This window comes from Rutidosis leptorrhynchoides, chromosome 2, assembly GCF_046630445.1.
Source record: "Rutidosis leptorrhynchoides isolate AG116_Rl617_1_P2 chromosome 2, CSIRO_AGI_Rlap_v1, whole genome shotgun sequence".
In the NCBI taxonomy this organism is placed as follows: Eukaryota; Viridiplantae; Streptophyta; class Magnoliopsida; order Asterales; family Asteraceae; genus Rutidosis; species Rutidosis leptorrhynchoides.
This window is the reverse complement of record NC_092334.1, coordinates 83,090,232-83,162,320: the sequence shown is the minus strand read 5'-3', so window position 1 is coordinate 83,162,320 and position 72,089 is coordinate 83,090,232. Positions and strand designations below refer to the sequence as shown.

Genomic DNA, 72,089 nt, shown 5'->3' with positions numbered 1-72,089 from the left:
AACTCTAAGATTATATATATATAAATCGATTATTGGACTATCAACATTGGATAATTAAAAATGAATTAAAATATTAATTATAACATATGAAACTAAACAATTCTTCAAGTTTGCCACTTGATTTCATCATTAAACCTCATTTGTATCTTGACAATTACAATCTGCGTTCAAACCTATCATGATTCTTGAAAACATCCCAATCGATAGGATGAACCAACCGCACTTCGTCTACGGAAGGAAAGATTTATGTATAAAGTATGCACTTGAAAAACACTCGGAAACTGAGTAAATGTTTAACACGTAGCTGTGTTAATTCCTTTAGTGTTATTATTACCCAAAATAATTTGGTAATCCCTTTTCAAAGTAGCAGATTTTGTCACAGCTCCAGCAAATAAACTTCGACTATTCGTTCGCAACAACCATATTATAACCTTGATATATATGCCTGCTCATTTATTGTTACCAGAGAACCTTTTATATTCCATCATACTACCATCAGCGTTTAATCATCTAAAAACACAATTCTCCTGAAACCACCTCGAATTAATAACCAATGATTCAGATATCGTAGCATTAAATGCAGAGGAAACAGAAAATTTGTAGATGGTCTAAACGGCCAAAAGTTTGATGATGAAGAAAGGAGTGTTAGGAACGCTCGATAGAAAATTTGGTACTGAAAAACAGATTGAGCTAACCATGAAAGAGACCAAGGACAAATACAAGGACCAAACCCTATATTCAAAGAATCCAGGTAATTCTGGATCCGATGAAATCTTTAGAGAATATCTTGCTCCGAAATCATGTTAAAATCTTGCGGAAAATTTTTAATCATCCACCTTCGAACTTAGAAATTCTAAAATATCATCATAAATATATTTGATATTTCTGAGGATATTTTCATAAATATTCTCGTTCGAAAATATATACCTCTTCGTGCTATCTGTATTCCATTATATTGGAAACTTCTGTAAAATCTAAGTATAAATTATGAATGAATTGTGGAGAAGTGTTGGGAATTGAAGCATGGATTGGTATAATATAATGATGCCCGGCCAACGTTATTATATTACAGTAAGTCATGCTGAGTTTCTAATGAAACGTGATGATGGTTCACAGTAGATCATACCACCATCATGAGTCATGCTACATAACTCTTTCATTCTATTTAACTTCTAGACATATCAAGAAAATGTATTCTTGATAGTTCTATCTTCTGTGATGTTGATAAATTTGAAAATCAAATCGTGCTATCACGTTCCTTCCTGCTTAGAACATTATAACCAATCGAAACTCTATATCTACAAATTCTAAATCATTATTTGCTTGATTTAAATTCGGGAAGAGAAAACAAAAGTATGAAACTCCAAAATATAAGGGGGAATATAAAGCTCGATAACAACGTATAAATTACAAACCGTGTATATCAATGTTTAACGCAACATAAAGACACTGGAGAATTAAAAACATTATAACCCCAAGGGCGAAGTAGAAGAAAACAGATTTCTCCAGTGGTAATTGGAAAAGGAGAATGATTGTTGCGATAGTGAGGATAAGAACAAGAATTAGAACTGGATTAAGCATTTTCACAACTTTTTGAATTTAGGGATTGAGTATAGAAGTGGTGAAAAATAATGGAACAGAAGAAGTTCATTTATAGTGGAAATATCAGACAAAGCAATCGAGACAGGTGATCGCATTAAATTAAAGAGATTTTAATTTCCTTAATCCGTAGGAAATCGGATTTTATTCAGATTTCAAAGATTTTCTTTAAAATCCCTTAAATTCCGGAATTCAACCCCGACTCTGTCAAAAGCTAAAACAAATCTTTATTCTGTCATTTCACTATTTTGTGATAGCTTCACTCGTACGCTCCGCATAATCGAATCGTTGTATTTATATTAATCAATAATGATAAAACTCTATTTATCATCTCATATTCATCATGAAAACATTTTTATTGTTAGACATGACGACCTCGATCAAATTTCAGGACGAAATTTCTTTAACGGTTAGGTACTGTGACGTCCCGGGAATTTTCGACCAAATTTAAACTTTATCCTTATATGAATCCGACACGATAAGCAAAGTCTGTAATATTGAATCTCAAAATTTTTGAACTATTTACATACACTCATTTTACTTCGACCATTCTCGACGATTCACGAATAACTAATTGTAGATAGATACATGTATATTCCATATATATATATATATATATATATATATATATATATATATATATATATATATATAATAATTTGAAATATTATTTAAAATATTATATGATTTAATCGTTGGAAATAAATATGTAAAATAATATGCGAAGGAATGAAAACTATTACTATAGATATATAGTTATATATATATAAATATGTATATAAATATTATTTGTAAATATATAAAGTTATATTAAATTTATTTGTTTAAAAATATATAATATAATTATTTTAATAGTTAAACTTGCTATTTAAAAACCGATTATATATATATAGAGAGAGAGAGAGAAAATGGAAAATGAATAATTTCGAGCTTAAATAGTAAACTTCTGTAACAGTCGGTTGACATTTTTTTAGTGTTCATATAGATCTAATACATATATATGAAGGATTAAGATAAAGGTTGGGCTGTAAATTGATTATGAAACTTTTAGCTTGGTTAAAAATATTTTTTACCTTTTTAGTTGAAATTTTAAGTACTCCGTACATATTATTTGGAGCAGAAAATAAATAATTATCGAACCCTTTTGATCAAGTTTCAAACAGGTAATGACTATAATAAATAAAGGGACTTAATTTAAAATTTTGGGATTTTTAGAAACACATTTATATTTTAACTGTTTAAGCAATGGACACGAAACGCCTTCCATCAAAAATTGTCGGCAACATTTAACTAACCAAACATATATGTGGCACGTTTTAAATTTCTTATTTATATTTAATTAATATAATTATTATTATTATTATTAATATTTATAATTTTATATATATATATATATATATATATATATATATATATATATATATATATATATATATATATATATATATATATATATATATATACACTTAAGATATAAGGATAACAAGCTTATCACCACCACCACCTTACCCGGCCACTCTCCTTCGTCTGCCACCTGCAACCACCACCGGAGCACCATCAAACCACCACCCTACCATCATCATAACCCCAACCATCGACTACCACCATGAAAACCCAAAACAACCGCCACCATCTCCGAGAACAAACATCACCTCACTCTCTCTCCATATATATCTCTCTCTCCTAACCATCGATGAAACAACCACCACTCATGATGATTGAATGTTACTGAAATCGGTTATCTGTTTCTAATCGTGAATTCAATCACGCACACATCAAAACCACCTAAAACCGCCCCATTTACAGCCCCACTTATGATACTGTTTTGATTTAACGCGAGACAAAGATGAAGATATATGAAGAAGAAGATGAACAGTGATATAGTGAACGAAGGCTGTGTTTATAAATCAAGGAAGAAGAGAATACAAATATAATGATGATGATGATGTGTTGGAGAGCACACTGTTTATGGCCGTTGCATAAACTTTTCTGTTTTAATCATAACAAACACCGCCGACACATTTTTTTTTACTTCCTTCTTAACTTCAATCTGTTAAACTCTTGGGCTTATGATCTTGCTGGTGGGCCGTATTCCATTTGGTTGATTTGGGCCGAATGAAATTGTGTGAACTAGTGCAATTTGTGAACCCATGATCTTTAACGGGTTGTATAATGATAATGGTGAACGATAAATGATAATGATAAATCATGATTTTATGTTGATGATCATGAGGATGATCGATGGTTATGTTGTTGAAATAATGATAATAATGGGATGATGATGATGATGATGGATGATGAAAATGATACTTGATAATCGTGATTTGGGGTTGGTTAATTAAGAAGAAGAAAGACACAGAAATATAGAATAAATATAATTATGGTATGAATATAACAAAAAATTTGAAGTGGTCGGATGGTTATGAGGTGTTTTGATTGAGCTAGAGGTCGCGAGTTCGAGCCCGGCTTGGAACATTATTTTTTTAAGCTTAATTGGAGGTAGTTTACTTATCAATTATCATTATTATTATTATTATTATTATTATTATTATTATTATTATTATTATTATTATTATTATTATTATTATTATTATTTTTAATCATTACTATTATTATCAAAACTATTATTAGTTTAGAATAATTTTTTAAACAAATGAAGGATATCTATATAAGAATATTTTTACAAGTAGATTAAGAATACATACTAATATGTTTTAATATACTAACTAATATATTAGTATTTATATAACATAAATTATATATATATATATATATATATATATATATATATATATATATATATATATATATATATATATATATATATATATATATATATATATATATATATATATATATATATATATATATATATATATATATATATATAATGACAAACTATAAGTAATAATGTAATTAAATATATATATATATATAGATATTAATCTTAACAAATTATAAAATATAAATAAATTTAGTTGATTAAATATGATATGTGTTAATATATATATACTGGATATAGGTTCGTGAATCCGAGGCCAACCTTACACTTGTTTAATGTCGTCATATGTATTTTTACTACAAAATACAGTATGGTTAGTTTCATTATGTGATGCCCCGTACTAAATCAACATGTACGGACCATCATCAACAGGATCATTACAAGGTCAAACACTATATGCGTTTTCAAAACAAGTTTGCATTCATGATAAAAGGTGACATCATGACTAACGTCAAATGTTTTACATCAAAAGTATGCTTTAATGAACAGAAGCAATAGGTAATAGTACGTGACCCTAAGGTCGTTACAAATCATAGTTCAAAAGTAGTAATGTTTGAATGCAAGTAAACGTTCATGCAGTGACATCTCTAAAGCAGCGGGTGTCTACAGCAAGACTAGTACACAGCGGAAGCAAGCAAACCTTAAACACCTGAGAAAAACATGCTTAAAAACGTCAACACGAATGTTGGTGAGCTATAGTTTAAGTATAACAGTAATGTAAGGTAGGCCACGAGATTTCAGTGCCACAAAGAGCGTTTCAAAACAGTAATCCAAATCAGTATGTTTAAGTATATGCTCAACCGTGGGCACTCGGTAACTAACTTAACGTTTAATAATATATCACCCCCTGAAAGTACACTTGGCAAGTGCGTATGTTTACGAAGTATTAAACACTTGTTAAATGCTAGCGCGACTAGCCCGAGTAGGGATGTCAAACCCTATGGATCCATATCTAAGATTCGCGTTCACGGTTCAAAAACCAATGATTAAACGTTACCGAGCTAAAGGGAATGTTTATGCCGTTGTATAACCCACACATATATAAAGTTTAAGTACTCGTGCCTAGTATGTAAAACGTAAAATACGCATATATTCTCAGTTCCCAAAATAGTTAAAGTAAAAAGGGAATGCTATAACTCACAATGATAAGTAGCGGTAAAGTATGACTCGGGAAATAAGCAAGTATGTAGGTTGTCCAAATGGGTCCTCAACCTAAGTCAAATATCACTAAGTCAGTAAATCATCCCCATAGGTTTATAAGTATGTAAATAAGGTCTTAAGGGTCATCATCATTCATCATTAAACAAAAGGTGTAAAGTAAGTTTCGTTCATGAAAAGAGTTTGAAACAAAGGCTGAGTTCGGTCAGTCACCACGGCCTCAATACCTACTGAAATAAGGTGAGACCAGTGGCCATGGCTCCGTATATGAGTCCTTTTAGTTGTGGTAAAAATCCCAGAAGCAAACTCGTCTTCTTTTGACTGTGACGACGGTCTAAGTGCGAGTAGGTCAGAATTTTCAGCACAACGTTAAAAGACATAGTGACGATCGGAGGGCCATAAATCCTAAACCGTAACTCGGATTAAGACGAGTCTTAAATGAAAAGTTATCTACACGAACTGAACTATCTGAAAATCATAGTTACAGTAGCTCAGGTCGTACTTATCAGACCCAGAAACAGCAAAACATTAGGTTCCAGTGGTTCTTGGTGCTTGATGTTCATCACGGTTCTCATCCTTGATGCATATAGCTTCAAGTGTACAACTCGTTGATGTGTTTGCATCATTTTCACCAAGGTTTGACCATTATAACCCAATTGTAAGTCTCATACATGAAGCACAACTCACTTAAGTGTTGCAAGTGTTTTGATGAACCAAAGTTACATCAAAGTCTTAGATCCGACACATACATGAACTATAAAAGTAATATTAAGTTACAAACTTGAAAGTGAACTTATGAAATCAAGATCTTAAGTTGTAGAACATAGTTCCTAGTTAGATCTTGAAGATCCTAGACCCAAAAGTCTAGATCTAACATAAGTGTACCAAGTTATAATTAAAGAAAACTTACTTACATGTTCTTGAACTTTTAAAGTTAACTTTAGTTCAAGATTAATGAGATCAAAGTTAACTTAGTAACACTTGACCAACAATAACCAACAAACAAGAATTTAAAGTGCATAATATGAAGTAACAACTAAGTAAACAAGTAACTAGTTCATGGGTTGTTCATACTTTAAAGATTCAAACCAAAGTTTAATCTTTAAGAAAGTAAACTTGAAGTTTACAAACATGAATCACAAGTATGAATTTAACAACTCATGAACTTTAATCTTTCAAACATTAAAGGTAGAACATAAACTAGGGAGTTTAGCTCTTGTGTTGTTCTTGTAAATACAAGATAAAATAAGAACAAACTAAAAAGTTTGATCCTTAAATAGTAGTAAGTAATAACTAAAATAACAAGTAAGTAAGCTACAACAAGAACAAGTAACAAATCAAACAAAAGAATGATGATGATGGTGCTTGGTAGCTACGGTTTTGACAAAGAAAAAAGGGAGAAAAGAAGTTCTTGTTACTTACAAGTATTTGAGAGAATGGGAAATAAGAGAAAGTTTGAGAGAAAATGGTGTATGTATGTGTGAGGAAATGGGAACAAATGAGGAATACATGTGATAAGTAATCAAAAAAGAAAATTTAAACTCTCCCCATGCTCCAAGGGAGCCATCGGTTTTCAAGGGATAGGGGGAAGGGTTTGTCCACTAAATCATACATGTAATTGTTGTTAAAAGTTGGTTATTAGATGGTTGTTCATGGGGAAGATGTCTAACTAGATTCCAAGTGACTTAAACTAACTAGTTATGTTCTAAATAATACTTACAAGTGTTAGTGGGCTAACTAGTCCACTAAGGAAGTAGGGTGGGCTCTTTAAGTCCATTAACACTAATAAAGGCCCAAGTTCAAGTAATTAACAATTAAATCCAACAAAGCCCAAGTAATTAACTAATAACCTTAGTTAATTAAAATGATTAATAAAACTTAATCATGAATGTAAATAATACTTGAAAATATTATTCGTGTAAGTTTCGTGTGTCACAAAGACGTTTCGGGCATTTAAAGTCAAGTACGGGCATTCATGGCAACATGTAAATGTAATAACATACATTTGTTTAATCACAAGTATTAATAATATTAATTATTAATAAATAACGTTGAAAAATCCAGGGTCGTTACACATTACTCCCTTTTTATATATATTTTTGGGCTGAGAATACATGCGTTGTTTTATAACTGTTTTACGAAATGGACACAAGTACTAAAAACATATTCTACGTTGAGTTGTACCACTTTGCATATTTTTCCCTAATAGCTTGGTAACTAATATTTACATGTTGTAAGAGCATGTAAGCGCGAATCCTATTGATAGATCTATCGGGTTTGACAACCCCAACCGGGCTAGTCGCTCTAGTATCGTAAACGGTTGCATAGTACTTCGTTTTTACTACACTTGGTACAGTGTAGGGAGATTTCATAATAAAGGGAATATGCCACATTAATTGTTAAGTATGGTTACCGAAGCGCTCAACAACTTATAGAATACTTTTATACGCTTGCGAGTGTACATATATTTATAAACAGAAATCTTGTGGTCTATTAATATACTGAAACGATTGTTATGACAAACCTATGAACTCACCAACCTTTTGGTTGACACTTTTAAGCATGTTTATTCTCAAGTACGAATTAAGTCTTCCGCTGTGCATTTGCTCATTTTAAGGACATTACTTGGAGTCGATCATCGCAATGGAACCTAATGTTGATGACTTCGTCCAGATGGATTAGGACGGGTTGTTACAAAAGATCTGCTACCTGCTGGTCTGTTGAAATAAAATGTAGCTCCACATCTCATTTTTGAACGTGATCTTTTATGAAGTGATATCGAACATCAATGTGCTTAGTCCTTGAATGCATCACAGGATTGTTGGTGATAGCAATTGCACTGGTGTTGTCACGGTAGATTGGAGTTTTTGTAACATGAACACCATAGTCCTTCAGCTGGCTTTGCATCCACAACACTTGAGCAGTACAGATTCCAGCAGAAACATATTCTGCCTCAGCAGTTGTGACAACCCGGAAATTTTTGACCAAATTTAAACTTAATCTTTATATGATTTCGACACGATAAGCAAAGTCTGTAATGTTGAGTCTCAAAAATTGTTGAACTATGTTCATGTATTCGTTTAACTTCGACTGCTCTCGGCGATTCATGAATAATTATATGTAAATCGATATATATATATATATATATATATATATATATATATATATATATATATATATATATATATATATATATATATATATATATATATATATATATATATATATATATATCATAAGATGTACAAATTAATATATTTCTAAACGAAAATATATGTATATTTTACAATGTTATAGAATATAATATTAACTTAGAAATAAAATGTCTTGATTTAAAAATAATATTAATTATATTGTAGTAAATAACGAGAAGATGATTTAAAGAAGCAAATGACCAAAATATTAAAATGTATAACTTACATTTCAAATAAGATAATTTATTGGCCTATAAGTCTAATTATTGATAAAGGTACATGTCGCGAAACGTAAAGTGCAAGTTTTCTAAGCGTACGTAAGGGCGTTTGAAAAACTGGAACCGGAACATAAGTCGAACGTTATCGTACAAGTCATCGGAACTAGATTTATATGTCACCTATGCACAAGAATATAATATAATATATAAATAATTATATAAATTATATATATATATATATATATATATATATATATATATATAATTATATAAATTATATATATATATATATATATATATATATATATATATATATATATATATATATATATATATATATATATATATTATGTCGACAAACTAGAAAACAAAGGACCCTGAGCTGGAAAATACACCTCCGCTATCGCGGAGATGTGTGTGTGTAAACTCCGCGATCGCGAAGGAAGCCATGCAATCGCATGGTAAAAGAAAGGGACACTTATGCGATCGCATGAGTGTCGGCCACCAAACTTCTATACATATTGAACTCGTTTCGCTGGTTCACTCTCACCTATCTATCTGATATATATCATACTCCGTATTTTTCATTAATTTTATTTATTATTATTATTATTATTATTATTATTAGTAGTATTAGTATTATTAGTATTAGTATTATGCATAAAATATTACGACGAAGTGATGTTCGGGTAATTTCAAAATGGGTTTTTCGAGCGAGATAGAGCTAAGAAAATTATGGGTTATAGCTATGGAGGTTATTGTTCGTGAGGCCAACTTATCGTTTATCATTTCCGTTGCGTTAGCGTACTTTCCTGCAATATTGAATCACAATATTGATAAGTGAGTTTATAGATCCCTTTTTAATTGTTTTTGCAATCTATATTTTTGGACTGAGAATACATGCACTTTATTTTAAACGCAATGGACACAAGTACATACTTAATTCTACACTGAGTTTGAACCGAAAATCCCTTAGCTTTAGTAACTAGTAACTGCCAGTTTTAAGAACTGGTGGGCGCGAGTAGTTGTATATGGATCCATAGGGCTTGACATCCCCGTCCGTTCCAGGTATAGAGACCCTAGCCTGAACTATAAAGCGGACGTATGCTATTTGAGTTTAGTACACGTTTGTTTGCGTGTATTGTACATGTTGGTTGCATGTATGTTGAAACAAGAGTACTTATTATATATACGTTAAGTTTAGTTACCAGGGTGCTCAATTTCGTAGAATATTTTCATAAACGTTTTGGATGAAATAACTGAAATCTTGTGATCCACATTTATATACAGAGTATGCGCAATATTAAAACTATGAACTCGCCAACCTTTGTGTTGACACTTTTAAGCATGTTTATTCTCAGGTCCCTAGAAGTCTTCCGCTGTTTGCTTATACGTTATACAAGCTATGTGCATGGAGTCGTACATGCTTTATTCGAGAAAACTTTGCATTCACAAAATCATTACCATGTATCTTATTTTGACTGCATTGTCAACGGATGTATTATTGTAAACTATTATTTACGGGGATTGTCTATATGTAGAAATCATCAAATGTCAAAAACCTTGGAATTAGATATTCATTTATGGTGTGCCTTTTCAAAAGAATGCAATGTTTACAAAACGTATCATTTAGAAGTCAAAACCTCACTATGAAATCAATGAATAATGTACCGCGTCAATAGCGATTTTGACGGGTCGTTACAGTTGGAATTAGAGCTTGAGGTCATAAGGAACCATAATTTGCATTAGTGTGTTTAACTGGTAATTGTTAGAATGCATTAGTGAGTCTGGACTATGACCGTATCTGTTTTTACCGATGTTTGCTTATCATTTCTTGTCAAAAATTACATACTTATCATTCTTAAGTCTAGACACATTTTCCTGCATTTATTGCATAGATAGTGTATAGACAAATTCATATCTTAGCTGTAAACTTTGTCTAACATCTTCCGTAAAATCCTCCGTAACTTATGGGATTCTGGTATTATAAATACATATGTAAATTATGTATTGTGGAATACCAAACTAGTCCTATAATTTATTTCATTTCAAAAATATTTTCCCTACTCTGTACGAGATGGATCCTTCAACTGGTTCAAGTTCATCGGATTCCGACAGCTATTCCGATATGGATATCCACCTGAGCTCCGAAAGCAGTGTAACCGGAATGGATCAACCGATTAGCCATCATCTATTCTGGATGGATTGGAGATGGGTTCGTAGCCGACTCAGTCAATGGAGACGAGAAGAAGGCGATCCTTTTTTAACAACCCTGATTTTTCCTTTACTTTCGTTAACCTTCCGTTAGTTTACTTAACGGCGATTATTTAACTTTTATGCGTTTACGTGTATTAAATGCGTACTTGATCTTCGGAGGGTTTTAATAATTGATACGGGTTGATATTAATTCAAATAAATATTTCGGATAATGAAATACGATAAAAACGATACGATTTTGATAAAAGCTTTTTGAGCAACGAAACGCTCGGGTTTATTTTAATAATTAATTTTATTAATTATTAACTTTTTAAAATATTTAATTTATTAGGTTTTTAATAAATTAGACAATTGGTTGCGTTTAACGATCGGGTTAGCGTTCCGGGCCTTCGGTACGACTAAACGGCACTTAAAACGGACCACGATTACACGGGATTTCAAAACGAGAGCCCGGGAACCCCATGAGGGCCCCATCGGCCGAAACCCCCCTCCCCTCCCCCTTATATTTTAATTTTTGTTAATTGTTGAGGGACTTATGTGCATTTATTTATATTAGGGCTTAATATATATACTTAGTAATACCCTAACTGCACAAATCATTCCCCATTTATATTTTTGTTCGATCCCTCCTTTTCCCTCCCTCTTGGCCATCGCCCAACACACACACACACACATACTCAAACTCAATTTTTGATTAAACCTCAAGAACAAAAGTTGCAATTCGCGTTATCCTCTACGTATTGGTGTGCTTTGATTGTTGATCTAAGGTATATTTGCATGAACCCTAATTCTTAAAAATCTGATTTTTATAAAGTTTCATAGTTATGTTGTCAATTGCTCAAGTCTATACGCGTACGTGTTAATTGTAATCGTTATTTTGATTGTTTGATGCGCTAGGGTTTAAAAACGAATTTGTATTTGTTTGATCAGAAAAATTAAGTTTTTCAAATATTAATTATTATGTTATAATCATATTCCTTGCAAAAAACTATTGAGTTTAGGCTTTGGATTCACTTGATTTCGTTTCCGTATGATTAAGTTATGTCAATTTGAATTATCGTTGTGTTTTTGTTGCTTGATCAGAAATCTGGTATTGATAGAAAATGAATTGGCATGTGAGACTTATACCACTGGAAAGATAATTTAAAAACACTCAATTTAGACTAGGATATCATGTCGTTTGCTTATGTATAGCCCGAGATATGCTAGAATTAGTGTAAAAGTAGTTTTATACAGCACCTGCATGAAAATAACCTTGTATGAGAAAATGTGTTAACTTCTGTGATTAAAACTTTGCATATTTGAAAAATAGACAAAAAGTAATTCATCTTTCATGTAGATATCATAGGCTAATTGTATCTAGATCTTCGGATAATCGTATACGAATATGACTAACTAAATGAGAATCGAATCTGTAAATTGCACACGGTTTTGTAATCTGTGGATTTTGTGAATTGTTTTAGCATGTATGCTTCTGGAAAATGAAATTTAACATGATATGTGACTTATTTTAGTTTATGTAAATCTCTGAAACCTTATGCATTGGGCACAATAGAGCCATACTTTATGTGAATTCTGATTTGAGCTGAAAACTGAATGTTCAACTTGCACGAATAAACTGTACCAATTGGCTAAACAAAAGTTGATATATTTTTTATATGTGTTAATTTGACTTGTCCTTGAACTATGGCCACTAATTTTGTATCAATTTTATGTTCCTAACTCCGGTTATAGCCAAAATGAAATCAGTGCGCGGTCAGAAACTGACTTGGCAAACCCCAAATGTATCCCTTCTGATTCTTAACTTTTAATTATCGTATGAGTCCCTGGCTGGACTTTTTGGAATCAATTTTAAGTGTAATTATGATCTGGAGTTTTTCATATTTACTTGAATTTTGTACTATGAGATAATGTGCTAAGTATGTTACGTGTTCATAAATTTTGTGCATGACGATAAACTGAAATTGTGAAAATGATCATTCATGACCTAAAACGTATTGTTTGACTTAGGTTTGACATGTTGACCAATATTTGACATGAACCTACTGATTTTGACTTTAGTTGACTACTTTGACCAAGTTTGACTTTCGGTTTGACTTCGGTTGACTTTGTTTGACTTGCATGATATAATTGACTTTTACTTTGAAACGCGTCGAGTCGAGCAATAAGACAACGTACACTATGAAACCACACTTATATAAGATACATATATTGACCAACCTACATACGTATACTTAGGTTACATTACTCGGGTCTAAACTGTACAAGTCATTTGTCTTTCATTCCGAGCTTATTCAAAGGTGAGTCTACAGTCCCGCTTTTTACATGTTTTCAGGGATGAGAATACACGCTGTTATATTTACATTTTCAATTACTTTTATATTGACATGAGTACCACACATATGCATAATGAGTTTGTTCAAAAAGCCTCTAGCTTGAATACTTTTAATACCATCGGTGTAAGCACAATTTAGATGGACGGATCCATTAGGTTGACAACCTCACCCACTATAAAAGCAGTGGTGCATTTATTTTGAACATTAAATACATTTGAACAAGTGTATAACATTTTACGAGGAAAGATCGGGTGTAGTGGTTTCTATACTCGGGTCATTGCTAGTATTCAGGTGCTCGGTTTATGCAGATGATAGAATCTCGTGGTCAAGGAAACTAAACTATTTTTATGATAACTGTTTTTCAGATACTGTTACATTACTTTAAACCTGTAGATTCACCAACATTATTTGTTGACCTGATTTTGCGTGTTGTTATTCTCAGGTCCTTAAGAGGTATGCTTCCGCTGTGTTTGCTGCATGACTGGCCGTGGAGTCAGCATTTGATTTTAAAGAACATTATTTACTTTCGCATTTTAAAATTTTATACTGTTTAAATAATGTTGGCTTGTGGTTACGATCACAACAGTGTTTCTATTTTGGGATTATTGGCTTATGTTTTTGAAAGTTATCATTTTAAATAAAATTAAATGCGATTGCTTTAAACATCTCATATAGAGGGCGTAACTGTTAACTGTGGGACCGGAATTAACACGCCGTCAGATGGTAATTTAGCGGGGTGTTATAGTTGGTATCAGAGCTAATAGTTCGTAGGAAAACTAGGACTTGCATTAGTGTGTCTGATTTGGTCATTAGGACGCCTTGATGAGTCTAGACTACGACCGGGACTTAGTCATTACATGAGTACTTTGTGACTAACGTTATTTACTTGACTAATTTGTTTTGTTTGTGTTCTTGTACTATGAGTTAGATGTCACAGCATTCCGGAAGCAGTGACAGTGACTCCAGTGTGGCTGAGGTGAATGCTCCAGCCCTAGCACCAGCACCTGTTCCGCATCGGATACCTAACCATCCCGTGAACCTTTATGCATTGGATTTGGTTCATACTAACCGTAACAGGGATATTGTTGATCATGTTAACGCCTTGAGCGATATTGCTAGGACATATCCTCACCCCAATGATCTTGAGAGAATGGAGGAAAGAGTCACGGGTATAAATATGTATACGTACGAGGCTGAAGCGGGGTTCGTTGAGATGGCGAGATTGATAGCAGCCTTAACTTCCAGGGTTGCTGCGTTAGAGGCAGAACGTAATAGGCCGAGGAATGATGGACCTGCCTTCCGTACCCGACAGAAGAGGAAGTGAAGGGTCGTTGACCATGAGCTTCTTTTCCTTTTTCATCCGCCATACTTTCTTTATATAAGACTTACCGGGTGTTATAAACTGGGCTATTAGCACATTATGTTTATTGTTTGGTTTACTACTTTGGAATTTGGTTTATCACTCTTGGATTTTATTTATATTAATGGTAGATTATGCTATTAGTAACTATTATCTTTTATTGTATGCGGTAATATTCTATATTTAGTAACTTTGTATGATCATAATACTTGTGTTATGTTATACTACTACTATTGCCATTAATGTTACTACTTAGTGTCACTACTATCACTACATAATACTAGTACCACTACTACTACCACTAGTGTTACTACTAGCACTACTAACACTACTATCACTACTTACACTACTTCTCACTACTAGCGAATCTTTTCGTACTATTATTTACTAGTCTTCAACACTCGTTGCTAGTATATTTTCATATATAGCATTGTTTTGACACTGACCTGGTGTGTTTTTCTGTGTTGAAGATGCCTCCGAAGGAATCAACCGCCGCCCAAATCAGGAGAATGGTCGCCGAAGGAATCGCGGCTGAAAGAGCTGAACTACTAAGAGAATTCAACAACGCTCGAAACAGTAATGATCGTGGTGGCTCGAGCAACACCAATGGAAACGGCACACAAGGCCGTAATGGATGTTCTTACAAAACGTTCACTAGTTGCAACCCGCATTCTTTCAACGAAACTGAGGGACCAGTTGGTCTCACTAGGTGGTTTGAGAAGCTCGAATCAGTTTTCCGCATTAGTGGTTGTAATGATAACGACAGGGTAGACTTTGCAACGGGCACATTGGCAGACAGTGCGCTCACCTGGTGAAACAACTATGCTCAATCCCTAGGTCATGATCAGGCTTATGCCCTACCTTGGGACACTCTGAAGCAAAGAATGATCGAAGAGTATTGTTCGAGGAACGAGGTTAAGAAAATGGAACGAGAGTACCGAGAGCTGAAGTTAATAGGCAACGATCTCACCACCTATAACAAGAGGTTCTTTGAGCTGGCGTTAATGTGTCCTGAAATGGTAACTCCGGAAAGGCGTAAGGTAGAACTGTACATTGAAGGTCTGAGTGAGAATATTCAAGGCGGGGTCACTACTTCAAAACCCACAAATGTGCAGGAAGCTATTGACATGGCTAGTTTGCTGTTGGATCAGATTGCCCAGAGAGGGAAGGGCACTACAGTGAATGAGAATAAGCCAAACGATGGTAAGTGGAAGTGGAACGGTGGTCACAACAAGAATTTCAATCAACAGCCGTTCAAAAAGCAAGATTCTTACCGTAACGACACTGGAACCACAGGAACTAACTCCGGGTATAAGGGCAAAAAGCCACAACATCAGAAGTGTGGCAAGCATCATATTGGGAATTGTTCTGTTTTAAATTATGACCGTTGTAAGAAGTTTGGTCATTTGTCAAAAGATTGCAAGGTTAATCTCAACGGCAACACCAACAACAACAGCACTGCAAGCAACGCGAACAATGCTAATGGTGGTAAGAACTGTTATGGTTGTGGACAGCCGAGTCATTTCAAGAAGGACTGTCCTAAGAACAACAATGGGAATGCTCGAGGAAGGGCGTTCAACATCAATTCTGCGGAAGCTCGTGATGATCCAAAGCTAGTCACGGGTACGTTTTCACTTGATGATCAACTTGTTTATGTTTTGTTTGATACTAGTGTCGATAGAATTTTTATATCTAAAGATATTTGTCACAATGTTAAGAAACCTGTTTCTTCCTTAGATAACGTGTATTCCATAGAACTAGGGAATGGTAACTTGATAAGAGCTGATAAGATTTATCGTGATTGTACTTTGACGTTAGAAAGTAAGCCCTTTAGCATTAATGTGATACCTATTAAACTGGGAAGTTTTGACCTTGTGGTTGGAATGGACTGGTTAGCTGATAACAAAGCCGAGGTGGTCTGTGACCTAAAGGCTATTCGTATTCCTATTGCTGACAGTGAACCTATGATGATTTATGGTGAAAAGAATGGCTCACAATTGCATCTCATTAACTGCTTGAAAGTCCAGAAGTATGTGAGAAAGGGATGTATCGCGTTCTTGGCTCATGTAAGCCAAATTATACCAGAAGAAAGGAGACCCGAAGACATTCCTATAGTTAAAGAATTTCTTGAAGTTTTTCCGGAGGAATTACCTGGTCTCCCACCGCATCGAGAAATTGAGTTTCAGATAGACTTAGTGCCAGGAGCGGCACCGATGGCTCGCGCACCGTACAGACTTGTACCCCCAGAACTTCAAGAGTTGTATAGTCAATTACAAGAGTTGTTAGACAAGGGATTTATTAGATCGAGTTCTTCGCCTTGGGGAGCTCCGGTCCTGTTTGTTAAGAAGAAGGATGGGTTGATGAGATTGTGTATCGGCTACAGAGAATTGAACAAGCTGACAATCAAGAATCGGTATCTGATACCGAGGATTGGTGACTTATTTGATCAGTTACAGGGATCCAGTTGTTATTCGAAGATTGATTTGAGATCCGGGTATCACCAATTGAGAGTCAAAGAAGCTGATGTCCCAAAGACAGCGTTTAGAACACGTTATGGACATTATGAGTTTACAGTGATGTCGTTTAGTTTGACGAACGCACCAGCAGAGTTCATGGACCTCATGAACCGTGCGTGTAAGTCATACCTAGATAAATTCTTCATCGTATTCATTGATGATATATTGGTGTACTCCAAGAATAGGGAAGAGCACGAACAGCATCTACGCTCGATATTGACTATGCTTAGAGAAGAGCAGTTGTATGAAAAGTTCTCTAAGTGTGACTTTTGGTTACCAGAGGTACAATTTCTTGGCCATATTGTAGGGGCCAATGGAATACAGGTCGATCCAGCAAAGATTGAGTCGGTTAAAAATTGGGAAACTCCAAAGACGCCAACGCAGATTAGGCAATTTTTGGGTCTAGCTGGTTACTACCGGAGATTCATTAAAGGATTCTCTAAGATCGCCCGACCATTAACCGCATTGACTCATAAGGGCAAGAAGTTTGAGTGGTCAGAACCGCAAGAGACTGCATTTAAGTTGTTGAAAGAGAAGTTAACAACTGCACCAGTATTGTCTCTACCCGAGGGAAGTGAAGATTTTGTGGTTTATTGTGATGCCTCACGTCAAGGAATGGGTTGCGTGCTTATGCAACGAAACAAAGTTATTGCTTATGGATCGCGTCAGTTAAAGATTCACGAGCAGAACTACACTACGCACAACCTTGAGTTAGGAGCAGTTGTCTTTGCACTTAAAATGTGGAGACACTACCTGTTTAGAACCAAGTTCACTATCTTCACCGACCATAAGAGTTTACAGCACATATTCGATCAGAAGCAACTCAACATGAGACAACGACGTTGGATGGAACTACTTAACGATTATAAGTGCGAACTTCAATACCATCCGGGCAAGGTGAATGTTGTGGCAGATGCCTTGAGCATAAAGGAGCGAGAGAAACCTCTTAGGGTTAAAGCGCTTAACATAGTTGTCTGTACGAATCTCACATCACAAATCTAAGAAGCACAACAAGAAGCCATGAAACAGGAGAATGTTGATGTTAAATTTCTCAAAGGGATGGATAAGAAGTTTGACATCAAGGAGGACAGAACACGGTACTCTGCTAACCAAATTTGGGTACCAAAGTTTAGTGGATTGAGAGAACTAGTGTTAGAAGAAGCACACAAGTCGAGATACTCAATTCATCCGGGATCAGATAAGATGTACCAAGATTTGAAGGCATTTTGTTGGTGGCCAAATTTGAAAGCTGACATTGCTACTTATGTCGGGAAGTGCTTGACTTGCGCTAAAGTCAAGGCTGAGCATCAGAAGCCATCAGGATTACTGATTCAACCAGAGATTCCCCAGTGGAAGTGGGAAGGAATTTCCATGGACTTCATTACGAAACTACCGAGAATGGTGGGAGGTCACGATACCATTTGGGTTATCGTGGATCGTCTCCCTAAGTCCGCGCACTTCTTACCGATAAGGGAAACTGATAAAATGGAGAAGTTGGCTCAGATCTACATTAAGGAAGTCGTCTCTAGGCATGGAGTGCCTATATCTATTATATCCGACCGCGATAGTAGATTTACTTCCAGATTTTGGAAATCGTTACAGAAAGTAATGGGGACCCGTTTAGATATGAGTACAGCATATCACCCCCAGACGGATGGCCAGAGCGAAAGAACTATTCAGACTTTTGAGGACATGTTGAGAGCGTGTGTCATTGATTTCGGAAACGGATGGGATAAGTATTTACCACTAGCTGAGTTCTCATACAATAACAGCTACCATGCGAGTATTAAAGCTGTACCTTTCGAGGCATTGTATGGAAGGAAGTGTAGATCTCCCGTTTGTTGGAGCGAGTTGGGAGATAGTCAGTTGACAGGTCCTGAGATTATTCAGGAGATAACTGAGAAAGTTCTATAGATTCAGGAATGATTGAGAACGGCTCGAAGTCGTCAAAAGAGTTACGTCGATGATTAGACGGAAGGAAATAGAGTTCCAAGTTGGTGACAAGGTTATGCTTAAGGTATCACCTTGGAAGGGTGTTGTACGATTTGGAAAACGAGGTAAACTGAGTCCTAGATATGTTGGACCGTTTGAGATAACTGAAAGAGTTGGACCAGTAGCTTACAGATTGGAACTGCCACAAACACTCAGCGGTATTCATGACGTTTTCCATGTATCCAATCTAAAGAAGTGCCTAGCCGATGATAATTTGATTATTCCTCTAGAGGAACTACGTATCGACTACAAACTTCATTTCAATGAGGAACCTGTTGAAATCTTGGGCCGTGAGGTCAAACAGTTGAAGCAAAGCAGAATTCCTATCGTTAAAGTTCGGTGGAACGCGAGAAGAGGACCAGAGTTCACGTGGGAGCGTGAAGACCAGATGAGGCTGATTTCAGGACGAGGAAACCACTTCAGTGGACGATCACTAAAATTTCGGGACGAAATTTTCAATAACAGGTGGGTAATGTAACAACCCTGATTTTTCCGTTACTTTCGTTAACCTTCCGTTAGTTTACTTAACGGCGATTATTTAACTTTTATGCGTTTACGTGTATTAAATGCGTACTTGATCTTCGGGGGGTTTTAATAATTGATATGGGTTGATATTAATTCAAATAAATATTTCGGATAATGAAATACGATAAAAACAATACGATTTTGATAAAAGCTTTTTGAGCAACGAAACGCTCGGGTTTATTTTAATAATTAATTTTATTAATTATTAACTTTTTAAAATATTTAATTTATTGGGTTTTTAATAAATTAGACAATTGGTTGCGTTTAACGATCGGGTTAGCGTTCCGGGCCTTCGGTACGACTAAACGGCACTTAAAATGGACCACGATTACACGGGATTTCAAAACGAGAGCCCGGGAACCCCATGAGGGCCCCATCGGCCGAAACCCCCCTCCCCTCCCCCTTATATTTTAATTTTTGTTAATTGTTGAGGGACTTATGTGCATTTATTTATATTAGGGCTTAATATATATACTTAGTAATACCCTAACTGCACAAATCATTCACCATTTATTTTTTTGGTCGATCCCTCCTTCTCCCTCCCTCTTGGCTGTCACCCAACACACACACACACACACACACACACACATACTCAAACTCAATTTTTGATTAAACCTCAAGAACAAAAGTTGCAATTCGCGTTATCCTCTACGTATTGGTGTGCTTTGATTGTTGATCTAAGGTATATTTGCATGAACCCTAATTCTTAAAAATCTGATTTTTATAAAGTTTCATAGTTATGTTGTCAATTGCTCAAGTCTATACGTGTACGTGTTAATTGTAATCGTTATTTTGATTGTTTGATGCGCTAGGGTTTAAAAACGAATTTGTATTTATTTGATCAGAAAAATTAAGTTTCTCAAATGTTAATTATTATGTTATAATCAGATTCCTTGCGAAAAACTATTGAGTTTAGGCTTTTGATTCGCTTGATTTCATTTCCGTATGATTAAGTTATGTCAATTTGAATTATCGTTGTGTTTTTTTTGCTTGATCAGAAATATGGTATTGATTGAAAATGAATTGGCATGTAAGACTTATACCACTGGAAATATAATTTAAAAACACTCAATTTAGACTAGGATATCATATCGTTTGCTTATGTATAGCCCGAGATATGCTAGAATTAGTGTAAAAGTAGTTTTATACAGCACCTGCATAAAAATAACCTTGTATGATAAAATGTGTTAACTTCTGTGATTGAAGCTTTACATATTTGAAAAGTAGACAAAAATTAATTCATCTTTCATGTAGATATCATAGGCTAATTGTATCTATATCTTCGGATAATCGTATGCGAATGTGACTAACTAAATGAGAATCAAATCTGTAAATTGCACACGGTTTTGTACTCTGTGGATTTTGTGAATTTTTTTAGCATGTATGCTTCTGGAAAATGAAACTTAACATGATATGTGACTTATTTTAGTTTATTTCAATCTCTAAAACCTTATGCATTGGGCACAATAGAGCCATACTTTATGTGAATTCTGATTTGAGCTGAAAACTGAATGTTCAACTTGCACGAATAAACTGTACCAATTGGCTAAACAAAAGTTGATATATTTTTTATATGTGTTAATTTGACTTGTCCTTGAACTATGGCCACTAATGTTGTATCAATTTTATGTTCCTAACTCCGGTTATAGCCAAAATGAAATCAGTGCGCGGTCAGAAACTGACTTGGCAAACCCCAAATGTATCCCTTCTGATTCTTAACTTTTAATTGTCGTATGAGTCCCTGGCTGGACTTTTTGGAATCAATTTTAAGTGTAATTATAATCTGGAGTTTTTCATATTTACTTGAATTTTGTACTATGAGATAATGTGCTAAGTATGTTACGTGTTCATAAATTTTGTGCATGACGATAAACTGAAATTGTGAAAATGATCATTCATGACCTAAAACGTATTGTTTGACTTAGGTTTGACATGTTGACCAATATTTGACATGAACCTACTGATTTTGACTTTAGTTGACTACTTTGACCAAGTTTGACTTTCGGTTTGACTTCGGTTGACTTTGTTTGACTTGCATGATATAATTGACTTTTACTTTGAAACGCGTCGAGTCGAGCAATAAGACAACGTACACTATGAAACCACACTTATATAAGATACATATATTGACCAACCTACATACGTATACTTAGGTTACATTACTCGGGTCTAACCCGTACAAGTCATTTGTCTTTCATTCCGAGCTTATTCAAAGGTGAGTCTACAGTCCCGCTTTTTACATGTTTTCAGGGATGAGAATACACGCTGTTATATTTACATTTTCAATTACTTTTATATTGACATGAGTACTTCACATATGCATAATGAGTTTGTTCAAAAAGCCTCTAGCTTGAATACTTTTAATACCATCGGTGTAAGCACAATTTAGATGGACGGATCCGTTAGGTTGACAACCTCACCCACTATAAAAGCAGTGGTGCATTTATTTTGAACATTAAATACATTTGAACAAGTGTATAACATTTTACGAGGTAAGGTCGGGTGTAGTGGTTTCTATACTCGGGTCATTGCTAGTATTCAGGTGCTCGGTTTATGCAGACGATAGAATCTCGTGGTCAAGGAAACTAAACTATTTTTTTGATAACTGTTTTTCAGATACTGTTACATTACTTTAAACCTGTAGATTTACCAACATTATTTGTTGACCTGTTTTTGCGTGTTGTTATTCTCAGGTCCTTAAGAGGTATGCTTCCGCTGTGTTTGCTGCATGACTGGCCGTGGAGTCAGCATTTGATTTTAAAGAACATTATTTACTTTCGCATTTAAAACTTTTATACTGTTTAAATACTGTTGGTTTGTGGTTACGATCACAGCAGTGTTTCTATTTTGGGATTATTGGCTTATGTTTTTGAAAGTTATCATTTTAAATAAAATTAAATGCGATTGCTTTAAACGTCTCATATAGAGGGCGTAACTGTTAACTGTGGGACCGAAATTAACATGCCGTCAGATGGTAATTTAGCGGGGTGTTATACCTTTCCACCCACCAAATTTCCCTCTCGGCGAAGAACCTGAAGCACTTACCGCCGAACCAGTCCGAAACACCATTTTCACCCTCATTTCCAGAGTATCTTGCCACGATTATATATTATCTAAACTTCTAGATCTTATTCATCCGCTCGTTCCAACCGCCAATCATTCTGGTGTACTAGAAGAAGTCAACAAGCTTCGCGCTCGAGTAGTGGCTTGTGAGAATATGGTGCAAAGATTACAAGCACCAGCAACAACACCAGTACCACCATTATCAACATCAATAGTACCATTACCACCAACAACAACAACAACAACATCGGCATCCCACACCTCAACATCACAATCTGTACCTCGAGCATCAACGTCATACGCACCGTAGATACCAAGGAGTACCAGCAACAATAAACGATGAAGTGTTGATTCATAACTTCATCGAAGAAATATTCTGCAGAGAATATGTAGTTTCTAAAAATTTTAGAGATTATTTATTCTAATTCTAATTGTAAACCAGATGAGTGGGCGAATAGAAATGATGAAATGAAACTCTGACAGAAATGGTGCGCGATTTACAAGCTGGACTTGTTATACAAGCAGCACCAACAGTACTGTCAGCATCACCGGCACCAGCAGCACCTACAACATCACAAGCTCCTCCAATTCCATAATCACCGACATCATCACAAATAGACAACGAGCATGTTGTATCAACGAGTTATGAAATATTAACTCATTCCCTCTGAAGAATTTATATGTATATTTTATATATACGAATTTTCCACAATATATCTTTTCGTACTAAGCTATTGCATGTGAATTTTAAAGAGTAGATACTACTCGGTTAATTCTAATCACTAATATGCTATGATGTACATCCTTCGTTAACAACTTTAAAAAAACGTTAAACTCTGCTTCAACTCAATAGATTACATTTCATAATAAACCAAGTGTATTATTCAAATACATGTTCGATCTTACACTTTCATTTTCGATGTATTCGAAACTTTCTGGAAAACATCATTCGTGTCTTATAAAAATCACAAGAATCCTACGAACACCAACCTCATTCATCGACAAATAACGAGGTATTGAAGAATTACTCCGCGAAGATTATATAATTTCTAAAGTCTTAGGAATTATTCATTTCTAATCCAACTATAAATCGAATGAGTTTAATTTAACATTAATTCAATTAAATTCATGATTATATCTAAAGAAAATATACATACATATATATTTTCATAAAGACTGTAATAAAATTCTTTTGTACAAAATATTACTTGTGAAATTTTTTTAACAGGTAGGTAATACCCGAGAAATGTTTAAGTTCACAATTAATATGTTACGCTGTACATTCTTCAATTCTAAATCAAAAATCATCAACTATACTCACTACTTTCACAGCGATACACATTCTTTCATAAAAATCAGGACAACCATTCTCATTCAAATTCAATTTCATATTCCGATTTTAACAGATTAGAATCTAAGTCAAGATTAAACCAATGACATCACTCTTAGATTTTTACATCTTTCAAAATCATATTTTGAATTCAAACTATACTAGAACGTCATGGTTATTCATAAAACTCAGAAAGATATTCGTATCATTCAAGATTCACGACGAATTCAACATACGGATTATGACGATGACAACCTGCATCTAAACTCTTCAAAATTCTTGAAAACACCTCAACTAAGGAACAATCGAGAGAATGAACCAATCACATGATACATACGAAGAATATATACATATAGTTATGCACCTGGAGAACACTTGGAACCTAAGTAAAAGTTTAACACGTATCTGTGTCAGATCCTTTAGGATTATTATTACCCAAAATAACCTTGCAATCCCTTTTCAAAGTAGCAAATTTTGTCACAGCTCCAGCAAGACAACTTCGACTTTTCATCCGGAGTAGCCTTATTATAACCCTGATATTTACGATTGCCCTTTCCATCATTGTTACCGGGGAAGCTTTTATATCCCATCACATTAGCTGTAAACGTACCAGCAACTTCATCACTCTTTGGCTTTAGTCTCTCTGAAAAATATCTATGTTTATTCATTGCATCCTATCATGTACTCATCTACATCTTGTAACGATAATTACCATACCAAATATCGGGAAGTATCAATAAGTATTTTTGAATCTCGCAGTGTTCTATGACAACAGTTATATATATACATATAACGTTGTCTCCTGGAATTATAATTCTGAAATTCTGAATAGCACCCCAGCCTACAAATCAGTACTATGAAGTTTTGAAAAAGCTGATGAAGCAGCTAGGACTGTCGATAGCATTAACAGCCAAAAGTTTGATGATAAAGAATGGTAGGTTGGAAAAGCTCAAAAGAAAATTTGGTACTGAAAAATGGATTGAGCAAACCATGAAGGAGGCTGTGTACAAATCACAAAGACAAATATGTCTTCAAAGAATCCAAATGATTCAGTGCCTGCTGAAGTCTTTAGCGAATACCTTGCTCCTTACTCTAAAACCTTGAGGACAAATTTTTTCATCATCCTCTGATTTTAGATATTTAAAAATTCTAAGATATCATCGTATCTTTGATTATAAATATCCTCGATATTTCTGAAGATATCTTCATGACTATTCGTGTCCAAAAAATTATTTATCTCTTTGCGCTATCTATGTTACATCATAAGGAAACTGTTTTAGTATCTAAATTCTGAAAAATTCAAATTTAAAATATGAATGCTTTTGAAGTAGTGTTGGGAATTGAAGCATGAGTTAGTATAATATAATGATGCCTGATCAACGTGGTTATATTACAGTAAGTCATGCTGAGTTTCTAATGGAACATGATGATTCACAGACCCTACCGTCATCATGTGTCATGTTACATGACTCTTACATTTTACCTAATCTCTAAACATATCAATAACATATTTTCTTGATAGTTCTATCTTTTCCCGTAACTTCTGGTAATTTAACCAATCAAGATCGTGTTATTACAATTTCTTTCTTAAGAACATTAGTTATGTTCATTCCGAAATTCATATCTACGAATTCTGGACCATTACTCGCTTTACTTAAAGTCGAGAAGAGAAAACAAAAGCATGGAGCTCCGAAATATAAGGAAAAATATAAGTACGACAACCAACAGAAATTACAAACCGTGAATATCAATGCGTATAGCAATATAAAGACACGGGAGAACTAAAAACACTGTGAACCCAAGAGCATAGTAGAAGTAAACAGATTCCCCCGGGGTAGATGAAAAAGAAGAATGACAGATGTAATAGTCAAGAATATATCAAAAATTAGAACTGGATGGAGCATATTGACGAATGTTTTGGAAGTATGAATTAAAGAAAAAAGTATAGAAGATGGGAGATGAGAAAATAAGGAAACGAAAGAGGTGGATTTATAGTAAAATATCAGACAGAGAAATTAAGATAGATTATCGCATTAAATCGAAGAGGATCATAATTTGCTTAATCACCGAAGAATCAAATCTTATATAGATTACGAAGATTTTCTTTAATCCGGAGATCAACCGTGATGACGTCAAAAGATCAGACAAATATTTATTTTCTGCATTCCACTCTTTTGCAATAGCTTCACTCGTACTCTTCAAATAAACGAATTGTTTTATCCATATTACTCATTGATGATAAAACTCTAATTTTCAACTCATATTCGTCATGAGAACATACTTATTGTCAGCCATGACGATCCTAATCAAATTTCGGGTTTCTTTAACGAGTAGGTACTGTGACAACCCAGAAATTTCTGACCAAATTTAAACTTAATCTTTATATGATTTCGACACGATAAGCAAAGTCTGTAATGTTGAGTCTCAAAAATTGTTGAACTGTGTTCATGTATTCGTTTAACTTCGACTGCTCTCGACGGTTCATGAACAATTATATGTAAATCGATATATATATATATATATATATATATATATATATATATATATATATATATATATATATATATCATAAGATGTACAAATTAATATATTTCTAAACGAAAATATATGTATATTTTACAATGTTATAAAATATAATATTAACTTAGATATAAAATGTCTTGATTTAAAAATACTATTAATTATATTGTAGTAAATAACGAGAAGACGATTTAAAGAAGCAAATGACCAAAATATTAAAATGTATAAGTTATATTTCAAATAAGATAATTTATTGGCCTATAAGTCTAATTATTGATAAAGGTACACATCGCAAACGTAAAGTGCAACTTTTCTGATCGTACTTAAGGGCGTTTGAAAAACCGGAACTGTGACATAAGTCGAGCGTTATCGTACAAGTCATCGGAACTAGATTTATATGTCACATATGCACAAGAATATAATATAATATATAAATAATTATATAAATTTTATATATATATATATATATAATTTATTATGTCGACAAACTAGAAAACAAAGGTCTCTGAGCTGGAAAACACACCTCCGCTATCGCGGAGATGTGTGTGTGTAAACTCTGGGATCGCGAAGGAAGCCATGCGATCACATGGTAAAAGCAAGGGACACTCATGCGATCGCATGAGTGTCGGCCACCAAACTTCTATATATAGTGACCTTGTTTCGCTGGTTCACTCTCATCTATCTATCTGATATATATCACACTTCGTATTTTTCATTAATTTTATTATTTATTATTATTAATATTATTATTAGTAGTATTTGTATTATTAGTATTAGTATTATACATAAAATATTACGACGAAGTGCTGTTCGGGTAATTTCAAAACGGGTTTTTCGAGCGGGATAGAGCTAACGAAATTATGGGTTATAGCTATGGAGGTTATTATTCGTGAGGCCAACTTAGTGTTTATCATTTCCGTTGCATTTGTGTACTTTCCTACAATATTGAATCACAATATTGATAAGTGAGTTTATAGATCCCTTTGTAATTGCTTTTGCAATCTATATTTTTGGGCTGAGAATACATGTATTTTATTTTAAACGCAATGGACACAAGTACATACTTAATTCTACATTGAGTTTGAACCGAAAATCCCTTAGCTTTGGTAACTAGTAACTGCCAGTTATAAGAACTGGTGGGCGCGAGTAGTTGTATATGGATCCATAGGGCTTGACATCCCCGTCCGTTCCAGGTATAGAGACCCTAGCCTGAACTATAAAGCAAACGTATGCTATTTGAGTTTAGTACAGGTTAGTTTGCGTGTGTTGTACATGTTGGTTGCATGTATGTTGAAACAGGGGTACTTATTATATATACGTTAAGTTTAGTTACCAGGGTGCTCAATTTCGTAAAATATTTTGATAAACGTTTTGGATGAAATAACTGAAATCTTTTGATCCACCTTTATATACAGAGTATGCGCAATATTAAAACTATGAACTCACCAACCTTTGTGTTGACACTTTTAAGCATGTTTATTCTCAGGTCCCTAGAAGTCTTCCGCTGAGTGCTTATACGTTATACAAGCTATGTGCATGGAGTCGTACATGCTTTATTCGAGAAAACTTTGCATTCACAAAATCATCACCATGTATCTTATTTTGACTGCATTGTCAACGGATGTATTTTTGTAAACTATTATTTACGGTGATTGTCTATATGTAGAAATCATCAGATGTCAAATACCTTGGAATTAGATATTCATTTATGGTGTGCCTTTTCAAAAGAATGCAATGTTTACAAAACGTATCATGTAGAGGTCAAAACCTCACTATGAAATCAATGAATAACGTACTGCATCAATCGCGATTTTGACGGGTCGTTACAGCAGTAGATGTGGACACAGTATTTTACTTTTTACTCGTCCAGCTGACTAGCCTACCACCCAGTAACTGGCAGCCACCAGTAGTACTTTTCCTGTCTATTTTACATCCTGTAAAATCAGCATCTGAATACCCAATTAGTTCAAAATCTTGGTCTTTGGGATACCAAAGACCACGTTTAGCAGTAGCTTTCATATACCTAAATATCCTCTTTACTGCCAGCAAATGTGACTCTTTAGGATCAGCTTGATATCTGGCACAGAGACATCTGGTAAACATAATATCTGGTCTGCTGGCTGTGAGATAAAGTAGAGACACAATCATACCTCTATATTCAGTAATATTGACTGGTTCACCATTGGGATCAGCATCTATTTTGATAGATGCTGCCATTGGAGTCCCTATATCCTTTAAACAGGTCAGACCAAATTTCTTTAACATATCTTTGATATATTTATCTTGACTTATAAAAATTCCATCATCAAGTTGTTTAAATTGCAATCCTAAAAAGTATTGCAGATCTCTTTGTAAGCTCATTTCATATGTCTTTGACATAAGTTTTGAAAAATCTTGACAATATTTTTCATTTTTAGATCCATAAATAATATCATCCACATATATTTGTACCAGCAAGAGATCACCATATATCCCCTTTGAGAATAGAGTGGTATCAATTGTTCCAACTTTAAAACCTATACCAGTGAGATACACATGAAGTGTCTCATACCATGCTCTTGGTGCCTGTTTTAGGCCATATAGAGCTTTGTCTAACTTGTAGACATGGTCTGGATATTTACTGCTTACAAAACCAGGAGGCTGTTTGACATAGACTTCTTCTTGCAGCTTCCCATTTAGAAATACAGACTTAACATCCATCTGGAATACCCTAAAGTTCATCTTAGCAGCATATGCCAAGAACAATCTAATAGCTTCCATCCTAGCCACTGGTACATATGTCTCTCCATAATCCAATCCTTCTTCCTGTTTGAAACCTTGAGCTACCAATCCAGCTTTGTTTCTGATCACAATCCCATCTTCATCCATCTTATTCTTGAAAACCCACTTGGTACCAATGATCTTCTTAGTTTCATCATCAGGTTTAGGTACCAATGTCCAAACCTTATTCCTATCAAACTGGGAGATCTCTTCTTTCATAGCTCCTGCCCAGCTAGGATCTTTGATTGCTTCTTCTGAACATGTAGGTTCAATGGTAGATACAAAGTTTACATGCATACAAAAGTTGCTGGTTGCATGTCTCATTGTCTTAACACCACTGGCTAGATTACCAATAACCTGCTCAATTGAATGCTCCTTTGTCCATCTAGTGTTATGAACATGTAAGCTTGTTGTGGAAAGCACATCATCTTGATCATTAGCTGATTTAGCAGTATGAGCAGCAGCAGAAGACAGCTGTTCATTATGAGTGTAACCAGTACCAGTTTGTGATCCTTCAGAACCAGTACACCTCTGTTCAAGTTGTAGAACTTCAGTAGAGCCAGTAGGTCCACTAGGTTTAGACACAGATTGAACAGAATGTTCCATTTCATCATCAGAGAACTCAGCAGCATGGATTGGTGAGGGAGTTGCTACTGGTTCTTCATCATCAAGAGCTTGCTGAGTAGGCTCTTCAAATAATAACTCTTCATCTTCTTGTCCAGAAGGAGAAGTGGGGGTAGTTTCATCAAATGTAACATTAATGGATTCTTCAAAACAGCCCCTTCTTTTGTTGAAAACCCTATATGCCTTTGACATGTTGGAATATCCAAGAAATATACCTTCATCAGCTTTAGCATCAAACTTACCAAGCTGGTCCCTATTGTTCAGAATGAAATAGGGAGTGCCAAATACATGAAGAAATGAAATTGAGGATCTTCTTCCTTTGAGAACTTCATAAGTGGTCTTTTGATATCTTTTCACTATTAAAGATCTATTCTGGGTAAAACAAGCAGTATTCACAGTTTCTACCCAGTATAAATTTTTCAACCCAGACTCAGCCAACATAGATCTTGCTGCTTCAATGAGAGTTCTGTTTCTTCTTTCTGCAACACCATTCTGTTGAGGTGTTCTCACAACAGAAAAGTTCTGTGAAATACCTTTGTCAGTACAAAATTCTTTCAAAGTTGCATTATTGAATTCTGTACCATGATCACTTCTTAGCTGTTTCACCAGTTGCCCATTCAATAGTTCAATTCTTTTGATAAAACTGATAATTTCATCAGTAGCTTCACTCTTTTGCTTCAAAAAGAATACCCAAGTGTACCTGGAATATTCATCAACAATAACCAGTGTATACTTCTTCCCACTACAGCTGGCTACATTAACATGACCAAAAAGATCCATATGAAGAAGGTGAAATGGTTTCTCAACAGATGAAATTTGCTTTGACTTGAATGAAGCACGGTGATGCTTTCCCTTTTCACAATCAGGACATAATCTGTCCTTCACATAAGACATTGTGGGTAGCCCAGACACCAAACTTTTACTAGATAATTTGTGAATATCTTTAAGGTTGAGATGTGAGAGTCTCTTGTGCCATAACCACTTGAGGTTGTCTGCTACCTTTGAATAAAAACAAGTATCAGTTGTTGTGACTGTTGTGCTCATGTTGATTTGATACATGTTCTCATGTCTTTTTGCTATCAGCAGGGGCTTCCCTGTCTTATAAAAAATAGTGCCAATTTTCCTTCTGAATTGGACTATCTTACTTTTGCTTGTCAGTTGGCTTATGTTGAGTAGATTGTGTTTAAGTCCAATGACATATGCCACATTTGAGAATGTAACATTCCCATTTGTTAAAGTGCCAAAACCCTTTGTGTAACCCAATGAATTATCTCCATATGAAACAACTGAACTATCCTTTTCTTGATAGTCCATCAGCAGGGACTTACATCCGGTCATATGTCTCGAACATCCACTATCGAGATACCAGATTTGCTTGTTTTGAATGCCCTGCACAGTAGCTAAGAGATTAGTTCTTTTTGGGAACCCATCTAAGGATGGGTTCTGGAAGAGTCATTTTTGATGATCTCTTCCTGTCTGCTGGTTTTCTTGAAGAGGCAGTAGCAGATGGAAATTGGGTTTGAGTACACTGGTTGGCCAAGTGAAATTTGCTACCACACTTGTAGCATTTTCTCACTTTTGGTCTAGGTGACTGGTCATACACAGACTTAATGGGGGCAGTAAGAACAGGTCTGCTTTCGGCTATAGCAGCTATGAGCTGGTCAAGCTTAACAGTCATTATCTTAGTGATCGATGACCCAACAGACGATTTCACAATTTGGTCCACTTTAGCTTTTCCCTTAAGGGCAGCTTTCTTCTTGGAACCAGCACCATAATCATGGTATACTGCTTTACCTTTGTTATTTGACGAGCCAGTATGGGAAGTTACTGGCTTGTCAGCTGATACTGGTTGATCAGTATGAATCTTGATTGCTGCCTTTGACTTGCCAGTATTACGTTTTAATGGCTTGTCTACAGCTACTGGTTGACCAGTACGATTTTCATCAGCTGGGTCTGCATTGGTGGAATTTGAACATGAAGGGGAATCAGTTGATTTTAACTTTCTTCGATTGTTTTAAGTGATTTCCCTTTTAATACGTCTTTCCTTTAGAGTCATGTAGTAGATGCTAGAGGGGTCAGTAGTCTCATCAGTTGAGGTACTGGCTTCTCTTGCTCTTTCTTCGTCCTCCATTATCTCTTCATGGCAGGTGGTGGGTTAGCAGCAGGTCTTACAAATTTATTTGTGAAGACCTTGTTACCATTAACTATCTTGGCAAAAGTATTTGGCAAGACAACATCAGGATCAGTTTCAAGCACAGGGTCCATGAAAGTGACTTCAGCATGTGCAGCAGCAGCAGCATAGTCACCAGCAAAGAATGTCTCAATCTGGGCAGGTATCTGCTCATTAATGCACTTTGCTGTGCGTTGAGCAGACAAACACCAAGAGGCTATTACCCTTTTAAGGTCAGTAAGCTGGTTTTGGACTACTGCTGCATCTGTGTGAAGAGATTTTAAAGCATAATTTTGTTTTTCAAGTTTAGAAATTTCATCTTTTAATATCTTAATTTCATCCGATCTGCATTTAAGTTTTCAATTAAAGATTTAATTTCAGTTTTGAAACCTTCATCACGTTTGCTGCCTCTGCTTAAGTCAATTCTTAGGTAGTCAAACATTTCAGCTTTTTCATCATCAGTATAAGTTCAAAAATTTTTAACCTTATACAGTATTTCAGATTTCCATTGAGGTGAATCTCTTTTTAGGTCAGCTTCCCTCATATCAGCCACAAATGTACTACCATTATCATCCTCCTCAACCTCTTTGGCCATCAAACACAGCTTTTTACCAGAAGCATAACCAGCACCATCATCATCAGTTTCACTGTCATAGGATGAAGATGAACTGGTTTCATCCCAATCATGATGTTCAGCTACTAGTACCTTTTCTGACTTCTTTTTCTTCTTACCAGTCTTTGAGCTTTCCTTCATCTGAGCCTTCATAGATTTGTACTTGTTCTTGTACTTTTCAGCTTTTGAGAAGGAGTTAGCATGTAATGTTGAAGGTTTCCTGGACATGCATTCAGCAGCAAAATGTCCAACCTTCCCACAATTGTAACACTCAGATTTGGGGCCCTTGACTGATTTACTATCATACCTAGCACTTGACTTCTTACTCACTTTGTATGGCTTGCTGGTTCAACTACGATTGAACCTTTTGAACTGCCTAGCCAGCAATTCCATACCTTCAGCAAACCCTTCTACATCATCCTCATCATCACTGCTTTTCTCTGACCCAGTACCACTAATCTCCTCTTCAGATGACTCTTCTTCTGCCATCAGCTTTTGAACCAGTAAATCCTTTTGGGCTTTCTTTTTAGCAGCAGCAACAAGAGCAGTATCATCTGATTTTATAGATTTTGAAGTGGTGGGAGCAGACTTAAAGTTTTCTTTCAAATTAAGTTCAAGTTTGGCCTCTTCCTTCTCATGGTTCCAAAGTGTATCATACAGAGAAGATATGTTAAAAAATTTTAAAGTCTGAGTGGTTCTTAATGGGTCAGTAACAGGCTTCCATTTCTTAGGCAGTGAGTCAATGAATTTTTTGACTTGTTCAAATTCAGTATATGTGACCTTCAAGGTGAGCAAGTCAGCAACTAAAGAGTTAAACCTAATGAAGGTTTGCTTAAGGGTCTCACTTTTGTAGGCAAAGAACATTTCATATTCTCTTTTCAAAGCTATAATCTTATTTTGCCTAACTTCATCCATACTCTCATATGTAACATCAAGATAGTCTAACATGACTTTAGCATTTGATTTTCCTTTAATTAGTTTAAACAAATGGTTAGGTAATGTGATAGCTATCAAGGTTCTGATCTTAGGGTCAAGTCCAACACGGCGTTTGTCCTCATCCACCCATCTAGATGGGGGTAGCACAACTTCTCTACCAGGAATAGCAGGAGTGTCTGCTGTAGCAGGAACACTGCCAAGTGTTTTGGTAGGGATGAATGGACCATCAGTAGCAATGCCAGGCATGAGTGGGTCAATAGACTCAAGGTGAAGTAGAAACTTAGCCTTTCAGGTTTCATACTCATCTTCATCAAACTTAGGTGGTCTATTGGATGACCCATTTTCAAGGTAAGCTGAGTTTGTGTATGCAGCCATGAGAGAATTTAGATCCAAGATATTAAATTATCAAGACTGAAGCTCTGATACCAGTTGTTGGTCCCTTGATTAACAACAGGAGTATTGTAGAGGGGGGGTGAATACAATTCTTTTGTTTATCTTAACAGTTTATGCAAATTAGTATTCATGCAAGTAAACTAAATAAGAATCAAAGGTAATTTTTCAACGATTATTCTTTATTGATATAGATCACAAAGAATCACAACTATCCTTGGCGGAATGATAGTTGGCTGATACAGATTCACCTAAGTTATAGCTATTGAGGTTATCTAAAGCTATTACACGTTTGGACTCTTAATAAATAAAACCCACACCACTAGTTGTTACAATAGTGGATACATCAATTTATAGTAGTCCTATTAACCGTGTAATTGTTCTATTGTCCACTGGTACATAGGATGTCTGCACTTGTGGGGACAATCGTGTCAGAGAGCGTGCTCCCTTCTTTCCTCTTTGGTAGCTATTTGCAGGAACACTCCAATTCGGTTTGGCATCACTATTTGATTAAACAAATAGAATGTTGTGTTCCCTAGGTGTTGACAAAGGATAACACATGTCTGCACATGCGTTAAACTTCTGCAATCCCACGTGGTCTTGTAAGGTCACTTGTCAGCCGCCGACGCGTGTCCTTTTCTGTTCAACTTTGTCTTTGACTTCTGTTGAATAGTACAATTAATGTAGACCACTCAGGAAACTACTATGCTTGTAATGGAGCATAGATGTCTTGTGATGTATGCTGCTTTCAAGCCATGCTGGTTCTTCTATGCTGAGTCACTTGATATTCTTGAATTGCTGGGTACACATCATGTGCTGATTGAAGAATACTATCTACCTTGTGATGGTAGACTAGGCAGCATACTAGACACTCGACATAGCAATATTTGATGTCTATACATAAACAAACTTGTGCTGGTTGCACATTACATTTTAGTGCAAATAAATTTCTGTTTTGTTATAATTAAATCCTTAATTACTTTGGGGACTCAACAGTATGGGTTGAACATGCTCTGTCAGGTTGGGTTGACCCGTTAACACTATTTTGTCCATTTTTGTAAAAACTTTTTACATATAATTAAGTATGTCAATTATGATTACAAACTCAATATTTTAAAGGTAAACTACAGATATTTGAATAAAGTGACACATTAAGTAGTAGTGTTAAAATTACACCCATCACTTTAATAAATAATTTATTATTTTACCCATTTGATATAAAAACAACCCACATCGACCCACTCAAAATACACAAAGATAATATTTATGCATGTTTTTACAGGTTCTGGTGTTGTTACAGATACGTAAACCAGTTATCAAGCTAAAGTTATGTTATTTTCACTAATACCACTAGTAGTCATCTTATTAGCGAGTGTATTTAGGATATTGTATTCTAGTCAAGCATATAAAAACGTAGTCCTAGCGTCACTTTGTGTTTCCGTTATTTGCTTACTTCCATACTTCTACTATTATGTATAGTATACATTAGTATCGATTCCTTATGTATCCACCATCTTTTTTGATATATCCATCATAACTGTGCATTAACAGACTGTACTGTACAGTACAGTACATCGTGTTAATGCATATTCATAGGGGATATATCAATAAAAGATTATGGATATATCCCACACTTTACAATAAGGTTATAAAAGTATGTCATACTCATCTTTCTTGATTTGGCTTCTTTGGCATCATCAATTGGCAGCGTTTTGATCCTTGAATTCAAAAAAGAAGAGTAGAGTATGCAGAAGTTGAAAGAAGAGTTGAACTGCATGTACCTTTTTATCAAGTGCAATCACTTAAGTTGGATAGGGAAAAACATCTCATGCTTAGGCAAAAAGAGATGGAGATATAATGAAATATCCCAAGGCATACGATGAAAAAAAACGTTGACTCGAGATGAGTTCTATGATATATTTCAAAGGTGGCTTGATGTCACAAGACTATTAATGGATGATCCATATTCGTTGGATAAATCAGGGATGAAATACAATCAGTTTAGTATGCACTTGGAAAACGTGTCAGGTTGGGTCAGTTTGGGTGACGGGTTAAAATGGTTTTGGGTTGAAATAGGTCATGGGTCATGGGTCAAACGGGTCAGATTTTTAACGGGTCCATATGGGTCGGGTTGGGTAATGGGTCAAACGGGTCACGGGTCAAACATGTCAGATTTTTTAAACGGGTCAAATGGGTCTGGTTTAAATGGGTCGGGTCGGGTTACTTTTGAAACTTAGATGGGCTATTTTTCTGCACTAGTTGTTCCAATATATGATTGTTTTACGTTTATTAGGATGCAGAATTGTTACTTGAAGACAAACACAAATTAATCGAATTATTATCCATAATGATGGAACGGGCTTCAGGACAGAAATTGCTTAAAGAAGATGGAGCATGAGATGAAACAACAATAAATAGGTGAAACAGAACAACTTTTGTATGCATATTAGATAACGGATGCTTGGGTTCTAACTTTATGTTACTTTTATATATCTTTGAACGTATTGATTCCAACCATAATGGTTCTATTACACGAAACGAACTGAAAAACTTCATTATGGAAGTCAACTACGATGATATATTAATGGATGACGAAGTAGCAAAGATCATAATGAGACAGTTAGACATCGATGGAGATGGAGGTATTGATGAACAAGAATTCAAATCTGGTCTTGCAAAATGGCTTAAAGAGATCGATTTTGTAGCTTCTCGTAACCAACAAAAGCAGTTGCAGAACAATAACCAATTAAGAAGATACCATACTCACAAAGTTAAGAATGCTGCTTTCTTCTACTGCGCTAATTTCTTTTTTTTATTTTTATTTTTTGTGTATGCAGGAAAAAGATAGGTACCAACGAGCTGAGGTAAAAGCGAAAGCAGAGGAAAAGTTTAAGGCAATAATGCTATTGTTAGTCGGCATCTTTATCCTAACATTCTTGGTAGAGACTTTGGTTGAAAGTGTTCGAGAATTTTCAGAATCCGTACATATAGAGACATTTTATGTTTCATTCATCTTGGTTCTGTTGGCTACAAACTCTAGAGCAGCCATTGCAGCCATTAGAGCTTCAAGTCGGAAAAGATATCAAACAACATCCTTAACTTTCTCTGAGGTTTGTCCCTCACTTTATTATTCATTCATATTCATATATACTTAACTGGTGGTTTGAGTTGGTCATGCGGGTAAGAATAATCCGGTTAGGCAGCATACAGCAGAGCGAACATGGAAAAAATACTTTTACACACAAGTCTCACTAGCTAACAGATTCAAGTTTGTTAAAATGCAGATATACCACAAAGTGTTCATGAACAACATCCAGGGTTTTATTGTTCTTGTATCGGTTATATACTTTCGTGGTCTCATGAATAATGCCAACGGATTGGAAATAAGATTCAATGTATTCACCTCCCCTATCTGTTCTAAGTCTTTTAATCAAAGTATTTTGTTGCAATTCTACTTCAGTTTTAAATATTTTGAATTTATCTAATACTTCATCCTTAATATGTAACAAATAAACATAGCAAAACCTAAAAGCATCATCAATAAAAGTCACAAAATATTTCGTATTCCCTAAAGTAGGAGTTGCATGCGAATCACATAAATCACTATGTATTAATTCCAAAATTTCAGTATCACGATGTACATTTTGAAATGGTTTCTTAGTGATCTTTGTCAACATACACGTTTTACACTTTTCATTGTTCATGTCAAAGGCAGGTATTAAACCATCTTTAGACATATCTTGCATTCTTTTAAAGTGTATGTGTCATAGTCTAACATGCCAAAGCGTAGAATCATTTATGCTAACAGTTGTCATACAAGCAATGTTAATATTCACGTGATCAATATTAAGTCTAAACATTTCATTGCTCAAATAACCAAAACCAACAAACAAACCATGCTTAGATAAAATAAACTTATCAGATTCAAAAACTTGTTTGTAACCACAATTATTCAACATACTACTAGAAACCAAGTTTTTCCTAATTTGTGGTACATGCAAAACATTAAACAAAGAAATAACTTTTCCAGAACTAAAGCTTAAATTCACACTTCCATGTCCATGAACAGAGGCTGTTGACTCATTTCCCGTATGAAGAATTGAGCCATCAGTCATCGACTCATAAGTCTTGAACCAACATATATCCTTGCACACATGAGTAGTAGCACCTGAGTCAACCCACCATACAACATCATCATCCTACACAAAATAAGTCTCAAATATATACGAAACATAATAATTCTGAATTGAATTATTAAATATATTCTGACCTTTCGAGTTTTGGTTGTTCGAACCATTGCCCGAGCCAGTAATGCTAGATCCCTTAGCATTTTTAGTGTCAAACACAACCTTGCAATCCCTTTTCAAGTGTCCAGGGTTACCACACTTCCCACAAGTCAATTTAGACTTCTTATTTGGATCAGCTTTGTTATTACTTTGATGCTTACGTTTACCCCTTTTCTCATTATTACCAGGGAACCTTTTATGTTCCGCCATATTGACAGCAGACGTACTAGAAACTTCGTTACTCTTTGGCTTGTCATTATCCTGCTGCCTGAGAGATTCTTCAATACGCAGATGACTACCCAACTCAACAAGAGTTAACTCCTCCTTCTTATGTTTCAAAAAATATTTAAATTCTTTCCAAGAATGAGGTAGTTTATAAATGATACTTAAGACTTGAATAAACTCATCCATGTTCATCTTGTGTTGTGTGAATTGATCAAGTATACGAATGAGCTCATTATGTTGTTCCATGAACGGTCTAGAATCGATCATCTTGTATTAATTAAAATTACTCACTAGGAACTTTTTACTAGAAGCATCTTCAGACATATACTTGGTTTCCAACATGTCTCACAGTTCTTTAGCAGATTCAACATTCTGATAAATGTCGAAAAGGGAATCAGCCATACTATTGAGGATTAAACCTCGATCGATGTAGTCGTCGTTGTCCCACTTGTTTCTTTGTCGAATCTTTTCAACAGTAGCATCATCACCATCATCTTCAGGAATTGGGGTGCTGATTACATATACCACACTCATGTTGCTCAGAAGGAAGTGCATCTTCTTCTGCGATCTCCGAAAATCAATTCCTTCAAACTTATCAAGTGTGGAGAAATTCGTCATCATGTGCTTCATCGTAGCCGGCTAGACGCCATCGATTGTAACAGATAATTACTTTCGATTGTTGGAGGTTTGAAATTTTTCATGTAGGGTAAAATAATCGATAGCCGGATAAATCACTGAATCGTGGTATCACTTTGGGATAAGACAGAGATTGCGTTCTTGTTTATGGCAACAAAAAAACAAGAACATGTTGCAGAAGAGTATTTATGTTTTTCGTATTCTATATGCTCATGAATAAATCATTTATTTATTTATAGACACCCGTACTTATGAGAGAAGATATATTCGAATCAATTGGCCGATTGAATCTCCATAAATATCTCCCATAATATTCAAAGTGGTTAAGATAATAATCTTTTCCATAAACAATAATTATTCTTTCCACAAATATAAGCATAAGTGGTTACAGGAAAAAAGAAAAAAATTCTTCTGTACTTCACTAAAAACTTGGACAGCACGAAAAACTAAAAAATTTGACTAAGTGTTTTCCATGCTGCTTCTTAAGAGGGAGCATGAATCCTTGCTGCCTCTTGTGCTCCTTCTTCAGAGGGAGCACCAACCAGCGAGAGCACCAACCAGCATAACACTGAAAGAATTTTTACAAGTCTTTTTGCTGCTTCCTCTCATACTACCTCTTGTGGTGCCTCTTCTTCAGAGGGAGCACTAGACACTTAGTCAAATTTCAAGCATCAAACTTGTGCTGCCTCTTGTTTTACCTCTTCAGAGGGAGCACCAGACACTTAGTCAAATTTCAGCTGATTAAGAAGACCCAACACAGGAAAACACTTAGTCAAATTTTTGCTGACTAAGTATACATAGTATGAAAACACTTAGTCAAAATTTCGAATAGACCATGATAGTAAATGATAGAAAATTACTTTTTGGTGTACACTCCGTACCTCCTAACCTATTTACAAGTGTAGATCAAATCCCTCAATTACACTAAATTTCCAAAAAAAACATACGATCCCCACCATTTCGGGGTGTGATTTGTGATCTCAACCATGTCTCAGGATCAAATTACCCGGTCATGGTCCTGATCGTGACAAAGAATACCCTGCATATCAAGTGTTCGATCAAATGCCTCAACAAAATTTTTTTTGTCAAAAGTGACTGAAATCAAGAAATTGAATAATGAGTCACATACAAGTCAAGGTCACACATAATATACTTACAATTCAAGCCGTTGCTTTTGCTTTACTTGTCGCAGATTCTATTCTAACTGCATCATCGCATATGTTCGTTGTAAGTATATTAATTTCTTGATTTGTTGTTGGCTCATCTTTAGATAACGTTGATTTAGTATGCGTTTGTTTAGCCCCCCCCCCCCCCCATTATCAAATACATCTTTCTCTCCTTCTCTCTCTTGCATACATCTGACTTCCGGTAAACATTCCGGCAATTAATCTTACAATCGTTTGTCTTTTTATTATTTTAATTTTAATTCAGTTCTAGTACAATGTTCAACATACCTACATCACCTTTCACCCCTAATCAACCTACTGCAAACCGCCCTCATCGCTATACCCATACCTTGAACAACACCAACCACATCAAATATCAACCGGACAATGTAGGAATCTGGGTCAAGGTGGAAAAGAATCGAAGCAATCACTCTGAACAGACTCACACCAAGCAGACCCAAATAGGTGAAGACTTCCCTCATCTCAGCCGCCACCAATACAACCCTAAACCCCACCTAAACCCTAGATTAAATTCTGCAAGCAATATGATTTATCAAAGATTCAAACAACAGGAACAAGCCAGAAATCTTATTCACAATTTCGGTAACCCTACAACTTCCAACAAACCACCACAACCGTTAAACAAAAACATCACATCCTTCCTATTTTTTAACTTCCCTGAAACTTGGACCGCTGCCAACCTGTGGGGTCTTTTCAAAAAATACGGTGACCTTTTTGAAGTTTACATCCCAAAGACAAGATTAAAAAATGGTAAAAGATATGGTTTCGTACGGTTCAAGAATGTGCACAACCATCAGATTGATATGTTACTTCGTAAACTTAACTTGGTGGAGGCTGATGGTATGCTACTTGTTGCATACAAAGCTCACGATCGAAATCCTCCAAACACCCACAAAACCATAAACCAACACACCAAACAGAAAACTAATCAATCCCCTGCCTCGAAACCAACCTATATCCCAACCAACCTCACCGATGAACGCAATTACGCCGATGTCGTTTACAACAAAAAACAGACTGTGTCCTCGCTTCATACAAAAGAATTCTCTGTCAAAATACCCACTGATGAAAAACTCATTGATATTCTTGGTCATGCCATAATCGGGAAAATAAAAGTTATCGAACACCTTGAATACTTCAATGAAATTTGCAAATCAGAAAATCTCCTCGGATTTGAATCAAAATATCTTGGTGGGAGAGATGTCATGCTCATCTATGAGGACAAAAGACTAGCACTTGAGATGCTAAGCGATAAGAAAAACCCTTTATGGAATTGGCTAGACGATATACAACCTTGGGACCCGGAGGAATATTCATCTTCGGGTCGACTTGTTTGGATCGACATCAAGGGGGTCCCTATTACTTGTTGGTCTGAAGTTACGTTCAACAAAATTGCAAGCTGTTGGGGTGAGGTCATCAAACTTGAAAATTGTTCCATTGAAGTTAAAGGTTCACAAGATCTATCTCTTGGCAAGGCACTAATCAAAACGAATTATCACGCTCTTATCAACGGTCTTGTCTACATTCATCACGACAATAAAATCACCCCTGCCTATGTGAACGAAAATAATTTGCAACCTATTGATTTCAACTCCATCGATAACGAATCTTCATGCTGGGACGATGATGATCATACCGAGGATTATATCTCTGATGAGGATTCGTGCATGGATGGTGATCAAAAAGACGATGACCAAGCCTCTCAACCGAAAAAACTAGACTCACCAGGTAATCCATCGGTCCAACATAACACCGGTGACACTTTGTTTTCTTCAAAAAAGATGAATGCTACCACCTTCCCAACCAACCATATTAATTGCCACCCAACTGAATTTAGCGAATCTCAAAGTCAAAACATTCATATTACCCAAGAGGATTCCCACGTTTCGGATACCCAACATGTTAACCACCTACACAGTCACCAAAAACCCTATCATAACTCCTCACCCAACTCCCCATGCCCCACCGTAACTCACATGCCCAATGCCAATGAACCAAATATCCCTATAAGCCCAATCCAAATCATAAATAACTTAATAGCTGAAAAGCCCATTGACTCTCATACCTCATCCTCACACGAGCCCAACAAGCAGACTATGGACCCGATCTGTGAATTAAATAAGCCTATTACCGAATTGAATTCACCGTCCGAATCTGTAGATGAGGATACCACAGCTTCGGCTTCACCCACAGATAATAACATCCAAGGAGATAATTCAAATGTTAACCCTAGCCAACTGCCTATAATCGAAGAAACCGATATCTTCTGCAACCTGTCTATTGCTACCAATAAATCAAAAGGTAAAGGATCAAAAAAATCTAAAGCCATGGGTAAAGCAAGTTCGAAAATCCTCAGTTACGATACCACATACTTTAAGAAGAAAGCTCACGACAACTTGGTACCAAGCCCTTCAAAGCCAATTACACATGCTAATCCACCTTCTGATCTCAACAAAAAAGGCTCTAGGTCAAAATTTTTATATGTTAAACAATGTGCTAGAAGCGGACAAAAGCTGAAACTGTCACAACTTTCTAGAAAGACGACATCATCTACTAGTAAAAAGCCATCGAGCAAAGGTGGGAACCGATCAAAATTGACCTCTTCCAACACTATCGACACCAATGAATTCGGCCAAGAGCTGGGAATTCGTTGGACCGCGGATCACTGACCTCCTATCATCCACTCCCTCTGTAAGTTTCTCAATGTCTTGTATTTCTCTTAATATTCGGGGTGTGGGACAATCGGGTAAAATAAAATGGCTTAAAAAAATATGCATTGAGGAAAATCCGATTATTCTAGGTCTACAAGAAACCAAATGTGCTCAATCTCCTGACTCCCTAATTGAATCGTTTTGGTATAATTCGAACTTTCAATTTGTACAAAAGGATGCAATCGGGGCATCAGGGGGTTTACTCTTAATTTGGGATCTAACCACTTTTTCTTTCGAACAAGCCCTAGAGGGGGAATTCTTTATCGCCATTAAAGGGACATGGGCGGGTTACAATTCTGACATTGTAATTGTAAACGTCTATGGCCCGCACTCCCACCAGAAAAAAATCAAATTTTGGGCAGAACTCACAAACCTAATCAATTACATCAATGTCCCTCACATCATTTTCGGTGACTTCAATGAAGTCAGATCCAAATCCGAACGTCTCAACTGTAATTTTAAACAAACATGGGCTGATAACTTCAATAACTTCATAAATAACTCGAATTTAATCGACCTTCCTTTAGGGGGAAAGAAGTTCACCCGTATCTGTATTAATAAAATGAAATTCAGTAAACTCGATCGATTCCTTATCTCTGAAAATATCCTAAATCTATGGCCAGACATCTCCTCCAAAACCCTTGATCGAGACCTCTCAGATCATTGCCCAATCATACTCAAAAATTCATTCATCGATTTCGGCCCTAAACCTACGCGCGTCTTCAACACTTGGCTAAACCTACCAAATGCTGATGATATCATAAAAGCCACATGGCTACTCCCCGTACCCGGTAACCGCCCAGACTGTATCTTTCGAAATAAATTAAAAAACGTTAAACTCGAACTTAAAAAATGTAGTCATCAATTAAACAACCTTGACAACGAAATCAAAATGCACTTGAACGCCTCCAATGAATGGGAAAAACTCGCGGAATCTAGACCTCTAACCGAAATCGAAAGAAAATCTTGGTTAAACGATAAAATGCAACACTTTGAAAAAGAAAAAAAGAAAACTAACATGCTCAAACAAAAAGCACGAATTAAATGGAACCTCGAGGGCGATGAAAACTCCAAATACTTTCACAACTACATTAAACGACGCATAAGCAAAAACAACATCCGTGGCATATCACTAAATGGATCATGGTCAGAAGAACCTAACACAATAAAAAACGAAGCTCTTAAATATTTCGAAACAATTTTCACATCCAAAAAGAGAAAAGGGATATGCCCGTTTGAAAATGAACCTAACCGCTCCTACATATCCCACACGGATAATCTCCTCCTTGAAGCCCGTTTTTCTGAAAATGAAATATGGGATGCACTTCATGGTTGTGACAGCTCAAAGGCCCCCGGTCCTGACGGCTTCAACATGAAATTCTTCAAGAAATACTGGTGGTTGATAAAAGACGATCTCATCAATGCCCTTGAATGGTTTTGGTGTAATTCCGAAATATCCAAAGGCTGCAATGCATCTTTTTTCACACTAATTCCTAAGAAAGCCAACCCAATTGGTTTCAACGAATATCGCCCAATATGTCTAATCGGTAGCTACTATAAAATCCTCACCAAAATTCTTGCAAACCGCATCTCAAAAGTTATCCACAAATTAATCGGAATTGAACAAACCGCTTTCCTGAAAGGTCGAAACATCTTAGATAGTGTCCTAATCGCAAATGAAATAATAGATGAACTCAAAAGGAAGAAACAAAAAGGCCTCATTTTCAAAGTTGATTTTGAAAAAGCCTTCGATTGCATAGAATGGGACTTCCTTTTCGACACTATGAAATTCATGGGCTTCGGACCTAAATGGATCAGCTTTATTCGTGCTTGCCTCTCCTCGTCTTCCATCTCCATTCTCATTAATGGATCCCCAACCAGGGAATTTTCTCCCGGCAGGGGTATCCGTCAAGGAGATCCCATTTCCCCCTTTCTATTTATCATTGCCGCTGAAGGCCTTAACATCCTCACTAAGCGTGCAATTGCAAACGACCAATTCCGTGGCATCTGCGTTGGACACGAAAAGATTGTGGTATCACACCTCCAATATGCGGATGACACTATCTTCTTTGGCGAATGGAGCAAACGCAATGCAAAGAATACCTCTAAATTATTAAAATGTTTCGAAAATATCTCCGGACTTAAGGTAAATCTTAAAAAAAGCAATCTTTACGGAATTGGGGTCCCGAAAAAGGATGTTGAGGAAATGGCTACTTATATCGGATGCTCGGCCGGCTCAACCCCTTTCACATACCTCGGGTTACCCATCGGCACTCCTTCCACAAAAGCCTCCACTTGGCAACCAATCATTGAAAAATTCGATAAACGTTTCTCCGACTGGAAAGCGAAATCCATATCTTTTGGTGGTCGCTTAACCTTAATCAAATCGGTCCTCACTAGCATCCCTTTATACTACTTTTCCCTATTTCATGCACCCATTAAAATAATTAACACACTCGAAACAAAATGAAGGAAATTTTTTTGGGGTGGGGCGGAAGCGGATAACAAAATTAACTGGATTAAATGGGAACACATCCTCTTACCTTATGAAAAAGGCGGGTTAAACATCGGGTCCTTAATTTGCAAAAACATATCTCTACTTTGCAAATGGTGGTGGAGATTCTTTAATGAAAAAAATGCACTTTGGGTTAAAATTATATCGAGCATTTACGGGGAGGGGGGGGGGGGGGTTTCTACTAACGTTTTCTCAAGAAATGTTGCAGGTCGCACAATTTGGAATGAAATCATCAAAGCAGGGAAAACTGCGGACAGCTACGGAGCAAACTTCACAAATTCAATTTCCAAAAATATCGGAAATGGCTCAAACACCAAATTTTGGCATGACAACTGGTGCGGCACAGAAAAATTTTGTAATCAATTTCGAAGATTATTCATGCTTGAATCAAACAAAAACATCACGGTTGCGGAAAGACTCAAGATAATCAACTCAACAACAACTACTTCATGGAATTGGTCCCGTACACCCAACGGTAGATGCCTCACCGAATTAACAGAACTAAATCACCTTATAGAAACAATCAGTCTCTCAGATAAGCCTGATACCTGGAAATGGAATCTTGACCAATCCGGCATATTTACAACAAAAGCATTAGCCACCATCCTCGACAACCTAAAACTTGATACACCATCTTCTACCTTTAAGACACCTAGAAATAAACTCTTACCCCAAAAAATTAACATCTTCATTTGGAGAGTTCTATACGGGAGAATCCCGACGCGCGTAGAACTCGACAAAAGAGGTGTTGATCTCGACTCAATTCTTTGCCCACTATGCAACCTACACACAGAGTCTATTGAACACATACTATTTCAATGCACGCTTTCAACATCTATCTGGAATTCAATCCTACAATGGTGGAACCTCCCCGTAGACACCTTCACCAATCTCCGTGACATAATCTTAAATGATCAGTCCCTCACTACGCAACAAAATGGTTCCAACATTTGGCTAGCCGTTAAATGGGCATCCACTTACATCATCTGGAAATACAGGAATCTTAAGGTTTTCGGCAAAAAAGAATGGTGCACCGCCACAATTTTATCTGAAATCCAAACACAATCATTCGCATGGATATCCAAAAGACACAAAAAATCAACGGTTATGTGGCATCAATGGCTAATCAATCCCGTCTCATATATCTCCTCGAATCATCAAAGATCTGGCATTGGTTAATTGTAACATGTCCTTTACATAGTCCTAGTCGTTAGATCATTCTTGACTTGGTTGTCCATTTTCACTTGGTTAAATGGGGAGCGTCAACCGACTTTGTCATCGCAAGTGCGGTACTGTCTGGTTGCCTCTTCCCAGCTTGATGTCTCAAGTCCTGGGATGTCTATGGCCTCCTCGTTCATGAATGTGTATAGTTTTCATATTCGGACTCATTAAATTGTATAGTTATAGGGCTTTGTAACTCTCCGATATATGAATAAAAGTTTTTTGCTTGCTTTTCAAAAAAAAAGTATATTAATTTTACTAATTAGTTCTCACCAATAAAGATATAAAGAAAGATAGTAATGGTAACACATATAGTTAAACCGGTATGGATGGGAGTAATAAATGGTTGCCACCGATCTAAATCAGCACATTAGAATAATCTTAATGGTAACACATAGAGTGAAAAATCTTATTAATTTTAATTCCTGTTTTTTTTCAAAAAAAAAAAAAAAAAAAAAAAAAAAAAAAAAAAAAAAAAAAAAAAAACTAGAATAAAGCGTACACAGTAATAAAAAGTGTGTGTGTGTGTGTGTGTGTGTGTATATATATATATATATATATATATATATATATATATATATATATATATATATATATATATATATGTATGTATGTATGGGAGGGATCCACTGAGAACTCACTAAGAGTGAGAACCTGAGAACTCAAATTCGAACAAAAAAAGACGCGGCCGAACAATTTTGTGGTTAGTCGAACAAAAATTAAGATGCATGAAAATCACATGTTCTACATTTTCTGTTGGGTTCTACAAAATTGTAGAACGAAAATTCGTTCGAATTGGGGAAAATTGTTAGGCAGCCTGATTTTTTGTTCGGTTCTACAAAATTTTGGTTCGGTTCTACAAAATTGTAGAACGAAAATTGGTTCGAATTTCTTTTTTTTTGTTCGAATTTCACCTGTTTTTTTCAAAATTCAAATTTTTTTTTTGATTTAACCCGATTTAGAGTTTAGGGTTTAGGGTTTTCGGGTTTACTCCGTAAACCCTCAACCCTAAACCCTAAACTCTAAACCGTTCGTGTAAAAAACTCATTCTAAACCCTAAATCTAAACCCCTAAACCCTAAAATCTAAACCCTAAATCTAAACCCTAACTTAATTTGATGAAAAATGATGTAAAACAAGTGTAGAACAGCATGTTCTACATGTGTTCTACATCATGTTCTACATAAAAATGTAGAACAAAAATAGCACTTGCATCTAGCCAAAATAGTTCGACCCTCTGGAAAATTGTTCGCCCGCCAAAAAAATTGTTCGAATATGTGATTTTTTGTTCGGTCGCGTCCTATTTTTTGCTCGACTACCTTAGTTCTCAGAGTTCTCATTCCTAAAATGTTCTCATTTGATCTCTCTAATATATATATATATATATATATATATATATATATATATATATATATATATATATATATATATATATATATATATATATATATATATATGGGTGTCACTTGTTAGGATTTGCGGACCCAAACAATACATGTGACTACACTAATCACAAAACACACGAACAACAAACGAATAAAATAAAGCATAAACGATAAACGTAAATGATGCAAAGATTTAACATGGTCATATCTCAACTCCAACATAGAGAAAGTTTAATTCACGGACACAAATCATAGATTTTTCATTATAATTTTCACACCTTTTGACAAAAATGTGTTGTCACACCTTTTGGTGAACATATACAATGAATAGTTACATCATTTCATGAAAAGTGACAATAATTAATGAAGAGTTATGTCTTTAAGCGAAAAAGACACCAATTAACAAACAGGACCGTCTCAATAATTTAAAGACCCTAGACGAATATAACAAATGGGACCACATATTCGTTATAATTTTTTTCTACGCATAAAAAATAATACTCCAATCTATATCTATTCATTTACTTACTTTGTATTTAACTATTAAAAATAAGGCATTTTAACTTAGTTTGACAATTTTTTATTTGATTTTATTAAATATATTGAGAAAAATATTTACATTTTCAAAATTTTGGACCCTTCCAAATTTTTGGACTCTTCCAAATTTTTGGGCTTAGGCGGTATGCTCAAAGACACCTCTCCTAACCATCATAACATTTCAAATTATTGACCATAGTTAGCTTAAACAAGTGTGTAATAAAGCTTAACTCAAAATCAATTAGTCTCAAGTAAATCACAAGCAAACAAAATGGCCGATACAATCACCAATTAACTACATATGCTACATTAGTATATAAGAGATGATTTACCAAGTAGGATGTATGATGCATGACGCATGACGTATTCTGTTTTAAATGAACATGGTTATATCTTTACAAAATTACAATATGTTGGTTGTGAAGCATTGATATATATTAAAAACTTCGTTTGTAAATTGTAACATTCTGGATGATGAGAACTTGGACTCTGATGTGCATTTAAAAACTATATAAATTCTGATTCATTATTGTTTAATATGACTTGCTAGGATTCCTCTTTTATTTAATTTGTTTTCTTGTATTTTATTGTTTTTGTGAAAAGACCTTAAGAATAGTACTGGTTGACTTTGAATTTGTATGGTTTACTAGATTTCATACCTAAGCTTCTATAAATTTTACTGAATGTGAAAGACAATTCATTCAATCCAGTTACCATTTTTAAAATGGGAAAATTAGCTACAACAATTGCATTTCATCTTACTTTGATTCTTTTTGTGTTAGCGGGTAACGCAACTAGTCGTCATTTGCACTATCATGCTACCGATTTGGTGTCGGATGGTGTTAGTGATGGTGGTGGCGATCAAGAAGAAGAATCGTCTCTACATCTGAAAGGAATATTGGGTTCATCTGAAGTGGAATGTGAACTAATGTACGGATTTCTGCCATGTTCGAGCAATATACCTAGTCATCTGGTTCTGATTGTTATATATGAGTTCCTGCTATATCATGGTGAATCTTTTGCTGGTGGTGATGGACAGATATTTCGTGTTCTTGGCAAGAATTTTTATGTTTCGGTTTTTACTCAGCTTCTTGACTCTTTACCAGATTCTGTGATTCTTCTTAGTAAGTTCTATCTTAATCTTAACTACTATTAACCATTGATAATAAATATATTATTAATTCGAATTAATCATTTAATGTCAGCAACTGGGCTGTTGACTAGCAAAGAAAAAGCTCAAGATTATGTCGTAACGGGTGCTGGGTTGCTAGCTGGTTCGTCCGTATTACTTCTCACTCTTTTGTGGGGAGTATGTTTTTTGGCTGGCAGAAAAGAATTTCATGTCAAACCTGGTTTTGAAGAACAAACTCAACTGATGCAACTCTTAAAAGGTTGAATTTGCATCCTTCAATTCCCTTAACAATTGTACTCTCTCCGTCTAAAGAGAGTGTCATTAGGAATTTTTGTTGGATTTAAGATAGGTTATGTTACAATTTTGTACTTATAATCAAGGTAAGTTTGATTAAATTTATTTAAAATATGAGTGACTGATAGTAACAAATTAGGGTAAATAGGAGAGTTTAATGGTATTTATTATCTTTAAAAAAAAAATGGTATTTATTAGTTAGTTGGACAAAGTTACAACCAAACATAACTGGACACTTATGTTCTTTTGGGATCGGTGATGAGAACGTAACTGGACAATTATTTTGGGACATATATAAATAGTAAGGTGAACACTTATTTTGAGACTGAGGGGTAGTTGAATTGAACTAATAATTTGTTTATTTGTAAAGGTTCTGGTGTTGTTACAGATGCGGAAACTAGTTATCATGCCAAAGTTATGTTCTTTTCACTGATCCCATTTGTGGTCATCCTATTGCCGAGTCTATTTGGTGTATCGTATACTAGTCCAGAATACAAGATAGTCCTTCTTGTGTCACTTTCCACTTCAGTTATCTGCTTAATCTCTTACTTTTTCTATCAGGTTCGAATAATTACAATAATTGTATCTATGGCAAAAGGAAATTGGAGCATATCTTACATAATTCTTGATTATTTGCCTTTGTTTTGCAGTATGTGGATAGAGATAAACGGATACAGAAAAGGAGAGTGGAGTATGCTGAAGTTGAACATAAAATCGAAATGCATGTTCCTTTTTATGAAGTACGGGCACTTATGCTTGACAGAGAGAAAAATCTAATCATTAGGCAAAAAGACATGGAAAAGGAGCTGAACAAATCTGAGAATAACAAAAGTTCAATGACCAAGGAAGAGTTTTATGCTAAGTTTGAAAAATGGCTTGATGGCACAAGAGAATTAATGGATAATCCATATTCGTTAGAGGATTCAGAGACTGAATACGATCAGGTCAGTTCAACATAAAAAAAACTAGTTCAACACTTTGCATGAATATTTATATAAAGAAAATTTATTGATTGAATCTCAGGTTGTGGAATTGTTACTAGAAGAAAAGAACAAATTGATAAAATTAGTATCCCTTACGGAACGTAAATTAATTGAACATTACGGATCAGTAGATGTCTCTGCCTTCGAGAGGTGAGCCGTGACTAATTGTTATGCATATTTGAAAACATTCTGGTTTAAGATTGCGTTTGATAAAACTTAATGAATAAGTGGTGAATAGTTCATAATCTAAATGATTCAAAGGTTCTAAATGAATCCGTAATAACTTGTTTGATAATCATTTTGAATGAATAGTGTAAATGAGGCAAAATTACCTTATAAATCTTTTACATGAATAAAAAACAATATAGTTGTTTAATATGTGTTCTTGAATTTTCAGATTTTTTGAAGAAATTGATACTAATAAAGATGGATCGATTTCACGTAATGAACTGAAACGATTCATTATCAGAGTCAACCATCGTGAGGTACTAGTCGATGATGAGATGGTGGAGATCATAATGACTTATTTAGACGTTGATAGAAATGGAAACATTGACAAAAAAGAATTCATCGCGGGGCTTGAACGATGGCTCACGGAATTAAAAAAGCGACAAAACGACAATATAACAGTAAGGATCATCATCATCATCAGCAGCATCATAATAAGATGTTGGTTCTTTTTTATAGTTATAGATGAGTAATTAATAAATTAAATGCTTATTTTGTGCAGAAAAAGGAACTGGTAGAGGCAGAGGCAAAGGCGAAGGCAAAGGTGAAGAAGAATGAAAAATATAAGGCGTTAATACTTTTGTTTGTTGGAATCGGAATTTTAACAGTTTTGGCTGAGCCTTTAGTTGAAAGTGTTCGAAACTTTTCAGAATCTGTCAACATTGAGCCTTTTTTCGTATCGTTCATCCTAGTCCCGTTGGCTACAAACGCTAGATCGGCTATTGCAGCCATTAGAGCTGCGCATCAGCAGAGATATTATACAGCATCTTTAACTTTCTCAGAGGTATTATTTAATTGGGTTGACTTTGACCCGTTTCTAACCTGTAATGACCTATTCACAAGTAAATGCGTCAAGATTGCCATTCTATTCATACTTGTACTTGTAATTGACAAACTCAATTTGCTTGAAATGCAGATATACCACAAAGTTTTCATGAACAACATCCAGGGATTTTCTGTTCTTGTATCGGTCATCTATTTCCGTGGGCTGACGTGGCATTTCTCAGCTGAGCTTATAGTTGTAATCTTTGTTTGCGTTATTATGGGACTTCTTACTAGTTTCAGACAAAAGTTTCCAAACTGGACCTTGCTCATTGCTTTACCTCTTTATCCGTTATCTTTAGTCGTGGTTTACTTTGTCAACGATGCGTTTCAGTTTACTTAAAACTTGATCTAGACTAGATTCTTATTATATAATAATACATTGGCTCACTTTGATGATTGTGTTGCTGCTGCTTCTTTGTTGTCATTATAAACTGATTTTTGCACCGATGATCCTTCGTTTATATATCAATTTGCATGCCACATCCTTGTCAGTTTTTTAGCTCCGGTGGTCCTTTAATTCTACAAATGTTTCCTTGGTAGTCCCTCTGCCTATTTTCCGTTAATGTCTGTTAAGTGCCATCACTTGATGATGTTTAATTCATCTTAAACGACATCACGTGATGCCACTCAACGGACATTTTTAACCGTAAATAGACGGAGGGACCACTAAGGCAACATTTGTAAAATCAAGGGACCACCAGAGCTAAAAAAATATTGCCAGGGACGCGACATGTAAATTGATGTATAAACGACGGACCACTAGCGCGAAAAAGTCTTATAAACTACTGTGGTGTTATTTTGAATACAGACCTATACTTTCTTTGCATATTATGTAGCGTTTAACCTCAAGACCTTTACAACATTACAGAAGGGCTGTAGCTAAAATACTTTAATGAATAAAACAATTGAAACTAAATTGTACTTTGATAAAAGTACATCAAACTAAATTGTACATGCAACAATAATCTGATGATCATCAGCTAAATTATACTTTGATAAACACAGCATGTATTATTATTATTATACAGAATAAAACACAATAGTTCACCTACTTTTTACATTACTCAAAAATTAACAAAAATGTTTCTTGTTGTGCAGCAATTTAAGGTGGATAACCTACATTTCCTGTTCTATGACAAACACCACCATTTGTTATTAACAAACTAGACCTCGATATTAAATGCATAATCAGATACACCAAGGTTTAAAAGCAAAAGAGATATCAAGTCATTAAAAAGAAAAATGTACCAATGTCGCTAATGCTACAAGCTAATTAGCAATCAGTTCAGTCTTTTGTCTTTGATGATTATCACTTATCCAGTTGAGAACATCCGAACAATCCTCTTGGTTGATGAAAACCCTGTATATGCTAAGGGTCAGTTTAGTTAAGAAATAATAGGTAAAGTGAGAGGTGGCAATATGGGTGGGTTGGAGGGTTGTATAACAGCTCAAAACATGACCTTTTTAGTTTGAGTCAAATGTGCTCTGTCAAGTTGGGTTGACCCATTAACACTATTTTGTCCATTCTGTGAAAACGTTTTTATATATAATTAAGTGTGGTTGATTATGATTAAAAACTCAGATATCTTACAGGTACACTACAGATACTTGAATGAAGTGACACAGTATATAGTGTATGCGGAAAAAATACACTTATACACCCATTACTTTAATAGATAATATAATATAATTATTTGACCCATTTGACATAAAAAACAACCCATATTAACCCACTCAAAATGAAGATGTTTCAGAATGCCTTATGGTAAAAACAATGGCTAAATTATCAAGTTCATACCCTCGCTTAGTTCGATATGTTTTTAGTTGTGCAATTTCTCGTGGATCTGACATATCTTTATCCATTGCAAGTGAACGAGGAACGACCAGTTTCCCCGTTTGATTATGATACACGTTATATATAAAATTTAGTACCTCTTCCTGCATATATATAAAATTTAGTACCTCTTCCTGCAAACAAGTATAACTTAGAGACTATAAGATTTAAGAAATGAAAAATCAAGAGCTGAAGTTTAAAGAACAAAAGGCATACAAGGGGTCTTGAGGCATCAATCCAATGATATATTGGCTCATTGCGAAACCATGTTAGTTGTCGTTTGGCAAAATTCCTACAAAACTGAACTGTAAGGAGAAATAATATTGATTGTACAAGTGAAATAAATTTAACACGATGATGTCGTATAGTATTAAGAGGTAAATAAAAGAAAGAAATAAATACCTTGACGCTTTCTGAAATTCAGATAGAAAAGAATAAAATTCATGCGTTGAACTTCTACCCCCTTGTTGTTCACAATTTAGAAGGTATTCCATAGCCTGCACTAGTTTGTCATTAAATCGTTATCCTCAATTGTGTCTTTCATATTGGCTCATAATAAATTATTATTATAATTATTCGCTCTTGGGGGACAGCGGGTGGTAGTTTACAGCTTGTGAGAGAGTCTTTGGCAGAGGATTCTCCTATTTTGTCAGTGGTTGATGATGAGGGCCTTGATTTGGAACAGCGTAATATCAAACAGTGTCGTAGGAAGATTTGTGATGGCCATTACACCGCTGCAGCTCGTGTTCTTTCTTCATCAGGCGTTGCTCCTTATAATGATGCCACACTTGCGGATTTACAGTCTAAGCACCCTTCCTCTATAGCTCCATCATTGCCTGATATGCCGGTTGATCACATTCATCTCGTTACGACTTCTTCTGTTGTTTTGGGTCAGATTAAAAGTTTTCCTCGTGGCACATCATGTGGTAGGGATGGTTTGCGTGCTCAACACCTTATGGATTGCTTGAGTGGTGCTGCTGTGGCAGTCTCAGATGAGTTGGTTGACTCAATTACCGGGGTGGTTAATCTCTTTCTAGCTGGAAGGTGCCCTATGGAATTAGGAGAGTATATAGCTAGTGCTCCCCTCACACCACTTGTCAAGCCCGGTGGTGGTATTCGTCCTATAGCTGTGGGTACTGTTTGGCGACGTCTTGTTTCGAAGGTTGGCGCTGCTATGGTTGGCCAGTCATTGGGAAGTTACTTCGATGGTCTTCAATTTGGTGTTGGTGTTTCTTCAGGTGGTGAGGCCATTCTTCATGCTGTGAATCGGTTGATTGAGGATCGTGGTTCTGATGTTGGCCTTTCGATGTTATTAGTTGATTTTCAGAATGCATTCAATCTAGTTGATCGTACGGTCATGTTATGTGAAGTTCGTCGCCTTTGTCCGAGCATTTCTCAGTGGGTTGAATTTTGCTACTCTAATCCAGCCAGATTGTATTATGGGGACCACACCTTATGGTCTTCTCAGGGGGTGCAACAGGGTGATCCCCTTGGTCCGCTACTTTTTGCTTTGGTCTTACAACCCTTGGTTTCTAAAATCAGAGATAATTTTGAGGTATGTCTTCAGGCGTGGTATTTGGATGATGGCACTATTATTGGGGACACTTTGGTGGTGGGGAAGGTTTTGGATTTGATTATGGAGGACGGGCCTCGTTTTGGGCTACATCTCAACGTTGAAAAAACTGAAATTTTCTGGCCTACGGAGGACCCTCGCAGCAGGCTCGTAGGTGTCTTTCCTCCTAATATTGCTCGACCTTTAAATGGTGTTAAGTTGCTTGGGGCACCCGCTAGTTCCGATCCTGGGTTTATTGGTGATCTTGTGATGCAAAGGGTGACCAAGTCCATTGCGCTTATGGATAAGGTTGCTAAGCTTGATGATCCTCAGTGTGAGTTGTTGTTGCTTAGGGCATGTACTGGAGTTTCTAAACTCTACTTTTCCTTGCGTACTTGTCCTCCTAGTATATTTGAGGCGGCTCAACGCGCTTTCGATGGAGCCCTTCGATCTTCCTTGGAGCGTATTGTTACTGCTTCAGGGCCTGGGTTTGGTGATTGGCAGTGGCGGCTTGCCACCTTGCCATTTGCATTTGGAGGGCTTGGTGTTTATTCTGCGGGAGATGTTCGTCATTATGCTTTCCTTGCATCTCGATTACAGTCTGTTGGGTTGCAGACCAAGCTCCTACGACATGCTGGTATTGTTGGTCTTGGTCGTGCTTTCGAAGATGCTTTGGGTCTGTTTAATCAAACGGTTGGGTTTGATTTTTTGGGTAATCAGAGTGAGGTCGCTGCCCCAATACTCATGAAGAAATTGGCAGTTGTTTATTTCACAAAGGTTACCGCTTCTGCAGAATCCACTTTTTCCTTATCTCCACGACAATCGGCATTGTGGAAATCACAACAGGGGGATCACACCTCTGCTTGGCTAAGGGCAGTCCCTATTTTGGGGTTGGGTCAGACGATGAACGCAAAGACTTACCGATGTGTGTTGTGTTACCGGTTGGGTGTTCCTTTGTTCTCTGTCTCGACGGCATGCTCTGTCTGTTCACGGGTTTTTCATGGGGATTTTTTCGGGGATCACGCGGTGTCTTGTGCTGGTATGGTGGGTATTAAGCATCGACATAATGTTGTTCGGGATTCCCTTGTTGATGTTTGTTATCGATCTGGGATTTCAGCGAGAAAGGAGGTTGACATTGGGTTGTCTGGAGGGAACGACAGGGCCCTCAGACCTGCAGATGTGTTACTTTATTCCTGGGATCGTGGTCGTGATGTTTGTGTTGACCTGACAGGGTCTTCTCCTTTGACACAGTCTGGGCTTTCTAACTTCGTGCCTGGACGTGCTGTGGTTGATGCGGCTCGTCGGAAGCGGGACAAGTACGAATCTAGCTGTCAGGCGATTGGTTATGGTTTCATTCCTTTCTCATTTTCTTCGCTTGGGGAATTAGAGAAGGAGGCTGTTTCTTTGCTAAAGCGGGTTCAGAAGATTTCGATGGCGCAAGATATTGGTGCCGGTGCTGCTGCTCATATTTTTACTAGGATAGGTTTTGCTATTGCTAGAGGTGTGGGGGCCCAGATTGTCTCTAGGCTTCCCACTAATTTTTTGTAAGTTTTAAAACTTTTAAGTTAATATAATTTCCATTTCCATAATAATAATAATAATAATAATAATAATAATAATATAATAATAATAATAATATAATAATAATAATAATAATAATAATAATAATATTATTATTATTATTATTATTATTATTATTATTATTATTATTATTATTATTATTATTATTATTATTATTATTATTATTATTATTATTATTATTATTATTATTATTATTATTATTATTATTATTATAATTTACAAGCAGTAACTATTAGAGGTGCATCTTTTATCCAGATCCATAATTTCATAGGATTAGAATATTTTTTAGGGATGTGATATATGATAAGGAGAACAGAGCAAAAACGAATTAACACAAACGTATATCTGTCTTTTCAAACGTGAACATACTAAAAATAATTTCTGAAATATGTATAATATGAACAGTAAACATGTATTAGTGTATTACACGAAAAACACGTACATAACGTGAGAAAAGTATACCTGTCTGTAACCTATAGCTCGGGTAGCAGAATTTGTATTTGGCTGAAGACCCATATCAAGAAGCCATCTTGCCTCAGACAAAATGCCCTTGTCTCCTGTTTATATAACACGAGAACCAAAATATAATAAGCATTTACTGTAAGGAAATCCAAAAGCTACAAATATAACTACATCTTTAAGGTTTATGCCATGGAAGACTTTGCACCGTCTAGTATGTGATAATCCTAAATTTTACCTGAAATCATATCTTCACACCGAAAGTCAATTGCCCTATAGAGATCCGTTCTTGACGTTGAAAGAAAGAAGCAAATAAATTCATAATCCAAATCCTTATGCTTTTGATCCAGGATGACATCAGCAGAGACATCAATGCTAATGTCTGTTGAATGTGAATCAACTTTTCCTTTATGAGAATCATACGGTATTGGGAAAGCAGATGGAGGTAACCCAGTAGCCTGCATTATCAAACATGAGCATTCAATATCCAAAACTACCACATGGTATTTTACATTTTAATAAACGCACGATACGGTTTTAAAAATGTCAAGTTAGTTCACATATTTTAATTGTCAAACTATTAGCTAGATAAACTTCAAGGATTTGACATAACCCTTATCAAGTAGATGATGCCAGATACACATACACTTAAGACTCCAATATGGTTTTTTTTTTTTTTTTTTTTTTTTTTTTTAATCTCTAACGGGTATAATTATGAAGTTTGTATTATAAATGTGCACAAAAACCTCATACATCATTTAATTCAACAAATCAGATTAGCATTAAAATAATACTAAAGTAATAAGACTAACAAATTGTACTCATAATTGATCCAAATATTTGGCACCTGTTTTGACCAGTACAAAAAAAAAAAAAAAAAAAAAAAAAAAAAAAAAAAAAATTCATGTTTTAACCTGTTACCTAAGTAACTAACCCGCCCACTTTGGCATCTCTACCAGAATCACACATCATACGGTACACCTTTTATCTATTAACCACGTGCATTCATACAATAATAACATCATTATGTATAAGGAAACATTGAGAAGGCTTATTTGTAGTTAACTGACCTTGATGATTTCAAGCTTGCGACGTAAACGATACCAATCATTGGAAGGTAAAGATTGAGCACTTGGATCACCTGCTTTGCAGACCAACTGCACAGCAGCATCCCAATCGTATCTTCTCTCAAAATTAGCAAGTTCAGTTTGCACTTGCAAACTGATCTCTGGAGTGGCCTTTGGAACATCTGGCTTCCCATATATAAACCTTATACACGATCAAAACACAAAGTCTCACAAACCATAAATCTAGTTTCAACAGAATTTAAAAGTTTAAAGCCTCAATTGAAATATACCATCTTAAGTACAATCCAGTCCCTCCAGTAACTATAGGAACACGACCTCTATTAAGAATATCTTTTGTAGCTTGCCTTCCGTCATCATAAAAGTTCCCAGCAGAATAATCTGATTAATAAGGGCTTCAACTTAGATTGTGTATGAAAAACAACGATCAACAGCAAATTTCAAAGAATATAATATATACCTTCAGTAGGGTGCAATATGTCAATTAAATGATGTGGTACTTCCTGAAAAATGTGGTACATTAATAAAACATTATATATGCACATCTAATTACATCATTGGTAAAATAAATTATATTCGCAAGGATATTGAAAGTTTATTTTAGCTCAGTCATACCTGTCTTTCACTATAGTAAGGTTTTGCAGATCCAACATCAAGGCCTTGATAAACCTGTGCCATAACAAACACAATTTTGACCTAATCTACTAAACTAAAAGCTAACCATACACTACATCACTAACATTATAAAAATTAATAGTCAATTCTAATATCCTTATCTAGAGCAGCAAATGATTTAAGCTATAATCGATCACAATTAGGACTTAAATTTAATCTAGTCCGAGCTTAAAAACTAAGGTTGCAATAACTAATTTTAACTGGCTAGTATGAAGCTTTTCAAGCCCTAAATAAACTCTAAATAATCGTAATGTAAGCATGTAAATACCTGAACCGAATCTGCGCTAATGATTTCTCCGTTAAGTTTTTTAGATAGTTCTAATGCGAGCCTGCTTTTGCCGGCACCGGTTGGACCGGATATGACTATTACTTTTTCCTTTTTCTTGGAAGCAGAGCACTCGAAAGTGGTAAACAGGCGTCTCCGGCGGCGTAAGAAGAAGGAAGGACGAAGGAATGAGGTCTCCGACGGTGAATAAGGTAGCCGGAGGCAACCCGTGCTAAACCTTCCGGTGAGGATGTTCATTTGCTGATAAATAAGTCAGGCGTCGTCTTAGACAAATTAATTTCATATCATTATTTTTATCTTGGAATATTGGATATAGCATAGCAAAATGTCACAGGCTTAATGAACGTTAATAAGCCCAAAAAAATTCAGGTAAACTAAATACGTATTACTTTTTAGATTGATATACTGTATTATTTATTATCTTCGAATTTTGGATAATGCATAGTAAAATGCCACAGGCTTAATGAACCATAATAAATCCCAAAAATTCATGTAAACTAAATACGTATTAATTGTTAAATTTTTAAATTGATAAATTCTATTGGGTTAGTAAAAAATTTGTTAAATATTGGATAGATTAGTTAAATTCCAAAAAATTCTATGTGAACTTATATACTACATTGGTCAAGGTGCTGCATTTGATATTACTCTTATAGCACAAGTTAGCCAAACTCTATTATTAAATAAAACTATTTAATGGGTAGGATCATGCTGTTACAAAATAAAAGGAAAAAGGTAAGAGCACGAGGTGTCCGTATCTCTTTGCCAAAGTCCATTTTAGTGTCGAAAATGGACTTTGAAATTGATTAAAGTGGGGTGTCGTTCAGTATGAATTTCAGTGTCTATTTCAGGGTCGATTTTAGTTGTGGATCAATAGGAAAATAGAATAATTAAAAAAGAAAAAAAAATAGTTGAAACCACTGTCGGAGGGGAGACGGTGGCCAACGACCCCGAAATCGACATTGAGCCAGTATCCAATTTCTTCCGGTGTCCTTAGTCAACTGTAAAATCGACGACGGATATCGTGAGCTCTAATGAATGCCCTATGAGCACATAAGAGCATAGGGTGTCCGTAGTCCATTTCCGTGTCTATTTTCATTGTCCAAAATGGAAGCAGAAGTTGACTGACTGACATGGGTAGAGGTGTCTCTAGTGTCAATTTCAATGTGTATTTTTATATTTTATTTTTTAATTATTTTTTAAAATGTTTTTTTATTAATTTTGAAACAGAAAAAACTTTCATTAATAAATATTTAAAAGCTTTACACTTATAATAAAAACATTAAATAGATTACCCTAATTTTTTTGTTTTTTTGCCCCAAAATAAAACTTGTAGCCCAAAGTTAAAACAAAATTATGCCCATTTATCTAAACATAAACTACTTCTTCTACATATCAGCTTCCAAAATTCAATAACAGCACACCACTTCCAAGTTCCAACCTGAAAAAAAAAAAAAAAAAAAAAAAAAAAAAAAAAAAAAAAGATTAAAGGGTCCATCACATAGATTAACGGCTATAATTTGAAAAATAAAAAGAGCAACGGTTGAAAAAAGCAGCGTCTTGTACAGTGGGGACGACGGCGGGCCGGTGTCGACCGACGGTCGATACCGGCGTCGATTTTGGACGACAACAAGGAGGGACTGCGGACACCGCATGCTCTAAGCACCATCGATAAAGTATAAGTTTTCAAAATTAGTGTAATTTGTAATTAATATTTATGTATGAATAAAAAAAAGAGTTTATTAAATAAATTTTAAGTCAAAATTGGAAACTTTAATCGTTTTTAATCATCCTTTTCTTGTGCCTCCTGGCACAAGTTAGCCAAACCCTATAATTAATAGAAATGGGCAATCCTGAGCTAAATCACGTTTTAAATAAAACGGATTATGTAGTTACAAAATAAAATCATTTGGTAACATAATAAGAGACATCTGAAAACAGCAAACAAATTACATTGAAAGTACTTTTTTGTGATCAAATCACTTTCGTGGGATATGGTATTGTTGATGTAATTGTTTGTGACCCCAGCTGACCCATTTCGACATGGCTTATAACATTAGTCAGTTTGACCCAAACTCAATTGATTTCTAACCCACTCATTTTACAACCTCAGTTACTACAATGTGGCACATGACCACTATCAGTATTAAACTTATCTCAAGATCGGAAGCAACTAAAAAGGAAGACTTGAATGTACCTAATTTCCCATCAAAACTTATGCCTTTTGGCACATTATAAAGGTTAACTGTACAATTATAGTAGCTCCAAGTAAAAACTACAATCGCATATAACGATAATGAGGTAGGATGATTATAAAGATAAACATATACTAAAATCCAAGATACAAGATTAAAACTTTTAACTATTAACTGCATACGAAATATCCACAATTTGCTTAACATACTTAAAAGAAAACCTTCAATAAACGACCATTTGTACTTTAAACTAAGAAATAAAAAGAGGCGACGTAATTTTCAACACTCATCTCACTTTAATCTGCAGAAATACGAAGCAATTAAACACTGAAGAACAAAAAGTTATCTATACGAGCTCCCAATCAGAGTTGATTAGCTTTTGTGCAGGTGATTTTAGTATACTCTCTTCTATTAGTTGGCTTAAATCCTCATCATACGATATTGGTATCTTCTTCTTTCTCAGCATGAAAGCATTAGTTATCATTTTCTGCCAGAGACAATAAACAGCGCTCACGTTAGATAATAATTATTGTAGACGATGAAAATAAAAACTAATCACACACTTAAACTCTCATAATTATATGAATTACATTATTTACATTGAAGCAATATAGCAAATTAAAATTCATCTATATCAATAATTAGTCAATAAATTGAAAGAGGATAGTTATTCATGACCTAAAGTTTAAAATAGGTTGAAATCATGCAACCTGATACGATTGTAATAACCTGTATACGTCATACGTGACTGCATTACATTTTTTTCTTTTTTGATATTAAATTAAAGGATGAATTTTATTAACTTATTATTCATTATTAATCACTATACTTAATAAAATTTAGAGAAAGACTGAGAAGTTGTACCTTGTAAGACTTGATTTTTGAACTGGGAAACGAAAGAAGTTTTCCTCTTTCGACAGGAACACAACTTTCGACGGGCTGTTTTTCAGGCGACAAAGCAACTTTGTCCATTTTATGGTCTTCAAAATCAACGCCTGAAAATCCAGTCAAAGTTGACTTAATCAGCACACAATTAGAATCTGTAAAACAGTCCAAGAAACTATTTGCCATATACAATTGCTTTCCTTTCCAGAATTGTTTAGATTAAAAACTATATTCAATTTCTAAAAACATTATTATGTACAACAACATAAACATTCTAATGAGCTTAAATATTCAATACCAGAAAAAAGGTACCGATGTATTCTCACTGTATCAACATTGAGACTTACGATTTTGTTCACGGATTCTTAACAGATGCCAAAGTCTTGAATAATGGAAGTAAAAAGAGAATAATTTTTTTTTCTTAATCTGTGAAATAGAGGCGTACCAGTTTCGGAGATAGACATGGTAGAACCTACATTATTGCAATCACCGCCAACAACTGTGTAGGACCCACACATCGAGAAACCATGCGACGACACAGAGATCGAATCCCCTAATTCAGTAGGATTGCAGTTAATTTCATCCGTTTCCCCAGTTAAGTGTTCAGATGCTGAATTTGATGACTTAATTAATTTCTGAGGTAAAATAACTGCACTTTCCAATTCAGATGATTTGTGAGTAATTGAATTATCCGAATCGTTTTCAGGTTCACAGATACTGAAAAACCTTTTATTTTCTTCCAAATTTGGAAATTTATCACCTTCAATCTTTTTGTCAGCGCTCGATTTCAGATCAACTGTATTTGATATATTATTATCTGAGAATTCACCACACTGTTTCTCGTCGCATTCCAATTCATCAATATCCCAATCAGCATCTTGAAATACCGAACCATCAGTAACTGAACTTGAATCACTAATAATTTCATCTTCTTCCGATTTGTTATCAAAATAATTCTCTGAAAGTTTATTTAAAATCTTATCAGCTAAATCAACATCATACTTTTTCTCAGTGCATCCACTGTACAAAGCTGAATCAGACGCGTTCATAATTTTAGAAAAACTAAGATCTTCAAGACTCTCTGTAAAATATTTTCGATGAACTTGAATAACCTTATCCAAATTCTTCTTTATTGAACTATCATCTTCCTCAACAGATGGCTCACTAAATTCAGAGGTTATTTGCTCGAGACAATTTTCTGTAGGAACCAAAGTAGCCTCGGTTATATCATTTATATTACTGTCAACTGTGTTTTCATTAACGGCCACAGTGGAACTTTTCGAGATCTCAACTGAATCGGTTAAATTTGAACTTTTCGAGATCTCAACTGAATCGGTTAAATTTGAATCGGTTAAATTTAAATCTGTATCCCTTAGTGGGATTTCTTGCACAGCCTCAGCATACAACTTCTTCACACTCTCACTAACACGTCCATAATATGAAACCGGTTCCTGGAAATAAAGAAGAAAATTCAAAACCACACGATAATAATGCAAAATCAAATCAAAATCATCGAGTTTTTCTGCATGTTATGTATTGCATTAATTTAAAAAAAAAAGAAAATATTGAAAGCATTAAAATAACAAACCTTGAATTCTTCAAGGCCCTCCCAAAAAGACCCGATCCTTTGGAACAAGCTGTTGATCCATCTTTCGCACTCGTACATCTCATCCATTGTGAACTTGTACTACCAAGCAGAAATAAAACCAAGACCGTGAGTCCGTATTATAAATAAACAATCTATAAAGCAGTGAACTTTTTTCACTAGAGGCGAATTTTTTTTAAAAGCGTTCACATTCACTGCAACTTTTTTTGGGCAAAATATGGAGGCTTTGGGGCAAAATATGGAGGCTTTGGTGGAAAAATATGCAGACTTTGGGGCAGAACAGGGAGTCTTCGGGGGCAAAATATGAAAATCCAAAAATTTTAAGCCTGAAAATTTCAAATCCACCGATTGCGGGCGCCCCAACCTGCCCTACTCTGTTTCCGCCCCTACCTATGTATTTATTCATATAATGATATTTTTGTTTGATAATTACAGATTTACAGTACAGCTAAAAAAGATTACTAAACCTGTTTTCTCAAAAAACATGATCATCTATAAGGCAACAATTATATAATCAGACTAGTGTATGTAACCTACAACAACTCATTATTACCTATCAAACCTATAGATATACATGATAAATACATAAACACACAATTCAATTCAATTCAATTCAATTCAATCAAATCAAATACAAAGTACTCCCTTTTTGAGTTATTGTCTAGTGAAAACCTTACTTTTATTTGTTCAATTTGATCACTCAATTTTTTTAATTTAAAAGCAACATATACTGACAAACAACTAAAACATGCGCGCGTATTTATAATCATACGGATTGCTTACAATTATTGTTTCTAACATTAGCTATAAAATCACATTAAAGTCTGCTGCAAAAAAAAAAAAAATTTGTAGAAGATGTAACAAGTAATAATGACAGTTAAGAAACCCTACCGGAATCGGAGAAGCAGAAAACACGTTAACCGGCGAAGTGAAGACACAAACGCCGGTGTTGTGGAGGTTCGCGGCAACAGGGTTTTCGAGGGTATTTCGATGCAACGTGTGTGAGTGAATGAATGAATATATATAGGACTGATTGATTAATTAATTAGTTTAATGATTAATTAATTAATTAGTTTAATGATTAATTAATAAATAATTACATGTAAACCCTTAATAAATTTATAATTTTCACGTGCGTATGATCAACATTTGAAAATTTGAAAAAGGTAAAGTGTGTTTGCAATCGGTAATTGGTAATTACAGTAGTAATTAGTAGTCTTTATTAATTGTAATCAGCTAATTTTACGGTTGTATACCTAAGTTATTGGTTTTAAGCACGATTTAAATAAGTTAAGTTTTGTTATCTTGTGGCATAAGGCACAAAATAACATTGATTATCAAACTCACACTTTCCAAATTAAAACAGAATCAAATCAAGATAAATATGGAAGCTGTGTATTAATTGTATAATCTAAGTGAATAAGGAAATCGAAACTTAATTAATTTACTTCTTATCTTGTTACACAAGATAGACAAATCAATAAGGAATAATAAGGATAGTTTTAACCGGGGTGAATGAATGATTTTAATGTGTAAAGTAGTTTTTTTTTTTTTTTTTTTTTTAAGGCAAGTAGTCGGCATCGAATACACTCATTTGCTATGTATATACGCGCTTTCGGAAAAAAAAATCCGAATTAAATTGCAGGAACTCGATCCTTAAATCATCCCGAAGAGCTGTAAAGTGATTCTACTATAATAAAAAATATAAATAATAAGTATAAAGAATGGGTGGTGATCTTTACACCACTAGAATTTGACCATACACCACTAATATAAATATTTTGACGACTATGCCCTTACTATGCTAGCATAAATTAAATTACTATTTTTATGGCTCTAAAAATTAAAACTCCGTATTCTTTCTGCTCTATTCCTATGTCGTAGGACTAAAATCAACCTTAAAACAAGCCAGTTTGGCCTTGTGCCTCTTTTTTAATATTATAGCCTATCAAAAAAAAAAAAAGGGACTAAAATCAACCAAAAACACTTCTTCACGATTAAGGACAGACTTAATTAGGGTAGATTGGATATAGGGGTAGAAAACATCCGCTGTTGTATTATTCGTTCATATCCGACAAAACTCCATAAACATATACGCACCATGTCACGCATCAACACGTATTTATGGATGAACATATATGTTCAATAATAAATTGAACGCTTAAGATTTCAAAATAGAAATATTAAAACATACTCAGTAATAAACATGTTCTCTATGGAGATATTGAAAAGTATCTACACATATATATGGATATTAGTATTCGTAAGGAAGAAAAAGTAGGTGTTATAATTCAGTAGGCTTATAACTACCTTTAGTGGTTTGATTCTTGATTAAGAATACTAATAATGAAGTGTAAGAACAAATATGATAATGGAGAGAAAGAAGGAAACACTTTGTAAGTGTGAGAAATGGTGCAAGTGTTTTAGCTTGCAATACATGGCTATTTATACAAAAATAAAGCTACTCAATATTGACTAAGTATTAGTACAAAATTGACTATCCACATATAAATAATATTTTTATTATTATAACACTCCCCCTTGGATATCAATTTTGTTTTATTGAAGATCAACTATAAGTTACTGCCTCGTTAAAAACTTTGCTAAAGAAAACCCAGTGGGAAAAAACTTTAGCTAAGGGAAAAAGAGTGCAGCATGGAGTTGACTCCCCCTCAAGTAGACATCATTGAGTCGTCACATCTTTTGAACTTGACTCGTGCCAATATTGTGAACATGTGTTCTGGAAATAGCAGTTGACGGTGCTTTGGTATAAAGATCAGCAGAGTTGTTGATTGAACATATCTCATTTCAATCTGGTTGGCCTTTATGAGATCTTGATTATATGAGAAGAATCTGAGGTTTTCATCTTAAACTGTATCATCTAAATCTTTTATGTACAAGTTTAGCCCGTGTAATTTGTCTACAGTCTCCTTCATGGTTAGCTCAATGTTGTTTCAATTCATATTCCCTTTCAGTCTTTTTCTAAGTTTTACCTACATACCGTTCTTTCCCATCAAACTTATGACCGCTAAGACCGTCTATGGCTTTAGCATCTTGTCTGCATTTATATTTTGTTCTGTCACTTTTGATACTCTTCTTTCATTTGTACTATGCAAGCTGCATTATCTTCATATATAGTTGTTGCTGAAGATAGTTGTTGGTCTTTTTATAGCGTTCTAGCCCATAAGAATCAATAATGATTTGTGTCATTGATCTCAACCAAACACATTTTCGAGTAGTTTCATATAATGCAATCACTTCGTCATGATTTGATGATGTTACAACAAGTGTTTGTTTTAAGAATGCCATGATTTTGTGGTACCTCCATTTAGGAATACATATTGAGTTTGAGATTTATCTTTATGAGGATTTGATTAGTGACCTACAATACATAATCAACCAAATCTTGTTTTGAAGCGTTAGAATAAAATAATTTTAAATCAGCAGTTCCTCAAGGGTATCAAAATATCTGCCTGATTGATAATGCTAAAAACGAACACATAATTCATAGCATTATTTCTCAAGAAAGACAAGCTTTTAGTTGCAATTGTTCTATTTACAAGTGATATTCGTTTAAATAATAAAAGGTGAAGACAAAAGACAGATTCGACGAATTGAAGACGCAAACGACTAAAAAGCTCAAAAGTACAAAGTACAATCAAAGTGGTTCAAATTATTGATGAGAAACGTCTCAAAATTACAAGAGTACAAGATGCGAAACGCAAAATACAAGATATTAAATTGTACGCAAGGACGTTCGAAAATCCGAAACCAGGACCAAAGTCAACTCTCAACGCTCGACGCAACGGACTAAAAATTACAAGTTAACTATGCACATAAATATAATATAATATTTAAATAATTCTTAAAATTATTTATATATTATATTTATTTATAAAAAAACCGTCGGCAGAAGAAACAAGCTCATGTGAGCTGGAAAAGCAGGCCATGCGATCGCATGGCCTGGCAGTTATAAAACCATGCGATCGCATGGAGGCCTTTTTCTGGCCACATGCCTATAAAAGGCAGGCTTTGCACGAACCTAAAACACATCTTTTTCTCTTCTCATTCATACATTTTAATTTTAATTTTAATTTTAATTTTAATTTTAATTTTAAATTCTAATAATAAGGGTATGTTAGCGAATGTTGTAAGGGTGTAAGTCGAAATTCTGTCCGTGTAACGCTACGCTATTTTTAATCACTGTAAGTTATGGTTAATGATATTTTTAATTTAATGTCTCGTAGCTAAGTTATTATTATGCTTATTTAATGCCGAAGTAATCGTGATGTTGGGCTAAATATTAAAATTCGGTAATTGAGCTTTGGACCATAATTGGGGTTTGGACAAAAGAACGACACTTGTGGAAATTAGACTATGGGCTATTAATGGGCTTTATATTAACTAAACGATACCTCATTAATTTAATATATAGACTTATAATTTGACGTATTTATATATAACCACGTACGCTTGACTGGGTACGGTGGGCGGGATATCTATAAATACCAATAATTGTTCATTTTACCGGACACGGAACTGGATTAATAGTTAATAGACTTGTTGAAACAGGGGTGGATTACATTCAAGGGTAATTGGTGTAATTGTTAACAAAGTAGTAAAACCTTGATTTACACGCAGTCGATAACCTGGTGTATTCATTAAACAAAGTATTAAGACCTTGTTACAATTCGAATCCCCAATTAGTTGGAATATTTGACTTCGGGAATAAGAATAATTTGACGAAGACTTCCGTATTTTATGATTATGACTGATGGACTATTATGGACAAATTCGTATGGACATATTGAATAATCCAGGACAAAGAACAGTTAACCCATGGGAATAAACTAAAAATCAACACGTCAAACATCATGATTATGAAAGTTTAAATAAGCATAATTCCTTTATTTCATATTTAATTGCACTTTTAATTATCGCACTTTTATTTATTGTCATTATATTTAATTGCACTTTTAATTATCGCAATTTTATTTTATCGCACTTTTATTTATCGCAATTTCATTATCGTTATTTACTTTACGCTTTAAATTAAGTTATATTTATTTTTAATATTTTACATTAGGTTTTAACTGCGACTAAAGTTTTAAAATCGACAAACCGGTCATTAAACGGTAAAAACCTCCTTTTTATAATAATAATATTACTTATATATATTTTTGTATTTTTACAAACATAGTTTTTAAAATTATAGCGTTAAGCTTGTTTAAGAGTTCCCTGTGGACGAACCGGACTTACTAAAAACTACACTACTGTACGATTAGGTACACTGCCTATAAGTGTTGTAGCAAGGTTTAGGTATATCCACTCTATAAATAAATAAATAACTTGTGTAAAATTGTATCGTATTTAATAGTATTTCGTTGTAAAAATAATACTATTTCCTAGTACACCTCGAACACATCAAGTATTTTTGGCGCCGCTGCCGGGGACATTCTTGCTTAAACACCGGAAGCGCAACGCTATAAAAAAAAGATTTTTATTAATTTTTAGTTTACTTTTATAAAAATACGCTTTTGTAAAAATACGTTTTAAAAATACAAAAATATAAAAAGAAAAATAAAATATTTATATATTTTTAATAGTTTGTTATATATATATAAAATTATAAAGTTTCTTTATTTTTATTTTACTTTTTAAAATACAAGTTTTTATTTATTTATATAATTATTTATTAAAACAGAAAAAAAAAATTTACTCGAGGCCCGGTACTGTAGCAGCCCAGCTCTGGCCCGAAACCCTTGCTCATGCGATCGCATGAGCCCGAAGGCAAAACTTCATGCGATCGCATGAGGGTACCTGACACGCCCTAATTGATTCTCCAACAACAATCATTACGTAATTATTATTATTATTATTATTATTATTAAAACCCTAATTTGGGTTATATTTAATATTAATTTAGTTTAGTTTTTAGTATTTAATTTATATATTTAGTTTAATTAGTTTAAATAAATTATAAAATTAATAGTTTTATAAAATAATTAATATAAAAATAGTATTTTTATAAAAATTATACTTTTACAACTTTAAGTTTATTTTTATATTTTGTATCTTTTTATTCGTTTTAGCATAATATTTGTATTTTTCGCTCGTATTTAATTCTAAAACATAGTATTTGCCATAGTTATTTTTATTTCTAGATTTTTAGGCTTTGCCGTAAAATCCCTTAATTGTTTTTTTTTCTTTAGACTAAGATTTAGGTGCTTTAGAATTTTGCGACGCCTTTTTAAGTTTTAGTACTTTTTTAAGTTATTGCCATTTGGGATATAGTTTTTCTTTTAAGCTTTAATATTTTTAGACGCAACTTTTAATTCTTAGTTTTTAGTTCCTTTATAAGTTTCAACGCGCTACTTTTTATTTCTATTTTTTTCGACCTTTTATTTTTCGACATTTTTCAACGCGCAATCTTTTTCTTTCTTATTTCTCGACGCTCTAGTTTATAGGACATAGAATTTTTTTTCTATTTATTCTCTAAAATTTCAAAACGAAAAATTATTTTAAGTGGTTAAATTGATAGACATCCATTTTCTGGTTCGTAGTAATAGTTGGATTTGTACGTGGACCGGGTTATTGGAGCCAAACAATACTCAATTATATTGAGACCAAACGAATCCTGCCCCTCTGCTGCATCTTTTGGCTATTCGAAACGTGGGCAAAATCAGAAAAGTCTATTAATTTGATAACTTATATAATTTTTCTTATTTTTATAACTAATAGGATATTCAGTGAATGCACCGAGCAAAACGTTCACCACCTTTTGTACGTTCGCCGTTGATTTTTCTTTAGAATCGTCATCCAGTCGACCAAGTACTCCAATTCAAATTTCCGATAATCCATTTTTTGAACCCGACCTCACAATTGAGAATCCGGAGAATATTCAGGGACAATTCATAGATCCTGAACCACTAATCTTTCCTCCGAAACCACCAATCATTCAAACAGAGATTGTTGAGGAACCAACCATTAAATCAGAATCCTATAGTGATTCAGATTCAACAAATTCAATCATGGAGAATCTGGAACCTTTAAGTATGGAAGACCGAATGAGAGCTAAACGCACTGGCCAAGGTCACGCAATTACTCAACCTGACATTAATGCGCCAGATTATGAAATCAAGGGACAAATCCTACACATGGTAACTAATCAATGCCAATTTAGTGGTGCACCGAAGGAAGATCCAAATGAACATCTTCGAACATTTAATATGATATGTACTCTATTTAAAATAAGAGAAGTGGAGGATGAACAGATATATCTCATGTTATTTCCCTGGACTTTAAAGGGAGAAGCCAAAGATTGGTTAGAATCGTTACCTGAAGGGGCAATTGATACATGGGATGTTTTAGTTGAAAAATTCCTTAAACAATTCTTTCCGGCATCTAAAGCAGTGAGACTTCAAGGAGAAATTGTTACGTTCACACAAAAGCCAAATGAAACTT

At 34.8% G+C, this 72,089-nt stretch overlaps 4 protein-coding genes, 1 non-coding gene and 1 pseudogene across 6 annotated transcripts in view; 3 read left to right on the top strand and 3 right to left on the bottom strand.

Annotated features, from left to right (window-relative positions):
• Positions 1 to 33,923: 33,923 nt before the first annotated feature.
• LOC139888030 (sodium/calcium exchanger NCL2-like) lies at positions 33,924 to 38,036 on the top strand (annotated as a pseudogene).
• An 8,205-nt stretch (positions 38,037 to 46,241) lies between these two features.
• On the top strand, positions 46,242 to 47,042 carry LOC139888029 (uncharacterized). Its single transcript, XM_071871064.1, has one exon. The coding sequence runs from the start codon at positions 46,242 to 46,244 to the stop codon at positions 47,040 to 47,042; it is 801 nt and encodes a 266-aa protein (XP_071727165.1).
• A 2,683-nt stretch (positions 47,043 to 49,725) lies between these two features.
• On the top strand, positions 49,726 to 52,843 carry LOC139891094 (sodium/calcium exchanger NCL2-like). Of its 2 annotated transcripts, none has more exons than XM_071874022.1 (8): positions 49,726 to 50,129; positions 50,211 to 50,396; positions 50,820 to 50,992; positions 51,082 to 51,375; positions 51,455 to 51,564; positions 51,812 to 52,043; positions 52,145 to 52,426; positions 52,559 to 52,843. In XM_071874022.1, exons 1-8 carry the CDS (start codon positions 49,730 to 49,732, stop codon positions 52,805 to 52,807), a joined length of 1,926 nt encoding a protein of 641 aa, XP_071730123.1. In that variant the 5' UTR covers positions 49,726 to 49,729; the 3' UTR covers positions 52,808 to 52,843. The 2 variants fall into 2 exon arrangements, with proteins under 2 accessions (XP_071730123.1, XP_071730122.1); XM_071874021.1 differs by having other exon boundaries at positions 50,802 to 50,992.
• A 622-nt stretch (positions 52,844 to 53,465) lies between these two features.
• LOC139891093 (tRNA dimethylallyltransferase 9) lies at positions 53,466 to 60,235 on the bottom strand. Its single transcript, XM_071874020.1, has 11 exons — positions 59,922 to 60,235; positions 59,594 to 59,647; positions 59,439 to 59,481; positions 59,251 to 59,359; positions 58,964 to 59,162; positions 58,132 to 58,351; positions 57,897 to 57,991; positions 54,704 to 54,798; positions 54,518 to 54,593; positions 54,266 to 54,405; positions 53,466 to 53,827 (listed from the first exon to the last, which is right to left on the bottom strand). The coding sequence occupies exons 1-11, from the start codon at positions 60,174 to 60,176 to the stop codon at positions 53,737 to 53,739; spliced, it is 1,377 nt and encodes a 458-aa protein (XP_071730121.1). The 5' UTR covers positions 60,177 to 60,235; the 3' UTR covers positions 53,466 to 53,736.
• A 2,081-nt stretch (positions 60,236 to 62,316) lies between these two features.
• LOC139891092 (uncharacterized) lies at positions 62,317 to 65,596 on the bottom strand. Its single transcript, XM_071874019.1, has 5 exons — positions 65,517 to 65,596; positions 64,608 to 64,706; positions 63,465 to 64,470; positions 62,999 to 63,129; positions 62,317 to 62,621 (listed from the first exon to the last, which is right to left on the bottom strand). Exons 2-5 carry the CDS (start codon positions 64,692 to 64,694, stop codon positions 62,481 to 62,483), a joined length of 1,365 nt encoding a protein of 454 aa, XP_071730120.1. The 5' UTR covers positions 64,695 to 64,706; positions 65,517 to 65,596; the 3' UTR covers positions 62,317 to 62,480.
• A 6,444-nt stretch (positions 65,597 to 72,040) lies between these two features.
• LOC139895239 (small nucleolar RNA R71) overlaps positions 72,041 to 72,089 on the bottom strand; it is a 107-nt gene continuing 58 nt past the window's right edge. Inside the window, exon 1 of the small nucleolar RNA XR_011775700.1 lies at positions 72,041 to 72,089. This exon is cut by the window's right edge and continues 58 nt beyond it. This is a non-coding gene — a small nucleolar RNA (small nucleolar RNA R71).

Bases quoted from the DNA above. Each gene is read 5' to 3' on its own strand.
- LOC139891092 (XM_071874019.1), bottom strand. From the start codon at position 64,694: ATGGATGAGATGTACGAGTGCGAAAGATGGATCAACAGCTTGTTCCAA. The intron at 64,471-64,607 runs GTTTGTTATTTT...CTTTATTTCCAG, and splicing joins AGGGCCTTGAAGAATTCAAG to GAACCGGTTTCATATTATGG. The intron at 63,130-63,464 runs GTACGCCTCTAT...CTGGATTTTCAG, and splicing joins CATGTCTATCTCCGAAACTG to GCGTTGATTTTGAAGACCAT.
- LOC139888029 (XM_071871064.1), top strand. From the start codon at position 46,242: ATGCTTGAATCAAACAAAAACATCACGGTTGCGGAAAGACTCAAGATA.
- LOC139891093 (XM_071874020.1), bottom strand. From the start codon at position 60,176: ATGAACATCCTCACCGGAAGGTTTAGCACGGGTTGCCTCCGGCTACCT. The intron at 57,992-58,131 runs GTAAAATTTAGG...TTATATAAACAG, and splicing joins GTGTGAAGATATGATTTCAG to GAGACAAGGGCATTTTGTCT. The intron at 53,828-54,265 runs GTATGAACTTGA...TAGCATATACAG, and splicing joins ACATATCGAACTAAGCGAGG to GGTTTTCATCAACCAAGAGG.
- LOC139891094 (XM_071874021.1), top strand. From the start codon at position 49,730: ATGGGAAAATTAGCTACAACAATTGCATTTCATCTTACTTTGATTCTT. The intron at 50,397-50,801 runs GTTGAATTTGCA...TTATTTGTAAAG, and splicing joins ACTGATGCAACTCTTAAAAG to GTTCTGGTGTTGTTACAGAT. The intron at 52,044-52,144 runs GTAAGGATCATC...TATTTTGTGCAG, and splicing joins GACAAAACGACAATATAACA to AAAAAGGAACTGGTAGAGGC.